The 60,948-nt window shown below is 45.7% G+C and overlaps 2 protein-coding genes across 4 annotated transcripts in view; both read left to right on the top strand.

Annotated features, from left to right (window-relative positions):
- Positions 1-12,238: 12,238 nt before the first annotated feature.
- On the top strand, positions 12,239-33,028 carry cdc37 (cell division cycle 37 homolog (S. cerevisiae)). Its single transcript, XM_060855165.1, has 8 exons — positions 12,239-12,512; positions 19,207-19,488; positions 21,845-21,953; positions 22,705-22,820; positions 26,696-26,818; positions 28,356-28,538; positions 29,733-29,804; positions 31,760-33,028. The coding sequence occupies exons 1-8, from the start codon at positions 12,411-12,413 to the stop codon at positions 31,904-31,906; spliced, it is 1,134 nt and encodes a 377-aa protein (XP_060711148.1). The 5' UTR covers positions 12,239-12,410; the 3' UTR covers positions 31,907-33,028.
- A 20,648-nt stretch (positions 33,029-53,676) lies between these two features.
- Positions 53,677-60,948, top strand: part of tyk2 (tyrosine kinase 2) — a 100,338-nt gene continuing 93,066 nt past the window's right edge. For 2 of the 3 annotated variants that reach the window (XM_060855193.1, XM_060855198.1), the window contains exon 1: positions 53,679-53,788. The gene's annotated coding sequence lies outside the window, so the exon portion shown is untranslated. Of the gene's footprint in view, positions 53,789-60,948 lie in introns of all 3 variants that reach the window. The other variant, XM_060855197.1, reaches the window with a different exon arrangement.

Genomic DNA, 60,948 nt, shown 5'->3' with positions numbered 1-60,948 from the left:
ATCCCTGATCACCATCTTGCACTCACACACAATCACTGATCACCATCTTTCACTCACACAATCACTGATCACCATCTCGCACTCACACACAATCCCTGCTCAACATCTAACACTCACACACAACCCTTGATCACAGTCTCACACTCACATACAATACCTGATCACCATCTCGCACTCACACACACTCCCTGATTACCATCTAACACTCACACACAATCCCTGATCACCATCTCTCACCGACACACAATCCCTGATCACCATCTCACACCGATACACAATCCCTGATCACCATCCTGCACTTACACACAATCCCTGATCACCATCTTGGACTCTCACACAATCCCTGATCACCATCCTGCACTTACACACAATCCCTGATCACCATCTTGGACTCTCACACAATTCCTGATCACCATCCCACACTCACACACAATCCCTGATCACCATCCCACACTCAGACACAATCCCTGATTAAAATGTGTTTTAAAACCTGGAAGATATTGCATTCCACCTCTCTCTCCCACGGAGATGGGTTTACTTGATGATGTAGCTCATGCTGGTCTTAATTCCATTCTGATTGCCATGGTGAGATAGTTCGGACCTTCCTGCAGTCCATTCCAAAATGTAGTGTAACAAGGACTTTGATCGTAGTAGGATTTAGAAATATACAACTTAGAACATCCTGCTGACACTGTGTTAAAGGAAGAGAACTCTTTACATTTATCTTAGATTTGAACATGGTACGGTGGCTCAGTGGTTAGCACAGCTGCCTTACAATACCAGGGACTCTGGTTCCGTTCCAATCTCGGGTTACTGTCTATGTAGAGAATGCACATTCTCCCCGTGTCTAAATTGTCCATTGTGTTCAGGGATGTGTGGGTTATGTGCATTGATCAGGGGTAAGTATAGGGTCGGGGAATGGGTCTGGGTGGGTGTCTCTTTGGAGAGATTCTATGAGTTGCTGAGGTATCTACAATGGAGTTCTAGCTGAGAGATTGACCATTAATGACAGAATGGTCATCATGATCCAAGTCAAGATTTCCTTTTTTTGCGAACTGCTTCCTTCTCTTTGATAATATTGACTGGGACGGTCATCTGGGCCAGATGGGATTTATCCTCGGATTCTCTAGGAAGTCAGGGAGGAGATTGCAGAGCCATTGCCTTTGATCTTTGTGTCATCATTGTCCACAGGAATAGTACCAGAGACTGGAGGATAGCAAATGTTGTTCCCTTGTTTCAGAAGGAGAGTCAGGACAACCCTGGGAATTATCGACCAGTGAGCCTTCCTTCAGTTGGGGGTAGGGTGTTGGAAAAGATTATAAGAGATAGGATTTATAATAATCTATTAAGGAATAGTTTGATTCGGGATAGTCAACACTGTTTTATGAAGGGTAGGTCGTGCCTCATCAACCTTATTGAGTTCTTTGAGATGGTGACCAAACAGGTGGATGAGGGTAAAGCGGTAGATGTGGTGTATGTGGATTTCAGTAAGGCGTTTGATAAGGTTCCCCACGGTAGGCTATTGTAGAAAATACAGAGGCATGGGATTGAGGGTGATTTCGCGGTTTGGGTCAGAAATTGGCTTGCTGAAAGAAGACAGAGGGTGGTGGTTGATGGGAAATATTCATTCTGGAGTTCAGTTACGAGTGGGGTATCACAAGAAAATGTTTTGGGTCCTCTGTTGTTTGTCAATTTTATAAATGTCCTGGATGAGGGCGTAGAAGGTGAGTTAGTAAATTTGCAAATGACACTGAGATTGGTAGAGTTGTGGACAGTGCGGAAGGATGTTGTAGGTTACAGAGGGACATAGATAAGCTGCAGAGCTGGGCTGAGAGGGGGCAAATGGAGTTTAATGTGGAAACGTGTGAGGTGATTCACTTTGGAAGGAGTAACAGGATTACAGAGTACTGGGCTAATGGTGAGATTCTTTGTAGTGTAGATGAGCAGAGAAATCTCAGTGTCCATGTTGATAGGGTTGTTAAGAAGGCACACAGTGTGTAAAGGGATTGAGTTTCGGAGCCATGAGGTTATGTTACAGCTGTACAAAACCCTGGTGTGGCTGCACTTGGAGTATTGTGTACAGTTCTGGTCACCGCATTATAAGAAGGATGTGGAAGCTTTGAAAAGGGTGCAGGGGAGATTTACCAGGATGTTGCCTGGTATGGAGGGAAGGTCTTACAAGGAAAGGCTGAGGGACTTGAGGCTGTTTTCGTTAGAGAGAAGAAGGTTGAGAGGTGTCTTAGTTGAGACATGAGAGATAATCCGAGGGTTAGATAGGGTGGACATTAAAACCCTTTGCCTCAGATGGTGATGGCTAGCACAAGATGACATAGCTTTAAATTGAGGGTGATAGATATAGGACAGATGTCAGAGGTCGTTTCTTTACTCAGAGTAGTCGAGGGCATGGACTGCACTGCCTGCAACAGGAGTAGATTCGCCAACTTTCAGGGCATTTAAATGCTCATTGGATAGACAGATGGGCGAGAATGAAATAGTGTCGATTAGATGGGCCTCAGATTATTTTCACAGGTCGGTGCAACATTGAGGGCTGAAGGGCCTGTACTGCGCTGTCATGTTCTCTGACAGTGAACGGAATGTCCCTGTGTCTCCAACAGTGTCATCGGAGCTTGAATATTCACCTGAGAGTGAGGACGGCTTTTCGATTGAAAGTTGAACTGGAAGTTGAAACCTCTGCCCGTGCAGCACTCCCTCAGTACTTTACTGAGCGTGTGTACTAGATGCTCCAGTATCCGGTTTGGGACTTGAATCCGAAACATCTGGCACTGAGGGGAGAAGGCTGGCAAGTGAGCTCCAGCTAGTGTCTGGAGAGCATGGGAGTCAGCAGGAACAGTGTTCCCATGACTCTGCTGATCTCTCCTTGTCAGTTTGAGAGATTGTGACCAGGCTGAGACAGCCAACTCAATCCACCTTCCCAGTCCTGATGGAATTCCATTTGGAGTTCACGGCTTTCCCAGAGTCACTGAGCTGCTGTATTCCCCAGTCAGCAGTGTCTCATTCCAAGATAGTGTGATGCCGATACTGCTGGCAAAAGTCAATGATCTACTGAAAAATCAACACAAGAAATGCTTTCTGTTGGTCCAACTTCATCGGCATAGCTTTTAGTGATCAAACATAAATACTGACTTGGAACAGCATTGAATCAAACAGCACAAGTTAAACCTATCTCCGTGTGAGATTCTTTCTGGAAAGGATCAAATAAAGACACTGTGACAGTCAAAAGCCATGGTGAGTTGGAGATGAATAAACAACGTCCTCATTACTTTGGCGCCCAGTTCCTGTTTGGGCCCCTCTGCTCAGGATTTGTCTGAATTGCTTCACGTCAAACTTAAGATCAAGCTCATTGCTTTCTTTGCAAATCTCATTGGTGCAAAGAGATGGAGGGGGCGGGGTGAGATATCTGAGCTAATCCTGACTGTGCAAAGCTGATAAATCATACTCTGCAGATGAAGGTCTTTTTATTTCCTACATGACATGGGTTAACCCTGAAGTGTTCCACCCAGTTGGTGACTGAGGCAGACTCGAGAGAGAGGTGTCTGAATTCCTGATGCATCAGCAGTTCATGCTCTGAACTGGGGAATGTTTGGGAGAGTAACAGTCTGTTTTCTTCCTCATATATTTTATAACGTATTGCTTTACATTAGCTTCAGTGTCACAGATGGTAAACAAGTCAGACAATCTCCTCACAGCTCCTCCCTCTGTCAAGGCTGAGTAAAAGGTGAATAGTTTCACTGAGGAATCATGGTTTCATAGAATGACAGAACATGCTGGAGGGGCTGATTGGTCTCCTGTATTGATGGGACTAGCACTGATTTCTGTATTCATTACTGAAGGTACTGATACCTGTGGGGACTGCACAGAGAAGGGAGCAGCCTCAGCACTGATAGCACCAACATCCTCAAACCTGTGAAGCTGTGCCTCACCACCCACTTCACATTCAATAACAAATCACCGGAACATCCAGGGATCCCCAGGATCAGGCCTCACAGCAGAAGCAGGAATGCAGAGACTTGAACAAGCTACCCTCCCATCTATCCAACCCAAACTTTGGGTCCGTTCCATGGGTAACCCTTTGTCATCACAAAACGGAACAAATTCGATGAAACCTACAACACCATCAACCATATCCTGATCGGCATAAAATTCACTCAGGAGAGGAGGAGAACGACAACAGACTCCCATTCCGAGACGTGACAGTTGAACATACAGTTAACGGAGAGCTTTAAACCAGTGTCTACAGAAAAACAACGCACACAGATCAAACACTTCACTTCAGAAACAACCATCCCAACACCCACAAACGGGGCTGCATCAAGACATTACTTCAACAAGCTACATCACACTGCAGCACCCAAAGAATTACAAAAAGCAGAAGAAAAATATCTACACAATGTTTTCAAGAAAAACAGGTCCCCAATAAATACAAGCCACTGATTCCTCAGAAACAAACCCAAACAAGCAGGCCCAACGCCACCAAAACCAATAGCCACGTGACCTTACATCAAAGACATACCCAAAATGAGTTCTAAGCTATCAGACCCCTTGGCACATGGGAGACCACAAAACCACCCACACACTTAAACAGCGGCTGATGAATCCAAAGGATTTCCACCAGCAAAACAAACGTCATTTATCAGATACCGTGTAAGATCTGTAAAAAACAATACACCGGACAAAAACGAAGGAATCGTGTCACCGGGATATATGAACACCAACTGACCACCAAAAGGCATGACCCACAATCACATACAGACGAAGAAGGACACCTCTTTGACTGGGACCACACACACATCCTCGGACAGGTGAAGCAAAGACATGCACGAAAATTCTTAGAGGCATAGCATTCCAACCAGAACGCCATCAATAAACACATCGATTTAGACTCTATCTCCCTACTCTTGAAAAAAGGAACTGGGAATGACATCACCCACCTTAAGAATCCAAGACCTATAAACAGAGAGGCAGGACATACCACCAGAGCCTCACCAAACACTCTCACTGATGGTGTTACCTCGTCATGGTGACGAAACATCTGAAAACAAACCTTCCAGCTCAGTGAGCTAATTAACAGACTGAGTAATGGTGGCTGGAGGGCAGGGGCCAATGGATGAATGGAGCAGTTCTCTCCCGGCCGTGTTCAGTGGATGTTTGTTGATAGATGGAGGAAAATATCCCATTCTGGGTACACATGGTGCTCCAGTACCTGCCACATGGTCTATCAGCTTGGACAAGCACCTTCAGGAGATTAAAACGAAAGCAAGGAACAAAAAGCAAACTCAGCATCGAGATCAAGGAATTTTAAGTTGAGGATCAAAGTCATTCATTTCGGCAGGAGACTCTCTCTCCTTGCGTACCAACCAGTTTTACAGCGAAGATGGCAGGAGAACGTTCCTCACTGATATGTGACAAGTAAGCTGAAAGAGGAGTATTGTCTGGGCACGCAGCATTCCCTGTGTACCACACTGTGCACAGACACATACAGCACTCCCTGTGTACCACACTGTGCACAGACACACAACACTCCCTGTGTACCACACTGTGCACACACTTAAAGCAATCCCTGTGTAACACACTGTGCACACACATACAGCACTAACTGTGTAGCACACTGTGCGCACACATACAGCACTCCCTGTGCACCACACTGTGCACACACACATACAGCACTCCGTGTACCACACTGTGCACACACACATACAGCACTCCCTGTGTATCACACTGTGCACAGACACGCAGCACTCCCTGTGTAACACATTGTGCACATACATATAGCTCTCCCTTTGTAACACACTGTGCACACACACACAAAACTCCCTGTGTACCACACTGTGCACACACATACAGCACTCACTGTGTAACACACTGTGCACACACATACAGCATTCGCTGTGTACCATAATGTGCACACACATACAGCTCCCAGTGTGTACGACACTGTGCACACACATACGGCACTCCCTGTGTAATACACTGTGCACACTAACACACAATACTCCCTGGGTAACACACTGTGCACACACACATACAGTACTCCCTGTGTAACACACTGTGCACACACACAGAGCACTCCATGTGTAATACTCTGTGCACACACACGTACAGCAATCCTTGTGTAACACACTGTGCACACACTTAAAGCAATCCCTGTGTAACACACTGTGCACACACATACAGCACTAACTGTGTAGCACACTGTGCACATACACAGCACTCCCTGTGTAACACACTGTGCACACACATACAGACCACCCTGTGTAACACACTGTACAAACATACAACACACCCTGTGTAACACACTGTGCACACACATAGCACTCCCTGTGTAACACACTATGCACACACAGACAGACCAGTCTGTGTTACACACTGTACACATACACAGCACTTCCTGTGTAACACATTCTGCACACACATACAACACTCCCTGTGTAACACACTGAGCACACACACACATACAGTACTCCCTGTGTAACACAGGGTACACACACACATACAGTACTCCCTGTGCAGCACAGGGTACACACACACATACAGTACTCCCTGTGTAACACACTGAGCAGACACACAGCACTCCCTGTGTAACACACTGTGCAGACACACAGCACTCCCTGTGTAATACATTGTGCACACACACATACAGCACTCCCGGGTGTAACACACTGTGCACACCCACAGTGCTCCCTGGATAATACACAGTGCACACATATACAGCACTCACTGTGTAATACACTGTGCATACATACACACACATACAGCACTCCCTGTGTAACACACTGTGCACACACACACATACAGTACTCCCTGTGCAATACACTGTGCACACTAACACACAATACTCCCTGTGTAACACACTGTGCACACACACATACAGCACTCCTTGCGTAACACACTGTGCACATGCATACAGCACTCCTTGTGTAACACAATGTGCCACACTAACACACAATACTCCCTGGGTAACTCACTGTGCACACACACATACAGTGCTCCCTGTGTAACACAATGTGCACACATGTACAGCAATCCTTGTGTAACACACTGTGCACACACACATACAGCACTCCCTGTGTAACACAGTCTGCACACACATACAACACACCCTGTGTAACACACTGTGCACACAAATACAGCAATCCCTGTGGAACACACTGTGCACACACTCATACAGCACTCCCTGTGTAACACATTCTGCACACACATACAACACACCCTATGCAACATACTGTGCACACACACAGCACTCCCTGTGTAACACACTGTGCACACACACACATACAACACACCCTGTGTAACACACTGTGCACACACAAACATACAGTACTCCCTGTGTAACACACTGAGTAAACACACATACAGCACTCCCTGTGTAACACAGGGTGCACACACACATACAGTACTCCCTGTGTAACACACAGTGCAGACACACAGCAGTCCCTGTGTAACACACTATGCACACACACACAGACCAGCCTGTGTAACACACTGTACACACACACAACACTTGCTATGTAACACATTTTGCACAGACATACAACACTCCCTGTGTAACACACCTTGCACACGCACATACAGCACTCCCTGTGTAACACATTCTGCACACACATACAACACTCCATGTGTAACACACTGTGCACACACACAGCACGCCCTGTGTAACACACTGTGCACACACACACAGACCACCCTGTGTAACACACTGTGCACACACACACACAGCACTTCCTGTGTAACACATTCTGCACACACAGACAGCACTCCCTGTGCAACACACTGTGCACACACACATATAGTACTCCCTGTGTAATACACTGAGTACACATGCATACAGCACTCCCTGTGCAACACACTGAGCAGACACACAGCAGTCCCTGAGTAATACACTGTGCACACACATCTACAGCACTCCCTGTGTGACACTCTGTGCACACACATACAGTACTCCCTGTGAAATACACTGTGCACACGCACATACAGCACACCCTGTGTAATACACTGTGCACACGCATATACAGCACTCCCCGTGTAATACACTGTGCACACAAATACAGTACTCACTGTGTAACATACTTAGCGCACACACACAGCACGCCCTGTACATCCCACTGTGCACACACACAGCACTCCGTGTAACACACTGTGCACACACATCCAGCACTCCCTGTGTAATACACTGAGTACACACACATACAGTACACCCTGTGTAATACACTGTGCACACACAAATACAGCACTCCCTGTGTAACACACTATGCAGACACACAGCACTCCCTGTGTAATACACTGTGCATACACACAGCACTTCCTGTGTAATACACTGTGCACACACACACACAGCAATCCCTGTAATACACTGTGCACACACACACACACACACACACAGCACTCCCTGTGTAACACACTATGCAGACACACAGCACTCCCTGTGTAATACACTGTGCACACACACATACAGTATTCCCTGTGTAACACACTGTGTAGACACACATACAACACACTCTGTATAATAAACTGTGCAGACACACAGCACTCCCTGTATACACACACATGCAACACTCCCTGTGTAACACACTGTGTACACACAAATGCAACACTCCCTGTGTAACACACTGTGTACACTCATACCACCCAGATGAACCCAGTGTTCAGTGCAGCACCTCCTGGACCATCTGACCTGGGGCAGGTGAAAACTGACTTGGTGATCATATTGCTGAGAGGTAAGTGTTCTAGCTTCGAGTTACAGAGATGTTGGTGATCTCAGGCTCATGTTCTCCTGCTGGATGTGAGTCCTTGTTCTTGTACTGATGGCCGATTCTGCTTATGTGAGATGGGTAATACTTATTGTGTTCACTGATCAATCCTCCTCCTGGTGTTGTGAGGATGTTTTAGACAAGGACAGCATTAGGTTGTTGGAGACACTTCAGTGATTTTTTTTCAATTTCGACAGTGGCCAATTGATTCATGACCTGATAGTCTCCCATTACCTGTGGGTGTAAACTCCGCAAACTGGCAAACCTGGGTAAAAAAAGAGACCTTTCTTTAGAAGGCTCTGCAGATTCAGGACCACGAGGCAGCAGGAGGTTCTCTGACCTCAGTGAATGACCAGAGACAGCAGTTAAGGGAAACTAAAAAATTCAAGATCTTCACTCTCAAATAATGAAGAAAAGATTCCAGTCTATCACCATGAAGTTTACTGAAAGGCAAGAGAAATTTCACAGAATCAAATCAAACCAAGACAGGAAATCATTTGGTCAGTTGTAGTGATGCCGAATCTTTGCAAGCAAAGAGTTCCTCAATTTGTCTCTCTTTCTTTCTTCTTTCCCCCTTGCCTTGCCTGTTTTCTGTTGTTTCAGTTATTTATTCACTTCCCTTTTTGAAAGTCTTGTCCCTTAAACATACCAGCCAATGTATTCATGGCTCAGTAATCTGTGTTTTGTCATTTCCATTGAGGAGCGCATATATTTTCACCTCACTGTTGGACTGTTTTGTTGTTTTCAGTCACGTTTGGCTGGTGTCACTCCCCACCTCCCCCTGTTCTCGTGTCCTGCCCTGAAAGAGTAGACTTGACACTGGTGTCATTATTATTCGATAAGCTCGCTTCCATTTTATGGGTCGGTTCTTCATTAATTCAGATGCTGTGAAGAGGTCCACATTTGTTGGGAGCAGCTTGCTAATCCATGGGGAAGTAAGTGTTTCATTATTGCTCATACAAAAGCAAAATACTGTCAAGGCTGGAAATCTGAAACAAAAACAGAAAGTGCTGCAGGTTCTCAGTAGCTCTGGCAGCATCAGTGGAGAGAGAAACAGAGGCCACATTTCAAGTCAGATATGACAGTTGTTTGCATTCTTTGGAAGTTCTGAAGAATAGTTATCGAGTCATACAGCACGGAAATAGACCCTTCAGTCCAACCAGTCCGTGCCAAACATAATCCCAAACTAAACTAGTCCTACCTGCCTGCTCCTGGCCCATATCCCTCCAAACCTTTTATATCCAGTACTTATCCATCGGTCTTAAACGTTGTAATTGTACCTACATCCACCACTCTCTCGGGAGGTTCACTCCACACATGAACCACCCTCTGTATAAAACTTTTATACCTTATGTCTTTTTTAAAATCTCTCCTCTCACCTTAAAAATATGTCCCCTAGTTTTGAAATCCCACATCCCAAGGAAAAGACACCTCCCATTGCTCCTATCTATCTTCCTCATTATTTTGCACACTTCTGGAAGATCACCTCTCAACCTCCTATTCTGCAGAGGAAAATAATTCCTGTCAATCTTTCTCACTCAAACTTTCCATACTTGGCAACATCCTGGTAAATTTCCTCTGAACCCTCTCCAGCTTAATAATAGCCTTCCTACAACAGGGAGCCCAGACCTGGACACAGTACTCCAACGTTCTGTACTATCTTAATATGACTTCCCAACTCCGATACTCAGAAGTCTGGGCAATGATGGCAAATGTGCAAAATGCCTTTTTAACCATCCTGTCTGTTTGTGATGGACACTTCAAAGAATTATGTACCTGAACTCCTGGGTCTCTCTGTTCTACAACACATTGGAGAGTGTTGCTAAGAAGGGGCCATGTGGTCGAGCCAGAGGCTGTCAGAACACAACAAGCCTGGCAGCAGCAGACGGTGGAGAGGTCGACATTTCGGGGGTAACCCTTCATCAGGACTCGGGGTGAGTTTGGGGGGAGCTGCAGATTAAGTGGGGGGTGGGGGCAGGGTGGGGATAGGTGAAGACAGGTAGGGGGTACGACCTGTTTGGTCGATGGGAGGAATGAATCTGGTTGGTGGCCATGCCCACTTGGGAGGTAGCATCTCAGATTCTGATTTGGCGGATCGTGTGTGATCCTGATGGATTTGGGGGAGAGGAGGTGTCTCTGATCCTGATGGATTGGGGGGGGGGGAAGGTACTGGTCTGGATGGGTTTTCTTGTGGGTGTCTCTGATCCTATGGATTGTTTGGGAGGAGGGTGTTTCAGATCCTATGGATTGTTTGGGAGGGGGATGTGTCTGATCCTATGGATTGTTTCCCAGGGGTGTGTGTGATCGTATGGAGTGTTTGGAAGGGGGTGTCTGTGATCCTATGGATTGTTAGGGAGTGGGGGGTCTGTGATCCTATGGATGGCTTGGGAGGGGTGTGTGTGATCCTACGGATTGTTTGGGAAGGGTGTGTGATCCTATGGATTGTTTGAGAGGAGGGTGTCTGTGATTCTATGGATTGTTTGGGAGGAGGGTGTGTGTGATCCTATGGAATGTTTGGGAGGGGCTGTCTGTGATCCTATGGATTGTTTGGGTGGGGGCTGTCTGTGATCCTATGAATTGTTTGGGACAGGGCTGTCTGTGATCCTATTGATTGTTTGGGAGGGGGGTATTTGATGCAATGGATTGTTTGGGAGGGAGTGTCTGTGATCGTAGGAATTGTTTGGGAGGGTGCAATCTCTGATCCTATGGATTGTTCGAGGGGGGGGTCTGTGATCCTATGGATTGTTTGGGAGGGTGTGTGATCCTATGGGTTGTTTGGGTCGGGGCTGTCTGTGATCCTATAGATTGTTTGGGAGGGGTGTGTGTGATCCTATGGATTATTTGGGAGGGTGTGTGTGATCCTATGGATTGTTTGAGATGGGTGTGTGTGATCCTATGGATTGTTTGAGATGGGTGTGTGTGATCCTATGGATTGTTTGGGAGGGGGTCTGTGATCCTATGGATTATTTGGGAGGGGGTCTGTGATCCTATGGATTGTTTGGGAGGGGTGTGTGTGATCCTATGGATTGTTTGGGAGGGGTGTGTGTGATCCTATGGATTGTTTGAGATGGGGGTGTGTGATCCTATGGATTGTTTGGGAGGGGTGTGTGTGATCCTATGGATTGTTTGGGTGGGGGGGGGTGTGATCCTATGGATTGTTTGAGATGGGGGTGTGTGATCCTATGGATTGTTTGGGAGGGTGTGTGTGATCCTATGGATTGTTTGGGAGGGGGTCTGTGATCCTATGGATTGTTTGGGAGGGGTGTGTGTGATCCTATGGATTGTTTGAGATGGGGGTGTGTGATCCTATGGATTGTTTGGGAGGGGGTCTGTGATCCTATGGATTATTTGGGAGGGGTGTGTGTGATCCTATGGATTGTTTGGGGGGAGGTGACGCCACGAGCTGGGATGGAGGCTGTCGGCGGAAGTGAGGACGGCCCGGAAGTGACGCGGTTATTGTGGGCGGGTGAGCGAGTGTTCTAGAAGCGGGGGTTGTGGCTGGGCCTGGCGCTGGGACCCGGACCCGGGACAGTGAGGGGGTGACCCGGGAGCGGGACAGTGAGGGGTGAGGGTGACCCGGGACAGTGAGGGTGTTAGCGGGGCTGTGAGGGGGTGAGGGTGAGGGTGTGAGCGGGGGTGAGGGTGATGGTGGATTACAGCGTGTGGGATCACATCGAGGTGTCGGACGATGAGGACGATACTCACCCGAACATCGACACCGCCAGCCTGTTCCGGTGGCGGCACCAGGTACACCCCCCACCCCACACACACACACACACACACCCTCCCCCCCCACCCCCTCTCCCCCCCCACCCCACACACACACACACACACACCCTCCCCCCCACCCCCTCTCCCCCCCCACCCCACACACACACACCCCCACCCCCCCACCCCCCCCCCCCCCCACCCCACACACACACACACACACACCCTCCCCCCCCCCCCCCCTCTCCCCCCCCACCCCACACACACACACACACACACCCTCCCCCCCACCCCCTCTCCCCCCCCACCCCACACACACACACCCTCTCCCCCCCACCCCCTCTCCCCCCCCCCCCCACACACACACACACACCCTCCCCCCCGACCCCCTCTCCCCCCCCACCCCACACACACACACACACACCCCCTCTCCCCCCCCACCCCCTCTCCCCCCCACCCCCCCCTCTCCCCCCCACCCCCCCCTCTCCCCCCCACCCCCCCTCTCCCCCCCCACCCCCCTCTCCCCCCCCCCACCCCCCTCTCCCCCACCACCCCCCTCTCCCCCCCACACCCACACACACACACACCCTCTCCCCCCCACCCCCTCTTCCCCCCCACCCCCTCTCCCCCCCCCCCCCCACACACACCCTCCCCCCCACCCCCTCTCCCCCCCCCCCCCACACACACACACACCCTCTCCCCCCCACCCCCTCTCCCCCCCACCCCCTCTCCCCCCCCCCCCCCCTCTCCCCCCCCACCCCCTCTCCCCCCCCACCCCCCACACACACACACACACCCCTCCCCCCCGACCCCCTCTCCCCCCCACCCCACACACACACACACACACCCTCCCCCCCCCACCCCCTCTCCCCCCCCCCACCCCACACACACACACACACACCCTCCCCCCCCCACCCCCCCCCCCCCCCCCCACCCCCTCTCCCCCCCCCCCACCCCCTCTCCCCCCCCCACCCCACACACACACACACCCTCTCCCCTCCCACCCCCCCTCCCCCCCCACCCCACACACACACACACACACACACACCCACCCCCCACACACACCCCTCTCCCACACGCCCCCCCCAATACCTATTAAACCTCGGGATCGCCATCTGCTTCCTTGGAAATGCCCCCTTCCCCAGTTGACCTGCTCCATGTGTGTTTCCTCATGGCCTTAGGGAGGCTGTGGTACAGGACACTGCTGAGGAAGCGCCTGTGGTGTGAGGGCCTGGGTGGAGGATTGGCTCACCATAGGGAGGTGGGGGGAGGGGCTGGGCGTCTTCTCAGGACAGCAGCCCCAGAGTAGGGGAGTTCCTCACCGGTCAGTGTTGGGACCAACCATTCATCTACATTTAATGCAGAAACTTTAGGGTATAGTTGGTGTTTTGTTTTGTTAATTTATTTGTTGGATGCGGTAAGACAGTATTTATTGCCCGTCCCTAATTGCCCACAGGGCAGTTAAGAGTGTGGGTCTGAGTCATACCTAGTCCACCCCAGGTAAGGCTGTCAGTTTTCTTCCCTGAAGGACAGGAGTGAACCAGGTGGATTTTTTTCTGACAGTTGACAATACCTTCATGATCTTCACTCTACTCTTAATTCCAGATTTTTATTGAACTCAAATTCCACCATCTGTTGTGACAGGATTCAAACCTGGGTCACCACAAGAAGGGCTTATGCCTGAAATGTTGATTCTCCTCCTCAATGCTGCCTGACCTGCTGTGTTTTTCCAGCACCACACTCTCAACTCAGATCTCCAGCATCTGCACTCCTCACTGTTTCTTGTCTGCATTAATAGTCCAGTGATTATACCACATGGCCATTGTTTCTCCATGTGCAGGTGATGTACAAATAGCTGGGGGAGATAGCATTGAGGGGTTGGGTTGGCTGCAGAACAACCTAGGTGAGTGGACAGGTGAAATGCAACATTGGAGGTTATGCACTTTGGTAAGAAGAATAGAGGGGATGACTATTTTCTAAAATCTGAAGCACAAAGGGATGTAGGCATCCTAGTTCAGGATTCTATTAAGGTCGACATGGAGGTTCGGTTTGCAGTTAGCAAGGCAAATGCAATGTTTGCACTCCTTGCAAGAGAGCTCGAGTATGAGAATGCACATGGACTTTTGAGGATGTACAAGACCATATTTGGTGTATTGTGAGCAATTATGAGCTCTAACAAGGAAGGATATGTTGGCATTGTAGGGGGTCCAAAGGTGATCCCAGGGCTGACAGGCTTACCATATATGAGCAGCAGTTGACGACTCTATGTATATGATGGAGTGTAGAAGGATGAGGAGGGAATCTCATTGAAACTTCTTGAACCCTTGAAGGAGTGGACATGGAGAAGATGTTACCATGTAACAAAGACTAGGATCCGAGGGCACAGCCTCGGTGAAGGATTGAGATGAGGAATGTCTTCAGTCAGAGGGTGGTGAATCTGTGGAAGTTGATGCTGCTTCGGCTGTAGAGGCCACATCATTGTGTATTTAAGTCAGAGCTCCTTGATTAGTAAGGGCATGAAAGTTACAGGGAGAAGACAAGAGAAGGATTTTGAGAAGCATGTTAGCAATGACTTGATGGGGCTGAATGGCCTTGGTCTGTTCCTGTATCTTGTGCTCCGAGGAGTTCTTCGTTTGTTGTTCTCTAATCCCTCAAAAGTGACTACTTCCTAGCCTGGTTTCTGGAAGATATAGCGCTGTGGTTTTTAACTCTTTGCCTTTTTAACATCAGTTAGCACCCTTCTGTTGTCACAATTTTCTAGAATGATTGAAATTGTGGTTTTGTGTTGCTAGTGCAATATTTTAACTACATTAGTAGAATACTTAGTTGTTTTATACATTTTTTAGTGTTCTTTTTTCCATGGTTCATGTCCTGAGCAGAAATCCCTGCTTCAGAGCTTCCTAGTGATGCTACAGATAAGTATGTGGGGACAGTTTATTTCCTTGATATCTTGTGTCCATGTATTTCAGTTGGACATGCTTGGTTTCATGAGGTTTGAGTTTGTGGATAGCTGATGGAACAACAGCTTCAGGGATGCTAAAGTTGCTGAATCTGTTCAGGTTATGCCAGACGCGAAGAACTGATCTGACGTGGTCAAGTTGAATAATCGTGACCTCAGTGAACTGCAAGGACCATTCTGAATAATTGAATCACAGACCCTAGAAAGGAAGCCTGCCTCTGATTGGCCCATTAATGGAAGGCCTTGGCAGGCAGAGGTTGGACACTCTCTTCAATCTTGAGGTTTTGATCATTGTACAGTAATGATTACTGGTCAGGTGCCATGTCACTGGTCTGATCATCCAGACCCCGAAACTAATATTCGAGAGGTTCAAATTCCTGTGGCAGATGGTGAAATGTTGAACTCTGGAATTAGAAAGATAACCTCATGGTAACCATGGCATTTTCAATTGTTGTCAAAACCCATCGAACAAATTCCTGCCCTTTGAGGGACAAAGCAGCACTAAGTGTGACTGCAGACCCATAGTGATGTAGCTGGCACCGAACTGAATCATACAAACCATCATTTTAAAAAAACTTTTTAAAAAACAAAGAAAGAACTGCAGATGCTAGAAACCAGAAACAAAAACCGAAGGTGCTGGAAAATCTCCGGGTGTGTTAGCATCTGTGAAGAGAAATCAACGTTCATGTTTTGGTCCAGTGACCTTTCCTTAGAATAAAAATGGATCCACTCCTGCAGGAGCTGCCTCTCTCTCCCCTTCATTTTGTTGTCAGTGATGTCTGAATGGCAGGCGGGTTGTATCCCATCAACACTTGCAGCAGTTCAGGGGAGAGGACTTCCATCAATTGGGGAATGAAAGGAAAGCTGCTTTGTTGCAGTCATGTCCAACCATGTGACTCCGGAAATAACCCAGTCTATCGTGTCTCAGGAAAAATGGGGAAAGGAATTGTTGTCATTGACTGGTTTTCTTGATTTGAGGATGGCATTTCTCACAAGTTGCTTCACATGAATGGACTGAATCTCAATATAGGTGTTTGGGCGCATGGGGCAGGATGTCCCACAGGGCAGTAGGCTCTGAATTGTAGGGTTTATTTTTCTCTTCCCTGCTTCTTAATTGTGGTGTTGTGACTTGAATCATGATCCAGCTTGAGGGACAGGTATTGGGTGCCATTTTATATGATTGGTAGTAAGCTGCTCCTAGTCAGCCATGTTCTTGCTGCTGTGCTTCAAGGACAGCTTCCAAGGGAGTTTACCAAACGTCATTGATCCTGATGTTAACTGGAATGGTCGTTTGGTTTGTATGTTAGCCATGTTGATAGGTTTGCAGGTATTTGCTCTGATCTGTGTTTCAGCACTTGAGCACAGGATGAGATAGTGGAGTGAGACACACAATCCAGTTCACTCAAAGCCCTAAGTATGACAGTTGTAAAGCAAGCAACATGAGTTTGTGATTCTTCTCTGAGGACTTGTTTCAGTGAGGTAGTGGGATAATTGTAATGTCACTAGGCTAATAGTTCAGATGCCCAGGCTAATGCTTTGGGGACATCAGTGCAAATCCCACTGTGGCAGTTGGTGGTGTTTAAAATCAATCCTGAAAATTGGCAATTTTAAATCTCAGTCAAGGTGACCATGTTGCCCATGGCTGAGTTGCCTAGTCCTGCTCAGAATTAATCTGTTCATTAGATGACAGTGGCAAAACAGCCAGTTTGACGAAAACTTTTAAGAAAGTGACAATGGAAATGCAATTTCATAAACTGGAGTCAAAGTGTCAGTGTGTTCATTTTTATCAACTTGTTTCTGTTCAATATTTGTTCAGGCATGGTGACTTCTTCAATTTGACAGTGCCATGACACAGGACCATTTGAGTCCAATGTATGAGTGGTGTTTTATATAGTTCCTTTCCTCAGTGGATTTGTCAATGTGCCGTGTCGTACTGAACCATTCCGATCAGTATTTGGGATTATTTGCTCTCCAGCTGTTACTATATCTATCACAAGCAGCAATGAAGGCTTTGCTGTTGTGGGTTGTATCCACTGGATATAGAATCTCAGAATAGTGTCGTGTCTACATCCCAGCAGTAGACTGAATTAGGCCATTTCAAAGCTTTGAGAGATGATTCCTTGAACTTAAAATTGAAAAACAATCTGTACAGAGATGGAACAGGGTATTTGGGCTAGTCAAGACGATGTCTGTGCAGTTGAGAGCTTATCAGTTATTGCACAGTTCCTCCAAACTGTCAGCTTCTCTGCTGTTATATTCATCCGGTATGTATTTGCATGTTGTGGTTACAGAATTGTTTATAAGGTAAGGAAGCCTCTTTCCCCATCGCTCTTTGGTAACATTATGTTCACTGTACGCTTGGCTACAGAACCTGGAGTCTTGATTTGAGACTTGAGGGGGTATTCTCAGCTGGGGTGGAAGCAGGGAAATTGTTTAAATTGATTTGGAGATGCCGGTGTTGGACTGGGGTGGACAAAGTTCAAAATCACACAACACCAGGTTAGAGTCCAACAGGTTTATTGGGAAGCACTAGCTTTCGGTGTGCTGCTCCTTCAGGTAGTTGTGAAGGAGAAGCGCTCTTTAAGCTAGTGCTTCCAAATAAACCTGTTAGACTCTAACCTGGTGTTCAGATTTTGAACTTTGTCCACCCCAGTCCACCACCAGCATCTCCAAATCATGATTACCATTGACACCACTAACTGCTAGCTCAAAGTGGAGAAGGTCGCACATATCAACACAGGCATCCAGTTTCTACAGAAATGCAACAAAGATCCCAAAAGGATTACAGATCACGAACCCACTCAAGTCGACCCACAACTACCAGATGCAGGAGCAGTGCTCTGAAAGCTAGTGCTTCCAAATAAACCTGTTGGACGATAACCTGGTGTTTTGATTTTTAACTGTTGAAATTGAGAACTATTTCTTATAGAATAATATTCAAATAATTTTGTGCTGAGCATACTGCAGATAAACTGAAGCTGCCACTCTGAGTCTAGTGAAATTGTTATTGAGATGTGAATTTCTCTGTCCACCCACCCTATGGAACAGTGTGTTTTTTCCAAACGTGTTGTGTGTGATGTTAATATTTGGAGCTCTGTGCAAACTGTGTAAAGAGTTTGGTTGCTTGACAATTATTTGCATAACACAAGAACAGAAATGTGCAAGTTAATTTGCAATAGCAGATGTCCCACAACAGCAATCGAGTGAATTACACGAGGTTGAACTTTTCTGGCATGTTGGTTGACCATTTTTGTCTTGTGTCCCAGTCCTGGTGTGAGAGCGTAAGTATTCACCTGAACGGGGCTTTCTTGCTCTATTTTAATATCCACATCTCGGGAAACAGATCATTGCTTCAGACTGTACTGTAGTGCGAATGTATTGATGCATTCTGAAATAATGACTGGTCTCATAACTTCTGATTTTTGGCAGAAGCATTTGCTGTTATTTACTCATTTATACAAAAAAAATTTTTGGACTGTCAGGTGTCTGTGAAGCCTGAGGCAAACAAATCCTACTTTAATGACCCAAGCATGTGACAGTGTATTGTCTCTGTCTCTGTCCTTGATTTGGGCCTGGATTTGGAGCAGTGATTCCATGTTGTATCATGTACAGGTGTACCGTGAGTTTGAGTAGTTGTATGCATCACAATAATACTGTTATTTGAATAAATATCCACATATTTTATACGTTGTCACAAAACTACATCATATCCTTATACTGTAAATAGTTTTGGTTTTTAAAATTACTGAAAGAAGCCGTCCTTGTTTGTTTCAGGCTCGGATTGAGCGGATGGAGGAAGCGCAGAAAGAGCGAGAGGAATACGAGAAGGCATGCGGGGATTGTAAGCGTAAACTCAGTGAATGCCAGAAGAAGTTGAAGGATTTGCAGCTGCTGGAAACAGACGATGCAAAGAAAGAGATTGAAAAGTTACAAGCTGAACTCAAACAACTGAAAAAGGATGAGAAGGAATGGGATAAGAAAGGGGCATCGCTGAAGAAGAAAGAAAAAGCAATGCCCTGGAATGTAGATACACTGAGTAAAGAGGGATTCAGCAAGGTTGGTTGGGTTGAAATCTGAAGCTGTAAGAAATAGGAGTAGGCTGTTTGCCCCATCTAGCCACCAATGCATGGCTGATTCCCCCCCCCCCCCCCTTCATATTCCTGCCCCCACAGAATGATCAAGAATCTTTGTAATATGCATGGGCACTCTGCCCCTACGGTGCTCTCTGGCAGCGAGTTCCAAAGTGTCTCCACCTTGAGAAAAATTCCCCCTCATTTCACTCTAATTGGTGCCCCTTCGTTCTTAGACAGTGCTGTTTGGTCCTAGACTTCCCCATGAGACAAAACATGCTCAGCATTTACCATAAGGATCTGATATGTCTCGGTGAAATTGGTGGGAGGGCAGAATGAGAAGATTGAGCTCAGTTGTTCAGCCATGATTGTATTGGATGACGAAGCAGGCCAGAGAGCTTCTGCTCCTGTCCTCTGTTTCCATAAGATCAGTCCTCTTCCTCCTCTTCCTCTCCAGTGAGTAGAATCCCAACCTGCTTAACCTTTCCTCCTCAGACAATCATTCAACAGCAGGAAGCATTGTAGTCAACCTTCTCCAATGAAATATACTTTTCCTCAAATGAGGTGATTAAATTTCTCTGTACTCCGGATGTGGTCTCACCTTTATAAAGTTGCGGTTGGATGTTGTTTTCTCATCGACATTACCATCTCTGGAGCAGGATGGTCTTGAAACTAGACCTTGTGGCTCAGAGGTATGGGTGTGATCACTGTGCAACAGGAATCCTTTGCATGTAAGGTCTCCCTACTCTTCAACTCCAATCCTCTTGAAATAAGAGCCAGTATTCCATTATCCTTCCGGATGACTTGCTGCGCCTGTGTGCTAGCTTTGTGTTTCATGTGCAAGTATGCCCCAGTCCCTTTGTGTTGCAATTTGACATCTGAAGCGATGTTCTGTTCTTTTGTCCCATCCATAATGAAGAACTTGTTATTTTCCCAGATTGTACTCGAGGATAATTTTTTGCCGCCTTAGGTAACCAACCATATCTGTCTCTAAACTGTTTGTGTCCTCCTTGTAACTTGTCTTTCTACATATTTTTGTCATCTGCAAATTTGGCTACAGTACATTTACTCCCAGCCTACAAGTGTATATTTTTAAATCAAATATTGTAAATAGCTGTGACCTCAGCACTGATCCCTCTGGAACCCCACTGGTTATAGGTAACCAACCTTAAAAAGGATGCCCCTTGCTGCATTTGCTGTTTCCTGATCATTAGGCATTTCTCCCTCCATGCCAGTACATTACCTCCAAGACTGTGGGCTCTTAACCTCTGACTTAACTTCGTTGAACAACTTCTGAAAGTCCAAATACAGCATGTCTAATGCTTCCTCTCTATCTACTCTGGTTGAGAATTCCTCAAAAAAGCTCTGATGAATCAGTCAGAAACACCTTCCCTTTCATGAAGCCACAGTGAGTTTACTTGATTAGATTATGATTGTCCAAATATTTGGTGCAGTATTTGATTCCAGTGTTTCTTTGACTGTCGACATGAGGCTAATCATCCAGTTACCTGCTTTTTGCCTCCCTGGCATTTTGAGTAGACTTGTCACTACAGCAGTTTTCCCAACTTGTAACACTTGTCCAGGATCCAAGCATTTCTGGAAGATTACACCCAAAACATCCCCAATCTCTGTCACTACTGCCTTTTGGATCCAGGAGTGCAAGCCATCAGGGCCAGGGGACTTACCTGCCTTGGGCCCCCTTGAGATTGTTTAATTCTGCTTGTCCACTGATGGTGATGGTACTTGATTCCTGCCCTGGATGTTCTGTGTTGTTACCCCGTGAAGCATTTCCAGTGTCGATAAGTACTCGTTGTGAGTTGGTTACTTGGAGAAGAAAACACTGTTGTGATGTTGGAAACACAGCAGCTAATTTAGAGCAAATTCCCAAAAACATTAATGTGCATTTGTGATAGTTGAGGAGTAAATATTGGTCAGGAAACAAGGGCGAACCTGTCTGGTGACCTATTCTAAAAGGACTGTGCGATCTAGGCCAGACCAAACTGCCTAGTGTCTTTTTGTTTTGTGTGAATCTGTCTGTCTACTGTCTGTCATTGTACATAGAACAAGAACACAGGTCAGCACAGCACAGCACAGCACAGGCCCTTCGGCCCTCGATGTTGTGCCAGCTTTTTATCCTACTCTAAGATCAGACTGACCTACATACCCGTCGTTGTACTATCTTCCATGTGCCTATCCAAGACTCCTTTACATGTCTCTCATGTATCTATTATTATTATAATACTTTAATAGGCCAAGCCTTCCTGATGTTGGTTTGCAAACTGCAACAGCCAAAAATTAGGCTTGATGTGAGCTCTGATTTTTGTCTTATTTCTGTCCTTCAGAGTGTTATCAATATCACTCCAGAATCGAGCAAGGTCGAAACAGAGGAAGACAAAGAAAAAAAACACAAGACATTTGTTGAAAAATATGAGAAACAGATCAAGCACTTTGGTAAGTGGGACTAGAGAGTATTAATAACTGGGCTTTCCAGAGCTGTCTGGGTAATACTTACTGACGAGTTGACTGTGGCCCATGTGATGTAACAGATACTCTGTTCACATGATGGGAAATCTCAGATTAATAAATTCAGTTCCTATCAATCAGTTCCAGCTTAGCCTGCTGTTCTCCCATGGAATCAACACCAAGGTTACTTGATTTGCCCAGCTATTAGTGGATTATTTATTCTGTTCTGAATGTGTTAGTTTTCTTTCCATTCTGGATTTGGTGCATGGCACCAGTTTGTAATTTCAAGGCAGGTAACTAAACATCTTCCCTTTATGAATGATCAATGTGATTGCTATTCTCTGCTGTTGATGTTGTTCCCAATATGAAAGCCACCTAATGCATTTTCCACTCGCTTTGTTACTGCTTGTCATTCCACAGACTCCAAATTCATTCTGGCCTTTGTGATTTTGGCATTGCATACTTAAGTGCCACAAACTTTGCAGATTAGTTTAATGCAAGCACAGACAGTAAGAACAAAACAATTCAGCCTGGATGGTGATAGTCCTTTGTGTGTTTCTGGAGGTTGAGATCAAGACCAGACCAGCTGAACAGTGATTCCTTTCGTGCGCAGTTTGCAAGAGCTGCTTGTGTGAACAGTGACAAATGAGCTACGGTGTTGCAGGGTCTGGTGGAACTGAATCTTGGTCAGGGTCAAAGCAGGTGAAAATTCACTAACTTCTTGCTTGTCTGTTCACAGGCATGTTAAGTCGTTGGGATGACAGCCAGAAGTACCTATCTGATAACCCCCACCTTGTGTGTGAGGAGACTGCCAACTACCTTGTCATCTGGTGCATTGATTTAGAAGTTGAAGAGGTGCAGTGAGTTACACTGTTGTCTTGACTTTTGTATTTGTTACATAAGTGCCATGAGAATGAAGGTGTGAGAGCGGAGTAATTCTGTACTTGCTTACAAATCCGGCAACATGAGTTCAAATCCCACAATGGCAATTGGGGAATTTAAATTTAATTAGTTAAATAAATCAAGAAATTAAAAACTAATCTTAGTAATGGCACACTTCTAACTACCACGTGATGATGGTGACACACTTGGTACATGATGTCCTTCAGGATAATAAATCTGTCATTTTTAGCAGGAATGGCCTACATGTGACTTGAGGGAATCTGATTTGCTGTTGGTGTGAAGTGTCCTCCGAAATGGTCGTTCTCAAGGAGGCAGCTGACGAACACCACCAGGACTGTTTAGGGAGGGACAATAATTGCTGACCTGAAGGAAAAAAGCCAGTGCTTTGCATTGCTTGGGAAGTTCAAGTGTTTGAGCTTGAGAAAGCTAAGCGAAGGAACAAATCTAGATTTTAGATTAACCAAGCTCCTACTGAAATTCAAAATGTAGAATCCGAAAACCAGAATGATCATAAAACAGAACAAGGTTATTAGGCAACAGAGTGTTCATGCTGACTCTCTGTAAAAACTCCTTGGTTTATCCATGTCCTTTGTTTGTTTCCATAACCATCAATTACCTTTCAAAAGCCACAGTTAACGTGCACTCTACTCGAGATACAGACTCTGTATTCCAGGTTATACTGGAGATCTGTCTTTAGTCTGTCAACTTAAATCAGCTTTTGTTCCCAATCCTTGTGAGATTGTTCTATGGGCGCAGTTTCTCCATTACCACGTTTTGTCTGCGCTGTGTCCGGTTTTAAGCATCTCTGTCAAATATCCTGTTAACTCTTTCTTTTCTAAAGGGAGTGGCTCGAGCTTCATCAGGAGCCAGCTGGCTCCCTGGAGCCATTCTTGTCAGTGTCTTCTGTACCCATCTATACCACCATCGCATCCTTCCGGAGTTGTGTGCCCTGAATTGTACACAATTTTACATTTGAGATCGGAAGTGTTAAGTCCAGGTTTATCAAAATATCCTTCACTATACTTATCAATTCAGTGATTCTGTGCTTAAATCACAGCTTGCCCTGCCACCTTCAGCGGTTTCTGTACTTATCTTCAGAACCTCTGTTCCTCCACCCTGTTTAAAATTGTACCTCTTCGAGTATCTCTCCTTGTTCACACTCCCACAGCTGCCTCAGCCATGTATTTACCATTCCATCAGCTTCTCTGGGCCGTGTTCAAGTCCATCACTGTCTTCCTTGGGAGTTCACAATCCTTCCAAGTCTTCTGTCCATTGCAATTGTTAACATTATTCCCTGGACACCTGTGTCTTGGTCATTAAAGGAGGAAGCAGAAAAGCAACTCTAGGGGAATCCTGTCAAAACTGTGGTTCCATTCTGAAACCAACTGGTTATCACGATGTTGCAGCTCCTGCCCCTCAACCACCTTGGTAATTTCATGTTGTGACTATCCTGGACAGATGCAGCCCTGCCAACATCGGAGATGCTTGACACCATCAAGGCCAAAGCCGCCAGTTTGACTGGCAGCCCACTTGCTACCGCAACATTGACTCCCACCACACCGGCAGCAGTGTACCGTCTACAAGACGCACTGCAGAAACACAAGACTCCCTTTAACCATATGGAAGGAGAAGGGCAGCACATAGATGGGAGCGTTATGACCTACAGGTTCCCCTGCAAGCCATTCACTATCTGCACTTGGGAAATGGATTGCCATTCCTTCATTGTTACTTGGCCAGAATCCGGGAACTCCATCCCTGACAGGATTGTGGGTGTACCTACCCCCCCCCCCCCACAGATGACAGCACTTAAACAAGGTGCTTCATTCAGACCTTAGTGAGCAATTAGGGATGGTCAGGAAATGTCACACAAGCCTGAAGTGCTCACATTTCATGTCCAAATCTTATTTTCAAATGGCTTTGGGAATTCCACATGGGCGACATCAACATTATCTTTGTAAATTTTCTTCACCTGATTGAAAAAGTTGGATTCATGAACTACAATTTGCCTGGAACAATTGTGTGCTGGCTTTCTTAATTAAGCCCCATTTGTCCAAGTCACAATTAAATCGTGGACTGTGGTTTTGGTTTTTCAAAGCTGTCATTATGGAGGTGAAAGTGTCTGTTTGGAGTTGCTGGGTCTATCCTTGACCTGTTTGCTCCAAAAGCAGTTTAACATTGGCAGGTCTCCCATCTGCTGGCATTGTGCCTCAGGAGACTTCCTACATTCTGACCAATGCCTTTGCAGTTTCCCGCAGCACTCTCGGATCTGTTTTTGATCCTGATTACTGCTCTTGCACGACTTACTCCGATTCAGTGAGGGGATTTTTTTTGGGGTCCTGGCTTGTTTGGGGAAAATGATTGCGAAATAACTGTCACTCCTGTAATTTGAGAAAATGTTTCCAGTATACAGGGTGTTGCTGATTCACAAATGTTCAGCTTTGGCATGGGATCACATCACATACAGGGATGTAAGTTTAAAGATGAAGCACGTTTCCTGGACTTGAGGCTGTCTGCTGTTGTATTCCAACTTGTCTATACATTGATTTGTGACTGAATTTGAACAAACCTGTTTGCAGCTGGGTACTGTTACTGGAATTGTTAGTGAGACCACTCAGTGTATTTTCTCTCATAGATCAGCTCTACATATCAATCCTCATCAACTTGATGTACGTGCATCCTTTTTAAGCCTTTTTATTAGTTTCTCCCATTCACTGTCTCCACTTTGGTCTCTTTCACAAGGAGTCAGTCACAAAGTACTCATTTGGTACCTTGGCTAGGCTTATGCTTTTGTGTGTAAAGCTGCAGCTTTGTTCTGAATCCGTCCTGTTTTACACGTGGAATGGGCTTGGGTTTATCGTCCAGGTAGGTGAATCAGTTCTGATACGTTACAGAATGTATTAACAATTCTGGCCAGTAAGATAATCTTGCTCTGTTAATGTGTGCTGCAGGTGCACTCACTTGGTCATCCCTTGGTCCTCGTGGTTTGCAGTCATATAGTTTTGAAACAGCTACTCCGAACAGACAATGAGATGTCAATGTCTCTTAGCCAGTGTGGATGTGAAGTTTGATAACTTCAGCTTCTGTTATTTCATGCTGCATGTGGTGTGACATGTCAGTGTCTGTTTCTGAGTGCTGTGGAACAGGCTGGACCCCCCCCCCCCCCCCCCCCACCTCAAAACATTGACAGCTGGTCAAACCACTCAGCTTTAAACAAAACAGAATTTATTTAACAAGACAGATGAAACATCAACAAAAGAAAACAGAATTTCGAATAACTTATTTGATAACCCGCGATATCAGACCATAATGAAATCGTTCCAAACCCTGCAACATGCCAAAAACGCACCCCTAAGCAAAAGGTACATTCAAAAACAGGTTCTGACAGGCAGGAGTTTGTAGAGAGAAAGTTCAGCCAAGACCCCGTTTCACTGTAGCTGCTTCACTAGGTCCCCAGCAGGTTTTGACTGGCTGCTAACAGTAAACCAAACAAGAAAGCAACCTGAGCTGGGAGAACTGGCCACTCCCCTGTCATTATTCAAAGTCCCCAGTTCCAGACAAATTGGAGCCTCTGCCTTTGTGACCCTCTTGAGAAAAACCCAAGGACAGAGGAACCTTGTTAAAGGGGTAGCATTGTCACTTGATGTTCAGTGAATGCACATTAGTTCAGACTGTCATTGTAATGAGCTCCCAACATGTGGAGAAATGGACCCTTCTGGTTGGAGAGTGGGGTTGGTTGCAGTATGCCCTAATAGGGATGTGGTTGTATTACGTATGGCAAGAGGATTTGCTTGCATTCTTCAAACGATGTTTATGGGTTCCATTTGCAGAAGCATGCCCTGATGGAGCAGGTAGCTCACCAGACCATCGTGATGCAGTTTATCCTGGAATTAGCCAAGAGCCTTAAGGTGGATCCCAGAGCTTGTTTCCGACAGTTCTTCGCCAAAATCAAGGTACGGAAATAGCCGGAAATCTCTTGCATTTCAAACAATTGATATTTACTCCACATGCAGACTAAGTTGATCCCTGTGTGCTATGAATTCCTATCCGATTTTGGGTTCTTGCAGTTAGTTACTTGAAGGTATTAGTCGGATGTGACTTTTGGTGCTCCATTGAATTGAATAACTGACGTGGCAGGTTTTTTTTTCTTTTTAACAGGTTAATTTCTTTTGTGTTTGTCAGGAATTTTGGATTGGTAAAGTGCTCCTTGCTTTAGCACAGTAATGGATTTGCATTTAGTTCTATCCATACTATTCTGATACATTTAATCATGATGTGGAGATGCCGGTGTTGGATTGGGGTGGACTAAATCAGAGGTCTTGTGGCACAAGGTTACTGTCCAACACGTTGATGTAAAATCACGAGCTTTTGGAGTGCTGTTCCTTTGTTGCATTGCCTGAGGCAGACAGGAAGGAAGACATTTACTATTGTTTCCCTGTTAGAAACTTGACGCTTCTTTGTATTCACAGCCTTCACCAAATTACTTCTGGCTAACTCTTTCCTCCTCCTAATCTGTCACATTCTGTTATGATTTGACTTGAACAAATGTGTCCACTTGTTCCAGTGACACTGTTCACTTCAATCTGAAACAGCTCCACGGATTTCATATCGTTCAGTGGTTCTCGTTGTGAGATGTGCTGTACTCAAGGGGAAACAAGTCAGCAGTCGTGCTTATTAAGATCAGAACAGGAAGTCATTTAATTCCCTCCAGTCTCTTCTACCTGTTTAAATAAGATCTTAGTGACCTATGTCAACTCTGTTCCCCTGTTAATGCATATCCTATAAAAGCCTTCAAGAAATCTGTTGATCTTGGTCATGAACACTTGAGATCCTTCTAAGGGGACATGGGGAGGTGGTGAGGGGGGAGGTCAGTTCCATTACGTCTGGCATGAACAAGCCGCTTATGGGGAACTGATTGGCCAAGCTCTCAAACTACGATTTATTGTCCATCCGTAACTGCCCAGCACAGTTAATAGCCAAACACATAGCTGTGGGATTAGAATCACATGTAGGTCAGATCAAGTAAGGATAGTAGATTTCCTTCTACTGAAGAGTATTAGAAAAGCAGAGAGTTTGAAGACAATCCGCAGTGGTTAGATGGTAGTTTTTAGGCCATCTGTTTGATGTGGAATTTAATGTATTCCAATTTCACCATTGTTCATGATGGGTTTGCCAGCGTATTGCCATAGGGTTTTGGATTGCTAGTTCAGTGACATTAACTGGACCATTATCTTCCCCATTTCCTCCTCCTGATATTCCAATCTATTAATGTCGTGGTTCACATGCCTTGGCCTTATTGATTGGTATAGGTCGTGCTGGCCTTTCTCTGATCAGCTGTGAGTGAAGAATGGTTACTTTGCTGGTAATCTGTGGAACTCTGACCCAGCAGGAATTGATGTACTGACTGGAGAAGAGGGGGCTCTCGGACTGGATTTGAAAATTGCTGTTTGAGTTGGCCATGTTGACTTGTTTTCCAATTCAATTTTCCAGACAGCAGATAAACAATACATTGAGGCATTTAACGATGAGCTGGGAGCGTTCAAGGAGAGGGTTAAAGGTCGAGCTCAGGCAAGGATCGAGAAGGCAATGAAGGAATATGAAGAGGAGGAACGACAGAAGCGGCTGGGACCTGGTGGGCTTGATCCTGTGGAGGTCTACGAAAGCCTTCCTGACGTGAGTAGATTTTCTCATGCCTCCATCTTGAAGGTTTGACAGTGGAGTCATGCCAAAGACCCATGAGATGGTTCCTCCTTTCTGCTTTTGTTGTTTGGCTCTTTGCTGTTCAGGGATGTTGACCTCCCTCCCACACCTGGTATCTGCATAGGGTGGAGTGCTTGACTCTGTTGCGTTAAGTAACTCTACCTTTCCAGTTCGATCCTGTTCAATTGCTAAACGTCAACAGTGTGAAACTGGTCACCAGATATAGGTGCTGGGTAAGGCAGGGTACCAGAAAATCTCAGCAGAAGCAGCATCTGGTTTCACCTTTTCTTGATGTTCTCGTAATGAACAGGTTTCCTGCACCCTTGTACAGAGTGGAATCTCGTTCCAAACACGTTTCTCCTTCTCCCCATCTGCCCCAGGTTTAGAAGGTTCAGGTTACTGATTGGGTAACAGTCCACTTTGTTCTCGAATGTCCTTTTCGGAGAGGAATGTGACCCTTACTTTGGCACTAGCCTGACTGCAGCATGGCTGACTTGTAACTGGGCAGTTAGGAATGGGCACTAAATGTTGGCCATGCCAGTGACTTGCTCATTCCACTCCTAACGTAAAGCAATTCACATCATCACTGTTTTAAGAGAAGAGCCTCGTGCCTGTAACATTAAGATTACTTACAGTGTGGAAACAGGCCCTTCGGCCCAACAAGTCCACACCGACCCGCCGAAGCGCAACCCACCCATACCCCTACATTTACCCCTTACCTAACACTACGGGCAATTTAGCATGGCCAATTCACCTGACCTGCACATCTTTGGACTGTGGGAGGAAACCGGAGCACCTGGAGGAAACCCACGCAGACACTGGGAGAACGTGCAAACTCCACACAGTCAGTCGTTTGAGATGGGAATTGAACCCGGGTCTCAGGCGCTGTGAGGCAGCAGTGCTAACCACTGTGCCACGATCTCCACAGATTTGCAGCATTTTCTGTTTACGTTGAGATGTTTCAAATCTGTTGTTGATAATTCAGGCTAACTGAATAGCTGTGTATCATGAGCTTCGAGATTAGCAATTATTGAATGGTTTACCAAGTTACTCCCCACTCCCGAAATGATTAGCATTTGGTTCTCGGTGAGATTCTGGTTTGTTTTTCTGCTTGTAAAACTTCTTGAAGATTGCTTCCGATGTCTTTGGCCCTCTCTCTCTTTGCAGGAGATGAAGAATTGCTTTGATTCAAAAGATATCCAACTTTTACAGGATGTCATTAGCAAAATGGACCCAACGGTGAGTATTTTCTGTAATCTGTTTTGGTTGGCTTCCTGGTTAACCTGGAGCCATTTGTTCTGTGCATATGCTGGCTTCTCCTTTAGAAAGTTGCTTCACTACCGTTTTCGCAACACCGGCTCTTGGATGTGAGAGAATTGATGTCATGTTGGCATCACTTTTTGGCATCTTCCAGAGATGGTCGATTATTAGAGCCAATCCTAACAGCTAGGAGGGTCCCTCTGAGAGAATGGCGACTTGGAAAGGGGAGGAAAAGCCAATGGAATGCCACACTGGGTGGTACGTGATGGGCATGGAACTGGCCTTTGCCCTGACTGAATCCCTGATCTGTGCCTGGTTATGTTGGCTCCTGTTTTATAGCAGCAATCCTGCCTTGGAACATGAGATGTGAGGGCAGACTGTAGAACCAGGGAGGGATAATCAGAGGTAAAAGGACAGTTAAATACAGCAGCTAAGAGATATGAGATTTCTATATTGGATTCATAGGAATTGAATTGGCAAGTGGGATTTGTAACAATCATTAACTATCCAGCACCCCTCATAGTAATGAAAACAGAAGGAACTGTAGATGATACTTTAGATAACCTGTTCAACTCCTGGTGTAGGGTTTAGACCCAGCCTTCTGACTCTCGGAGACCAACAGAATTAAGTTGGCAGTTAAGCAAAAAAGATAAGAGCAGAAATACATCATTTTGTCCCTTAACCCTGCTCCACCATTCACTAAAGTCATATTGATTTAATTGTGGCCTTGACTTCCCTTATGTAACCCAAAACCACTGATTTCCATGTTTTCTATACTATAAACTGCTGTCAAAGATTTGAAGTAATCCTGGCTATCTGTTGACCCCAGCTGGAGGTTGGGTTTATCTGGATACTGGATGATGATCAGACTTTGCTGTTCTTGATGGCACTCTGACCTCATGTTGCTCCAGACACACACATGACAGTACAGTTTAGAGATACTTGAGAGTTTCCTGATCATAGAGATTTGCAGCGTGGAACCCCTTGGTCCAATTCGTCCATGCTAACCAGATATCCGAACTTAATCTCGTCCCATTTGGCCCATATCCCTCCAAACCCTTTCTGTTCATATACCTATCCAGATGCCTTTTAAATGTTGTAATTGTACCAGCCTCCACCACTTCCTCTGACAGCTCATTCCATACACGTACTACCCTCTGCATGTACATGTTGCCCCTTGGTTCCGTTTTTATATCCTTCCCCACTCTAAACCTATGCCTTCTAGTTTTGGAGTCCCCCACCCCAGGGAAAAGACCTTGTCTGTTTATCCTATCCATGCACCTCATGATTTTATAAACCTCTATAAGGTCACCCCTCAGCCTCCGACGCTCCAGGGAAAACAGCCCCAGCCTGTTCAGCCTCTCCCTGTAGCTCAAACCCTCCAACCCTGGCAACATCCTTGTAAATCTTTTCTGAACCCTTTCAAGTTTCACAACATCTTTCCGATAGGAAGGAGACCAGAATTGCACGCAATATTCCAACAGTGGCCTAACCAATGTCCTGTACAGCCGTAACATGACCTCCCAACTCCTGTACTCAATACTCTGACCAATAAAGGAAAGCATACCAAACGCCGCCTTCACTATCCTATCTACCTGCGACTCCACTTTCAAGGAGCTATGAAACTGCACTCCAAGGTCTCTTTGTTCAGCAACACTCCCTAGGACCTTACCATTAAGTGTATAAGTCCTGCTAAGATTTGCTTTCCCAAAATGCAGCACCTCACATTTATCTGAATTAAACTCCATCTGCCACTTCTCAGCCCATTGGCCCATCTGATCCAGATCCTGTTGTAATCTCCTTCACTGTCCACTACACCTCCAATTTTGGTGTCATCTGCAAACTTACTAACTTACGTCCAAATCATTTCTGTCATGATCTTCAACGATGGGTTATTTCAAATATACTGGACACTAAGTGACCTCTGATTGCAGGAAGCCAAGTACCACATGCAACGCTGCATTGACTCTGGGCTGTGGATTCCAAATGCAAAGGCTGCAGAGGAGGAAGGAGAGAAGAGCAAGGAAGATGAGGATCCTGTGTATGAAGAAGTTAAAAAGGAAAGCAGTGAGGAAAAATAAACTTGTGTTTTGTTTTCAATATCTGCTAGTTTTATTGCTGTGTTGGGTTACAGACTGCATCCTGTTCACTGACCCATAGGGGGTCCATGTAAGTTCAATATACCGATCTATTGAATGGAAGATTAAAGTCCTATATGAATCAACTGCTTTTTGTATGAAAACATACACAAGATTTGAGAGCATGCAAGCTGCCTTCCTCTTGTGCAGTAACTGGGTCAGCTGGTATCTGTGCCAGTGAAACCACCTCCATTGTCAGACTGTGAGCCCACCTCCCCCATTGCTTCCTTGAGTCCATGTGCATCATTCCATGTGGTGCTGAGCCATACAGCTGGGAAGGTGCCAAGTTCCCCAAGTGGGACACTGCGGTGATGTCCTGATGATCTCAGCTGAGGCCTGTGTACTAAGATTGGTTTTATGGGAGAGGGACAATTGAGAGTGAGTGAGTTACCACTCCCTATGGAACTGGACCCTACACGAAACTTGGGGAAGAGAGTATTTGGAACATGGTTTGTTGGAAATTCTACAAAATGATGGGGTGAGAGGCGTCTGTAGGATTGACTTTGTTCATACCTTTGTAAAATTGAAACAGGAATACGAAAATAACAAGTAGAGTCCCTAACTAGAATTATTGCTGATACTTACTGTGTTTTTTTTAAACCTTGATGAGCAGTAACTTCATATTTGAGTGTTGTTTCTGTATGACTCCTGAGCCAAGTGTTTAGTTGCTGCAATCTGAACCCATTTCTTGAGGTGAGGGAGATGTATGCAGATTGCTGAGTTTTTCATAGGTTTTCAGTTTGAGTTTGGGCGAGGGATTTGCATCAATTTCAACATGGGCTTTTATATTCAGTTCTTGTGAAATACTGTGCTGAAACCACAATAGTGTTCTCTCCATTGAGTTTAACTCCTTCCCTTTGTGTCTCAGCTTTTCATGAATCCTGTGCACTGCACCAATTACAGCTCGGGGACTCTTGTTCTGTTGGGGGCCAGTGTTGCTGATACTACCTGATAGGATGACCTGTTTAATCTGGGCTGGTTGCTGCTAGTGAGTGTGGTAGTAAACGTAACCTTTGTTTCTTGTTATTGGTCACCATGAATGCAAATAAAATATGATGCAGTAAATTGCTGTCTTAGTGTCATGGATATCAAATTATTTAGGGAACATTTGAAATGTGAAGTCATAGTTTCTGTCTTTGTTAACAGTACACAGCACTGATATCAATGTTGCAGTTTTGAAGCCCTCCAAGATGGAAGCAACAGTTTGATTGCAAGGTGCTGAGAACCATCCAGTTCATTCAGCCCCTCAAGCCTGCTTGGCCACACAATAACATCATGGCTGCTTTGGTTGTAACTTCACATCTGCCACTCCCTTGTTTAATGAGAACCTATTCACCTGTGTCTTAAAAATATTCACTTGGACAGTTGGATTTTAGGAACAGGGTTTGAAAGACTCCTTGATGCGAGGCAGGGTGGGGGATACCGACCTATTCTGACTCCAATGGGCAAACCTTGATTTTTTAAAAAAGTGATCTCTGGTTCCAGATTCTCCCACAAGAGGAAATATCCTCTGCACATTGACTCTGTCAAGACCTGTCAGGATCTTGTCTGCTTCAGTTATTCTACCCTGTGCCCCCTGCCCCCCTTAAACTTTAAACTCCAGTGGATACACGGTCAGTCTGTTTAAGTTTTACCCCGAGAGAACCTGCCCCTTGCAGGTTGTAGTCTGCAGATGGCTGGGCTGTCTCCACTGGAGCTGGGACCGACCTTTACAAAGTGTTCGCAAACACTGGACAGTCTCTTCAGTCCCGTGTCCAACTGAAGCATAACCTCCTTATTTATGTATTCCATTCCCCTTAATGAAAATCAAAGTGTTACATTATCTTTCCTAATTACTTTTTGTTCCTGCAGACAGACCATTTACAATCCATGCCCTTGAATGTAGCTCTGAGCTATGTAAATCCCTCACCGTGTCGGTAGTATGTAGCTCTGAGCTATGTAAATCCCTCACCGTGTCGGTAGAATGTAGCTCGGAGCTATGTAAATCCCTCACCGTGTCGGTAGTATGTAGCTCTGAGCTATGTAAATCTCTCACCGTGTCGGTAGAATGTAGCTCTGAGCTATGTAAATCCCTCACCGTGTCGGTAGTATGTGTTTTTGACCTTGTTACATTTTCTGACATTACAATCCATTTGCCACCTCCTTTCCTCCTTATGCTGCCTTTGCAACTTTGTTTCCTACCTTTCTTTGTTTCAGCCAAATTTGGCATCTACACCATACCTACATTCATCTACACCATACCTACGTTCATCTACACCATACCTACATTCATCTACACCATACCTACATTCATCTACACCATATCTCCCTTCACCTATACCATACCTCCCTTCATCCCTTTGGCAACTATACCATGCCTTCCTTCATCTATACCATACTTCCCTTCATCCCATTGGCATCTATACCATACCTCCCTTCATCCCTTTGGCAACTATACCATACCTCCCTTCAACTATACCATACCTCCCTTCGTCTATACCATACCTCCCTTCGTCTATACCATACCTCCCTTAATCCCTTTGGCAAATATGCAGTGACTCCCTTCAACTATACCATACCTCCATTCATCTCTTTGGCAACTATGCCCTACCTCCCGTCAGCCGTGCCCTACCTCCCGTCAGCCGTGCCCTACCTCCCGTCAGCCGTGCCCTACCTCCCGTCAGCCGTGCCCTACCTCCCTTCTTCCAAGCCATATCCCCTGTTGTTGAGGTCCCTGCACCAACGCCTGTGACACCCAACTTGTACATTGCTGCCTACTCGCTGGTTCCTGTTGTCCATGCCGAGATGATGCCCCTGAACACCCCCAGCTTTTATTTTCTGCTTTTACCTTTGATGGGCACCATTGATGTAATTGAAAAGTTGTCCAATCCTTGCTTGTCTTCAATAATACAATCTTTCATCCTTCTAATGCTTGCTGTGAAATATACTTATAAATAGCAGGGAACCCCCAGGATTTCGGTTTGTCTCTGAGTGAGCAGGATGAAGAGCCTGCAGTGACTCAGGGAGGATTGCAATGTTGTCAAGGCCCAAGAGAAGAGTAGGAAAGAGTCCGATAATTTCTGTAGTGAAACCTCTTCAGGCTGTGCTGGTTTCACTGAACCCTATTGCTCTGATCATTTCCATGTTCATGCCCTCCTCTGTATTGGCTCTTGTTTGAATTCTGCTCATTGCTTGGGGTTTACTTGATTGTTTCAACAAGCTGCGCAGTGCCTTGTATTAGCACAAGGCCTGTGCCAGTGAGTATCCTGGACATCTTTTCACTATCTGAACGTGGATCGTATCTCTTCCCTCCTCCCCTCCCTTTCCAAGCCTTGCTGAGGAAGCTCTGGAGCCCCGGTGTGCTCTCTCAGTTCTGCAATCAGTTAATAAACAGCGTTGGTCTGACTGTTAAGACTTCACTCTTTATTTTTCCATATGGCCGGGCATAGAGCGTCCAGAAACAGGGGTTATGCACTTCCATGTTCCTCAGAGGAGTGGCTTAAAACAAAGACATTTTAATACATTTCTTAAAGATGGGCGCAGCCCATGATCACAGAGTATGTTTAACAATTACCAATCAATACACAACATTGCTTTCACAGTTACTTAGTCCAGTGATATTTCTGGGAACCAGCTTTATTTTCCAGCACTTAGGCCACCCTTCCTCCACTGCACCAGAACCTGAAGGTCCGTTAGAATGGCCAGTCCGATCTTATCTAGTCACATTATTTCTATGCTTTAAAGGGTGCGTTGTCTGCTAATGTCTACTGAAGCAGAGTTGTGGTTTGTTACTTCTGCAGCCAAAGCAGAATTAGCAATTAGTAATTTAAAAGCCACTTTACGCAGCTTTAGCAGAGTTGTCAGTTTGCAGCCCAGAAGCCATTTTGTCATGTGATTTACATTGAGAAGCCATCTTGTTGCCACCAAGGTTATTAAGAGCATCTGTTTAGTAGTTACCCTGACAACGACTAGTCACTTCATCCTGTATTCAGGTTTCGGATCATCCCTCTGTAACAATTGCTCCCACCCCACCATAATGCATTATCATCACTTCATCTGTCACCCACTCTTTTACTTACACCACTGTCTCTAACCCTCCTCGATCTCATAGTACTGTTTTTGTCCTGTTAATAAGGGTCTAATCATCGCTCCTCCAGGTTTGAATAACACTGTAGGCTTGGAGATTTAAGTAAGAACTGATATGCAGCAGACGATAAAACAATAAACTGTGTGTGGTTGCACATCCATTGTTGACTGACTGCCAGGCAGCGTCTCTACACTGCATCCATTCCGAGTCCTTACAGGTGAGTCCCCCAGAAGGACAGGCAGAGACATATAACTGTTTTCACTGCAATTTCCTCCTTTCTGTTCAATTGTTCCTGTAATTTCAAGCTGTAGGGGGAACTCCCCTCACCACCTGTTCTCATTTCCTTGCACCTACTCCATCAATGAATTGCTCTTTCTTTCAAATATCAAGAAGGCTAACTGACCTTTTTTTTAATCAATAAAATTCCTACAGTGTAGAAACAGGCCCTTCAGTCAAGCAAGTCCACTTTGACCCTCAGCAGAGTATCCTGCCCAGACCCATTCCGTTACTACTCTGTTTGTCCCTGAGCCTCGCACCTAACCTATACATCCCTGAACACTGCGGGCAATTTCGCACAGCCAACCCGCCTAACCTACACACCTTTGGAATGTGGAGGAAACCAGAGCACCCGGAGGAAACCCACACAAACACAGGGAGAATGTGTAAACTCCGCACAGCCAGTCACCCCAGGCTGGGATCAAACCCGGGTCTTTGGTACTGTGAGGCAGCTGTGCTAACCACTGAGCCACCATACCGCCCCATTTAATACCCGTATTATCCTTTTTGTGCTCAAACTGATGATCCTTATCATTTTTAAGACATACACCAAGCTTCAGGAATCTTTTCTCTGCTCTGTCCCTAAACTTCAGTTATTACAAATCTGTTGAAATCCTTTCTTGTCCCAAACTAGTGATGACCATCTCCCACTCTTAGTGAGTGACCCTGGAAAGTTAATATTTTCTTCGAGAAAATTGGCCTATTCCTGACAAATGATTTACTCTTTGCTTTAATTTCAGGCTTGACCATGTGGAACAGACTGTGTCTTCTTGTCTCGAATCAAACTTTCCTGCAGGATGTGCTCCAGGAGCACTTCTGAATAATCATTCACTTTCTGAAGCCTAGTTTTGGTCGACTTGTTTAAAGAAAAACAAACTCATTCTTTATTGTGGGTTCCCTTTCTCAGTTAGTTGGTTTGTTACATAGATGCCTGGGGCTATTTTGGCGAAAGTCCCAAAATAAATCCTGTCACCTTTCTCTGCACTTGGCCATGGTCCTTGTCTGTTCTGTTACACAGTGTCTATATGACTGCAGCAGCATGGCTGCTGTTTGAGGTGCAGACCATTGAACTATTGAGATGAAGGCTCTTGTGTCTCTACCTCTGATCCAGGAGGGCCGGGTCCAAGCTCATCTGCTCCAGACTGTGTAATAACATTTCTGAGCCGGTTGATTCAGCAGTACCTGAAACCACAGGATGTAGGAACCGAAGGAGACCTTTTGACCCACTGAGTGTCTTTTGCCATTAATAAGATTATGGTGAATCTGGAATTCCTCCTATCTTTATTTTATACAGGTGACCTTTCACTCTAAGATTATGCCACTCTGATTCAAGAGTTTCCCACAAGGGGAAAACAATCTATATCTACACAGTCAAGACACTGAAGAACCTTAAATGTTTTAATAAGGTCACCTCTGTTTTTTTTTCTAAACTCCAATGAGTCCAAGCTGGAGTCTCCACACAAGACAATCGTATGGACCTCCCTTGGACTGCCTCCAATGTTGCCATCTTTCCTGAGATCAGGAGGCCACAACTGTTTACAGCATTCTAGCTCTGGTCTGACTCGTGCTTTGTGTGGTTTTAACAAGACTTTCCTATTTGAAATCAAAGCTGACAGTCCATCTCCCCTCCCTATTACCTGTTGAATATTGCCCACTTGCCACGATAGGGCCAGCTCCAACAACACTCAGGAAGCTTGACATCATCCAGGACAAAGCAGTCTGCCTAGTTAGCACCATATCCACAAACACCCAGTCCCTTCATCACCATCAGCTGCAGTGTGCACTATCTACAAGATGCACTGCAAAAATTCATCAAAGATCCTCAGACAGTGCCTTCCAAACCCAGAACTGCTTCCATCGAGAAGGACAAGGGCAGTAGATACATGGGAACACCACCCCCTGCAAGTTAACCTCCAAGCTACTCACCGTCCTGACTTGGAAATATATCGCCGTTCCTTCAGTGTCACTGGGTCAAAATCCTGGAATTCCCTCCCTCAGGGCATTGTGGATCAACCTCCAGCAGGTGGGCTGCAGCGGTTCAAGAGGCAGCTCACCCCCAGCTTCTGCAGGGCAACTAGGGACAGGCAATAAATGCTGTCCCAGCCAGCGACACCCACATCCCACATCCCACAAATATACACAAATAAATTGGACACTATTATTTTCTGATTAATGCACAAGGAGCCCTAAATCCCTCTGCTTTGTAGCTTCCTGCTGTCTTTTTCCATTGAAACAATATTCAGGTCTTCTCTTCTTCCTGCCAATTCGGAGGAGCCTTGTATTTTCCATCTGCCAAGTTTTGTTTTGCTGACTCATTTGTCAATATCTCTCTGCGTCAATATCTTCTCTGGCCATTCTCACAACTTTCGCTCCTGTCTTTGTTTGTGTCATCCACGAACTTGCCAATGCCAGTCGAGTTGGGCCTGCTGAATTAAGGGTGGACATTCATGGGGCAGTTTCTGTTAAAAAGCTGCCTTTCTGATTTGATAATATGGTCACACTTGGCTGTTTTGAAGTTGGAAAGCTGTTGGTTCAGCCACTAGATGGAGCAGTGTGATAGTGATCAAATCCCTCAAATCCCAACATTTGACGTGTTACTGTAAAATTAAAGGCCACGAGAAGTTAATTTCCTGATAGTAACATTAATTGTAGTAGAACTCCTTTTGGTACATGCCCTGTTGTAATGTTTGTACATTCACACTGGTCTAACGTTTGGATTTCGGGTAGACTGAAATTAATTATAGATTCAGATTTTATCGCCACATTTACTCAAGTAGAGGAATACAATGAAAAGTGCACAAAGTCGCCATTCTCCAGTGTGATGTTAGTGTACAAGAGACAGGCTTAAAAACAGAAGCAGAAATAAAAGAAACAACTAAAGGAAAAGCAAATGTTCAGATCATTCCCCCTGCCTCTGCCATGAGTTCTTGTCACCAGAAAAACAAAGTCCGTCCCTCAGTCTGCGAATGAGCAGGAGCCCAAGTCTCCACACACACACCAACACCTCCCAGTCAGGTCCCATGGTCCTGCTGTGGCCCGGAGCGGTGTCATGGCCCAATATTCCGGGTAGGATTCTGGATTAGTGGTGCTGGAAGAGCACAGCAGTTCAGACAGCATCCAAGGAGCAGCGAAATCGATGTTTCGGGCAAAAGCCCTTCATTGGGAATAAAGGCAGTGAGCCTGAAGCGTGGAGAGATAAGCTAGAGGAGGGTTCCAGACTGCACACACATGGAGTGAGGCTGAGGCACAGCGAGTGACTGGGAATTTGTGTCAATCTCAGAATTTATGGCATTGAGGAAAAGGAATTTTTGTATCAATATTTTTATTGAAAATTTAACATTTTTACAAATTTACAAAAAAACCCAAGTGTAAACATTGATATACAATTAAATCTTAAATAAATAATAACCAAAATTTATCAAACAAAAAAACCGAGAAAAAAAACAAAACTCAGCTAACTACTAATCTAACCTATAACTAACCAGAGTGTATAATTAGTCTCTTACATTATTCAAAGAAGAGAAAAAAAAACCAAACGGATAACACAGAAATTGGGTAGTGAGATACATGTTCGGAATGTGTTAACATCATATCGTAACAAAACCCGTATTCGTGCGGGATTCCTCTCCCAAGGGGCCCCGGACCAGCCAGGTTCACCATCTCAATTAAATGAAAGCCCTTATTAGGATAGCCGAAATATCTATATTTATGTAATTCAAGAAGGGCTGCCATATTTTATGGAATAATGCGGTCTTTCGGTGCACCATATTTGTAAGGAAGTCAAGGGGAATACATTTCATGATTAATCTGTGTCAATTCGAAAGTCCAGGGGGGCCCTCAGCCACCCAGTTTACCAAAATGTTTTCCCTTGTACAGAAAGAGAGAATAGAAAATAATCTCTTCCCGTTCATATCCAGGGAGGGTAAGTTGGAAAAGCCCAAAAGGAGAGATATAGAGTCCACTCTAATTTCCATTCCTAAGATTTCTGTCAGAGCACTTGCTACCCTAGTCCAATATCTGCAGATCTTATGACAGGTCCATAAGCAATGTACAAGAGTGCCCACCTCTATTTTACATTTGGGACACATTGGAGATGTTCCTGCCTTAAATTTTGCCAATCGATCCGGTGCTATATGGGCCCTATGAAGTATCTTCAGCTGGATAGCCTGAGTTCTGTTGCAGATGGCGATTCTTCTGGCGTTTTCCCAAATGTCATTCCATGTTTCTATAGAGATTTCCAGTTCCAAATCCTGATCCCATGTTTTAAGCAGATTGTCCATATCTCCTGATACTTCATCATGTAGTAAATGATAAATAGTGCTGACGGAAGATACCCCCATTGGCCGGAGCACTCTACATTCTCTACCTGATTTATAAAGACTATCTAATAACATAGTCTTCTTCTGTATATAATCTCGAATTTGGAAGTATCAAAAGAGGTCTCCATTAGGTAATCCGAATTTCTGACGCAGCTGTTCAAAAGACATCAGGACCCCATCTTTAAATAGATCCCCTAAACATGAGATACCCCTGGATCTCCAGAGTTTAAAAGTGGCATCTGTAAACCCCAGTTGAAATCCCCATGCTCCCACTATCGGTGCATAGGGGGATGTTTTATGTGAGTTGCCCTCATTTTGCCGAATTATATTCCAAGCTTTAATTGTGTTTAGTATTATAGGGTTTTTACAGTGATCTGTAATGATTTTCCTCTTGTCTGAAAATAAAAGGTTAATAAGTGGGCATTTTACTGGAGAAGCCTCGATGTCCAGCCAGATTGATTGCGGGTCAGACAAGACCCAATCAGCTATGTAGCTTAATAGGGAACTTAACTGATATTTCCTAAAATCTGGGAAATCCAATCCTCCCCTTGCTTGTGGAAGCTGTAGCTTCTTCAGCTTAATGAGGGGCTGTCTATGATTCCAGATAAAGGAACCCAACCAGCCATACAATCTTGGCAGCATCACCGGAAGCATTCTCATAGGATATAGGAGACGGGGCAGGACTTTCATTTTAATTAGTGCTATTCTACCCAGCCAGGAAATTGGAAGGTCTCCCCATCGCTGGAGGTCCTGCCTTATCCTTTCCAATAAATGCACAAAGTTAGCCTTGTATAACTGACCAAACACCGGGGTAATAAAAATGCCTCAAAATAAGAAACCCTCCAGGGACCACCGAAAGGGAAGGTGGGATCCGCCCAATAGATGGGATATACTAGCAAGGCCACCCATTGGTATAGCCTCCGATTTTGAGAAATTAATTTTATAGCCTGAAAATACACTAAATGTATTAATAATTTGGATTAAGCGAGGCATAGACATCTGGGGATTACTGAGGAATAGGAGAACATCACTGCATTAAGGGTAATTTTATGTTTACCTGTACCAATCCTCGGGGCTGTTATATTAGGGTCAGCCCGTATAGCTTCTGCTAGTGGCTTGATTATTAGCGTAAATAACAATGGCGAGAGAGGACATCCTTGACGGCAGCCCCTACCCACACTGAAGCTATCCGAACCTAATCCATTGGTAATAACAACTGCTTTGGGATCACTATACAGTGTTGAGACCCACTTGGTAAACACCTTTCCAACACCAAACCTTTCCAATGTGTAAAACAGATATGACCATTCAACCCTGTCGAATGCCATTTCCGCGTCTAATGAGACGACTACTCCTGGTATCTTTCCTTGATGACAGGCTTGAATCACATTCAAAACCTTTCTAACATTATTGGATGATCTACGGCCCTTAATAAACCCTGTCTGATCCTCCTTTATGATATGTGGCAATACCCTTTCTAGCCTCAATGCTAACATTTTAGAGAGGATTTTAAAATCTACATTTAGCAAGGATATTGGTCTGTATGACACGCAATCTTCGGGATCCTTTCCTTTTTTAAGGATAAGAGAGATATTCGGCTCTTTCAGCGAAGGCGGGAGACAGCCCTGACTGTATGTGTAGTTAGACAAGTCCATAAGTGGACCTTTTATCTTAGCCTGCTGGACACACTTTCCTCATTCCTGATGAAGGGCTTATGCCCGAAACGTCGAATTTCCTGTTCCTTGAATGCTGCCTAGCCTGCTGTGCTTTTCCAGCAACACATTTTCAGCTCTGATCTCCAGCATCTGCAGACCTCACTTTCTCCCATAAGTGGACCAGCCAATATTCCTGTAAATCCTTTATAGAATTCAGCTTGAGAGCCATCTGGGCCAGGTGCCTTACCGCTCTGAAGTTACCTGATTGCGTCGAGTATTTCTTGGATTGTTAGGGGAATATTCAGAACCGATACCTGTTCCGGAGTTCCGGAAAGGTCAGGGTTTTAAAAAATGACTGCATCCTCCTAGTCCTGTCTTTGCAATCCTGCGATTTATATAACTCAGAATAAAATTTTCTAAAGATTGCGTTAATCCTTTTATGATCATGAATCAGAGTCCCGTACTTTCCTTGATAGATGTGATCGTTTGAGGGGCCTTCTTTTTCCTTGCAAGAAATGCTAAGTATCTACCAGGTTTGTCGCCAAATTCATATAACCTTTGTTTTGCAAATTATATTTCCCTCTTAGCCGTTTGGGGAAGCGTCGTGTTTAGAGCTGTCCTAAGGGCCATAGTCCTTTGTAATTTGATAGTAGAAGGTCTGTCAGCCGCTCTGAAGCGAGCTTTGAGCAGACGCTGTTGTTCTCCCTTTAATTTTTTCTGGGTCGCTGAGTAGGAGATGATCAAACCTCACGCGTAAGCTTTGATGGTCTCCCACATCATTGATGGGTTGCCAGCCGTACCTGAATTAATTTCTAAAAAAGTTTTAAATTCTTGAGAGAAGTACTTTACAAATTTACTATCTTTCATCAGGAAGGGGACCATACGGCAACGCCGAGGGGATGTCCCATTGTTCCTCGTCTTGATTTCCATATATACAGCAGCGTGATCGGAAATTGTATCCTGCCTATTTTACAGGATGTGACGGAATTTTTAAAAATCGAGGGGGCAAAAAACATATCAATTCTGGTGTGACATTTATGTGAATTGGAGTAGAAAGAAAAATCTCTGCCCTGTGGGTGAAGGCATCTCCACACATCTACTCGTCCGAATTCTTTGTTCAAATCCACCAATTGTCTAGATCTGGGAGATACTCCTGCAGTACTCTTGGGAATCCGATCTATTTCCGGGTCCATAATACAATTAAAGTCTCCCCCTATAATTATATGACAGGCACCGAGAGCCATCAATTTGGAGAAGGTTTCCGTTATAAATTTAAAAGGATGTGCCAGGGGGCAATACAAATTTAAAATCCCATATTCCTCTCCATTTATAAGGACTTTAATCAGAATATATCGTCCAGATTCGTCTTTTATCTGATTTAGGATTTTGAAAGGGAAATTCTTCTGAATAAGAATAACATCTCCCCTGCTTTTTGAGCTGAAAGAAGGAAAAAAAGGCCTGATCAAATCCACCCTGTTGTAATTTCAAGTGTTCTTTATCCAATAAGTGTGTCTCCTGTAGGAGAGCTATATTAACCCTTTCTTGAGGTTTGATAATGTTTTCTTCCTTTTGATTGGTGAATTACTCCCCCTGACATTCCAGGTGCACCACTTAACCGACTGATCAACCATAATCGACTGGGCAAGTCCGAGACCCCTCGGGAGGGGAAACCCTACCCAGAACATTCTGAGCACAGAGCATATAAAATTTACAAACATTTAATACACTCACATTGATATAATAAAAAACTATTTCTAAATAAAAAATATAAAACGTATTTAAATGGAGGTTTTCCCCCTTATTCCCAGGGGGCATCACTTCCTTTCCAAAAGCCCATCATATCCTCTCCCAACCAGTGCCCCACCCTTGACCCAGGTACCCCACGATAGGATGAAGAAAATTCAAATATACTGCAGTGCTAGAGTTAACAGTGAGCACCCTACCCCCACCACCCCCACCACCTATACCAACACCTGGATATATTTGGTAATGTTAACACCATGTATAAACATATATAACTATAAAATTACAGCCTCAACAAGTAATAATTAAATATAATATTAAAAAATAACAGGGGAAAACAACCCCACTCCTAAAGACAGAAATAAAACAGAATAAGGTAACCACCTCCCCCCCACCAACTTTAACTAGAACCCCTGGCCAATATATATATTAAAAAAGGGGGGCAGAAAATCGCTAAGTAGAGAACAAATAAGTAAATCCCTCTCTCCAACCCCGATAATATTAAACAGTAAGGTTAAAAAAAGGGATTCATATTAAAAAAAGGGGATGTAAACCTGAGTGAGTGAGGGGAGAGCAAAACAACATCAATTAACTCTTACAATTTATCTAAGAGAGTCCAAAAATTCCTTGGCCTTTTCCGGCGATCCGAAGTTAGACACGGACTCTTCACGGTTAAAACACTGTGTCGCTGGGTAGCGCAAGGAGTACTGAATATTTAAGTCCCTTAAACACTTCTTTGCTTCATCAAACACCTTCCTCTTTCAGACCAGAGCTGGGGGAAAATCCTGAAATAATATAATCTTGGATCCTTTATAAATCATGGTTTGGAGATCTTTCCCAAGATTTCTGGAAGCTTCTAAGAGCATCTGCCTCTCCTTGTAGCTCTGCAGCCGGGACAGGACCGGGCGGGGGCACTGGTTCGGGCCAGGACAGGACCGGGCGGGGGCGCTGGTTCGGGCCGGGACAGGACCGGGTGGGGGCGCTGGTTCGGGCCGGGACAGGACCGGGTGGGGGCGCTGGTTCGGGCCGGGACAGGACCGGGTGGGGGCGCTGGTACGGGCCGGGACAGGACCGGGTGGGGGCGCTGGTTCGGGCCGGGACAGGACGGGGTGGGGGCGCTGGTACGGGCCGGGACAGGACCGGGTGGGGGCGCTGGTTCGTGCCGGGACAGGACCGGGTGGGGGCGCTGGTTCGTGCCGGGACAGGACCGGGTGGGTGCGCTGGTTCGGGCCTGGCCCGTGCACTGCCACCCGATAGGCCCATTCCACCCTGACCCGGCCTGATCCAGCCTCCACATTTAACAGCTGTGGAAGCCACTGCTCGAGGAACGCTGTAAGCTGGCATTCCTCATCCCGTTCGGGGAGTTCCAGCAAACGAATATTTTTTCGAAGTCCTCGATTCTTGAGGTCGTCAGTGTGACTCTCTAAGGTCCAGGCTTGCTGTTCAAGAGTCCGGACCCGATCGATGGCCGATTCTGCAGTGGTCTCGGAGGTCGCGGCATTTAGCCCTGCCCCTCCGACTTGGCGCTCAATTTCCTCGATGTCTCGGTCGTGCATTTGTCGAGAGTGAGTCCCATTGGCTCCGGAACTCTTCGACGAAGGCGTCGATCTTCGCATCCAGTTTGGAGATGATTTCCACGAGGCTCGCCACCGTAGGTAAGGCCCCCAGGGCGTCTGCGGACGCCTCTGCAGCAGCTGGGGAGAGTGGGGGAGGGGTTCCTGCCTGCTGAGGACTGCAGGCTCCCTTCCCTTTAGTCATTTTTACTTAAGATTAAATTGTTTAAATTCAGTGCTAAGCAACTAATTACATTAAGTAAAAACTATTTGGAATGATTTGGTGAGTGTGGTGGGGGCGGGTGACCCACTTTCCCCAAGTCTTGGGAGGAGCACCATAGACTCAGACTTGCTGGGTGGCCGCCATCTTGGATCCCCCGAAAGGAATGTTTTATGTCAGATCTACTCCAAAAAATAAAGACTCGACTCCAGAGGGAGAGGTGAGTGAGAGAGAAAACAAGGTGTGGACTGAGAGGTTGTACTGGCACTGAGACTAACAGCAGCATGATGTCAGGAGTGCAGGGAAAGCAGCTGATTGGTGAGTAGGTTCGGTCAGTCTTTCCAACCTTTAACGTGAAAAGTTATGCTTAAGTATGTAGACCATCTCTCTAATGCTGCGAGTGAGCTTGGTCAGTTTTCACAGTAAGTCTAGGTTTATTCTCAGGTCACAAGTCGTTTTAACTAGTATAGGATGGCAGGGCAGGAGGGCCCAGTGGAGGGACCAATCCTGTGGGTCTGTATGAAGGTACAGGCGCACCGTGTGGCCCAGACTGCACAGCCTTCGTATCCGGTATTCCAAACGGGAACAGTGGCTGCAGCCTCTGCCGTAGAAGGCAGAGGGCACATATTGGGATGTGGGGCGCACTTCAGATAGCAGAGAGGGGATCGGAGACCACTGGGCAGTTCAACAAAACCAGGCAGGTCGTGCAGGGAATCCCTGAGTCTGTCGTGGTTACTAGTTGGTGAACTATCTCAGAGACCGGTGAGGATAACAGCTCCTTCCAGGAGTTCAGCCAAAGCCAAGCCTATGGTCCTGTGGCTGACTGAGGTGTATGGGGGGGAAGGAGGAAGACTGGAAGAGCAATAGTGCCAGGGGGGTTCAGGGGCCGTGGATCAGGCAGGAAACGTGACCCCAGGCTGATGTGTTCCCTTTCTGGTGGCAAGGTCAAGGATGTCTCCGAGCGGTGAGGGGAGGGGTTCAACCAGAATGCCTGATCCACATTGGTGCCCATGACATTGTCAGGAAAAAGCAATGGGGTCCTGAAGACAGATTTCATGGAGTTAAGATGGAAATTAGAAAGCAGGATCTCCAAAGCAGCAATCTCAGGATTACTCCCAGTGCCACCTGAACACAAGGCTCGATCGTTCGAACGGCTGGCTGAGGATCAGGTGTAGGAGGTTTCTGAAGAATTGGGAGCAGTTCGGTGGTAAGTGGGACCTGTACAAGTTGGAGAGGTTACACTTTAAGGGAACTGGGACAATATCCTCACAGGGAAAATTGCTTGGGGCGGGGGGGGAGCAATCAATTGAAACTGAAAATTTGTCAGGGCAATAGGAACCAACCTGTAAGGAAAGGAGACCAGATTCTGAGTGTAACCAATCAAAAAGCAACAAAGTCCTGAGAAAATCTTTGATAGATATGTAACGAGGAAGCATTTGGTGAAATGAATGGGGCTGGATTAAAGGCAGGGTCAGGGAAATAGAGAAATGGCAGAGCAGCTAAATGATTCCTGTCTGTCTGCTTTCACTCAGGATGATACCAGAAATCACTCAAACCCAAGTGGCTCCGGAGAATGAGGAGTGGATGGAAATTAGTATCAGGAAGAAGATTGTATGAGAGAAATTAATGGTGCTGAGTCAATCCCCAGGTCATGGCCAACTCCATCCAGAGGGTTGTAGGAGGGAGCTGTGGAGATAGTCCATCAGTTACTTCAGTGATTCTGTAGACTCTGAAATCATTCCTGTGATTTGGAAGTTGGCAAATGGCATCCCATTATTTAAGAAGGGAGAGATAAAGGAAACAGGGAACTTACACAGCTGTTAGTCTTACATCAGTCATCAGGAAATTGCCACAATCTGTTATAAGCAATGGGATAAATAGACACCTGGATGATAGTAATTTGATTGGATATGATCAACATGGATTTGCGAATAGGAAACTTTAAAGATATTATGAACACAATTGATAATGGAGAGCCCAAGGACATAATACATTTAGATTTTCAGAAGACTTATAATGAGGTTCCCTACAAGAGTCTGGTTAGAAAGATGAAGATGCATGGGATAGGAGGGAAGGATTACCGATTGGGAAACAGCCAGGAAACAGAGAGTCGGTATAAATGGGTCATTCTCATGTTGGCAGCTGGGATGGATGGGTAACCACAAGGACCAGAACTTGTCCCCAGCTGCTCACAATCTCGACCAATGATACCGAGGGGGAGAGGAAATGTAACATTGATCCAAAACAAAGCGGGAATGTGGGTTGGGGTGAAGGTGTAAAACAGCTTCAGGATGATTTGGACAGATGTCCTGATTGGTCAAGAACATGGCAGATGGGATGTAATGTGGAAAATATAAGGTAATCCACTTTGGTGGGAGAAACAGACGTGCAAAGTATTTTGAGAAAGATAAGAGATTGGAAAGTTTAGATAGATAAAGGCACCTAGATGTCCTTATCAATACGGCACTGAAGGCCAACCTACAGGAGTAGCAAGCCGAGAGAAAGGCTGATGGAATGGTAGTCTTTATTACAAGGAGATTTGTGTACATGAGGAGTGAAGGCTTGCTTTAATTGTATCGGAGCTTGGTTAGACTGTAGTTTTGGTTTCCTTCCCTATATCATTACTATAGACAGGGTGCAACTACAGTCCACCAGACATGTTCCCGGGATAGTGGGACTGTCCTCTGAAGAGAGTTTGGACAAACTGGGTGTGTGATCTCTAGAGTTGCAAAGAATGAGAGGGGATCCCATTGAGAGTTGAAACTGAGAAAATACTGAAGGGAAGATGTTGGGAGGTCACGAGCTGGGGGAAACAATGCAAACCTACAGAGGGTGCCACTTCCACCGAATCCTACAGTGTGGAAACTGGGCATTCAGCCCAACAAGTCCACACTGCCTCTCTGAAGAATGTTCTCCCCAAATTCACCCCCCAACCTAACCCCATAACCCTGCATTTCCCCTGGCTAAACTGCCGAGCCTGTACATCTCTGGACACTACGGGCAATTTCCCATGGCCAATCCACCCTAACTGCACATCTTTGGACTGTGGGAGGAAACCAGAGCACCCGGAGAAAACCCACACAGACACGGGGAGAATGTGCAAACTCCACACAGTCAGTCACCTGAGAGTGGAATTGAACCCGGGTCCCTGCTGCTGTGAGGCAGCAGTGCTAACCACTGGAGTGAGATGAGCAGAGATGTTTTTACTCAGAGCGTTGTGATTGATAGGAATGCTATCCCAAGAAGACCTGGGGAAGCTCAGTCTCTGAATCTGTTTAAGGTAGAGATGATTTCTGATCCCCCCTGCTGTACAGTTGCGGGGAGGGTGTAGGGGGAAGGAGGTCCCAATTTTGAAGTGTTGGTCTTACGATGCTTGAAGTTATGAAATGTGAGACTAATCAGGGGTGTAATTTTTACCGATCTAGCAGACAGACATTTCCTGGTATTTACAAGCTGTTCGATATTATCCTGCATCATGTTCTGACCTGCGGCCAAGCAATTTGAGAACGCAGTCTGGAACAGAATCCCGTTCACAACCTGGGGACTGCCTGTACTCGATGAGGAGGATAAAAGGCAAAGTATTTGTTTAGCCAGGCTGGATGGGCTGAATAGCCTCCTGCTTTCCTGTGTGAACAGTTGTATTTGTTTCTGGACCGTGTTGTTGCCATTGCTTTGGATATAATTTCCCATCAGCCCATGGGGTAGACACATAACTCTCCACTCCTCCTCCACTTCATCAGGATCCTCACACAGTCACCTTCTTCATGGGTTCATACTCCAGCTCAGGAGATGCTGTCAGGGTTAGGGTTAGGGTTAGGGTTAGGGTCATTTGAGAAAGACTGTTTTCACAATCTCACTTTCCAGCTTCTGCTTTTGTCGATTTTGTTTCAGACTATGTTGCGAATGACTAGTTTTAATGGTTTCAAGCATTAACTTGAGTATCAACTTTCAGTTTCCACTCATTAAGTTCTGTGAATCCATTCTCCCTCTGAACAAATTGCTTTCTTTCCCACACAGAGTTGGTCAAGGTCACTGCTGTCTGTTGCAGTGTGCAGTGGCTGACCTTCACCCCAGCCACATTACAATCATGCCAATTTCTTTTAGATCTTGTTTTCTACCATCCAGCTGGTTCTGTTTCTGAATGCTGCAGCCACTTAACCTTAGTTTAATTGTTGAAAGTTCTTGAAAGGATGTGAAGAATAATAGGTAGAAAAATATTCTTCAGTGGTCTGTGATTTAGTTCTTGTTGCAACATTTTTCATCTTGCTCAGATTTGGCTCTCAGATACCTCCAAATCCATGGAATTTGTCATTCCGAGCTGAGTGTTTTAGCAGGGCATTCCAACCAAATCCAATCAGTGGGTTTCAATGACAGTCCTTCCCACCATGTCACTGTTCCCCATTGCTGGAACCTCCTGGTGCACATAATCCTCTCCAGCCTTCTGTTCCCCCAGCTCTGACCCCTTGTGGATCTCTCCATCCTTTCTCCAATGTCTGGGTAGAAATCTGGAATTTGATCCATGAAACCTTCCATCCATTCTCTCAGACCCTGCTGAACCTCTGCTGTCTAGATTAGATTAGATTACTTACAGTGTGGAAACAGGCCCTTCGGCCCAACAAGTCCACACCGACCTGCCGAAGCGCAACCCACCCATACCCCTACATTTACCCCTTACCTAACACTACGGGCAATTTAGCATGGCCAATTCACCTGACCTGCACATCTTTGGACTGTGGGAGGAAACCGGAGCACCTGGAGGCAATACACACAGACACAGGGAGAACGTGCAAACTCCACACAGTCAGTCGCCTGAGTCAGGAATTGAACCCGGGTCTCAGGCGCTGTGAGGCAGCAGTGCTAACCACTGTGCCACCGTGCCACCCACATTTCATCACCTTTCCTCATACGTCATCATTGCCCCAGAGGGCCCCACTGCCACTTCTTTGATTTCATAATTAGACATGATGTGGAGGTGCCGGTGTTAGACTGGGCTGGCCAAAGTCAGAAGTCACACATCCCCAGGTTATAGTCCAACAGGTTTATTTGAAATCACAAACTTTCAGAGCGCTGCTCTTTTATCAGACTATAAACTGGTGTTGTGTGACTTCTGATTTAGTCAGACCTGGGAAGTGCTTTGGGACATTCCTCACATCAAAGGTGCTCTATAAATACACATTGTTGTTGGGATAATCAAAAGTGGTAACATTGACTTTTTTAAAAAAGCTTTCCACATAAAAGTTTCCTAAATTTAAAGGTTGGTGAGTGAAAAGTCAAAGTGTTCTATAAGATATTTGTGGATGCTGACCAGAATAAACACAAACTTGTGGTTTGGTGATCCAAGGTTTGAATATTTCTGAAAAGGGAGATGTTGCCTGAACTTTCTGTCCTCCACTCATCAGCATCAAACAATTATTCCCGATTTCAAATCATTACAACGCTTCATACTGCAGAAGGAAAGGCTGCTGATCAGTTGGAAAATCGACTCTGGTACTACTGTGAAGAGAGAAATGGTGAACCTTTGAGATGACATATAAAAGGTTTGAGAAGGATGAGGAGACAATTTAGGGAAGCAGTTTTAAGGAGGTTGCCAGAACAGACAGAATTGGAGGAGTATGTGTCCAAACCCGAAGGTGCAAGGCAGATAAATGAAACACATGGAACCTTGCATCAAATACAAACGCCTCGTGGGTATACAGTGAATCTGCGAAACCTGAGTAAAATATCAGTCCAACCCCAACTAGTGTGCCCAGATCCTGGCAGCACCCTCTGGGGAAGGTGTGAATGTGTTGAATATAGTACAGAGGTTCTTTGTTTGAATGGTTTGACAGATAAAGGATTTCAGATTTTTTTAAAAGATTAGATTAGATTCCCAAGAGCATGGAAACAGGCCCTCCAAAGAGCCAGACCCATTCCCCTGATTGGGCAATTTAGCATGGCCAATCCACCTAACCTGCACATCTTCGATTGTGGGAGGAAACCGGAGCACCAGGAGGAAACCCGCAGGATGGTTAAGAAAGCATATGGTGTTTTGGCTTTCATTAACAGGGGGATTGAGTTTAAGAGTCGTGAGATCTTGTTGCAGCTCTATAAAACTTTGGTTAGACTGCACTTGGAATACTGCGTCCAGTTCTGGTCGCCCTATTATAGGAAAGATGTGGATGCTTTGGAGAGGGTTCAGAGGAGGTTTACCAGGATGCTGCCTGGACTGGAGGGCTTATCTTAAGAAGAGAGGTTGACTGAGCTCGGACTTTTTTCATTGGAGAAAAGGAGGAGAAGAGGGGACCTAATTGAGGTATACAAGATAATGAGAGGCATAGATAGAGTCAATAGCCAGAGACTATTTCCCAGGGCAGAAATGACTAACACGAGGAGTCATAGTTTTAAGCTGGTTGGAGGAAAGTATAGAGGGGATGTCAGAGGTGGGTTCTTTACACAGAGAGTTGTGAGAGAATGGAATGTGTTGCCAGCAGCAGTTGTGGAAGCGAGGTCATTGGGGACATTTAAGAGACTCCTGGACATACATATGGTCACAGAAATTTGAGGGTGCATACATGAGGATCAATGGTCAGCACAACATCGTGGGCTGAAGGGCCTGTTCTGTGCTGTACTGTTCTATGTTGTGTGAAACCTATGCAGATACAGGGAGAATGTGCGAACTCTATCCAGACAGTCACCTGAGGCGGGAATTGAACCCAGGTCCTTGGTGCTGTGAGGTAGCAGTGCTAACCACTGAGCCACCGTGCCGCCCCAGAGCAGTTGATGTACCTCTTTGAGCAGAGGTTGGCTGAATTAGCATATCGTTGTGGCTGTACAGGACATTGGTCTCCCTGCTATAGGAAAGATGTTGTTAAACTTGAGATAGTGCAGAAAAGATTTACAAGGATGTTGCCAGGGTAGGAAAGTTAGAGCTAACAGGAGATGCTGAACAGGCTGGGGCTGTTTGCTCTGGAGTGGCAAGAAGCTGAGGGGTGACCTTATAGAGGTCTATACAATCATGAGGGGCACAGATAGGGTGAATTGACAAGGTCTTTTCTATGGGGTGGGGAGTCCAAAACTCGAGGGCATAGGTTTAAGGTGAGAGGGGAAAGATTTATAACAAACCTAAAAGGGAGCTTTTTCACATGGAGAGTGATGCGTGTATGGAATGAGCTGCCAGAGGATGTGGTGGAGGCTGGGACAATTACAACATTTAAAAGGCACCTGGATGGGTATATGAATAGGAAGGGTTTGGAGGGATATGGGCCAAGTGCTGGCAAATGGGACTAGGTCAGATTGGGATGGCTGATTAGCATGCAAGAGTGGGACTGAAGGGTGCTGACTGACTCTAAAATTGTCAAATCAATGTAAACATCAAAGTGTAAAGTTTGCATTCTGTGAAGAAAATGAGCAAACATATTAAACAGTAATGAAACGAAATAAAAAATCCACAAATCATGAAAAATGGTGATAAATTAGTAAAACCACTAGTGTCTCTTTCTTCTGCTGACACAGAGAAAGGCCCAGTTTCTGTCAGTTCTTACAGCTGGGTGTTTGTTGGCAGAGACATTAACTTGAGGGGCACCATTCCACAGAGCAACACAGTGACCCAGCAGATCCTGCTGGTCTCCCACAGAGCTGCACAGTGACCCAGCAGATCCTGCTGGTCTCCCACAGAGCTGCAGGGTAGAAAGTGTCCTTAGTTAGGTCCCTATGAGCCTTGAAACTGGGGTTCCTCAGTGAGGGCAGTGGGCACTGACAGGGCATGTGCTTCTGGGCTGGGACTGAACTCTGACCCCACAGCTTCAAGCCAGGCTCCCCGGTGGACTACAACCCCCAGAATGCAGCGGGCTCGCCGAGCATGCGCGGAGCTTGGTGGGTGGGTCTGTGTCGTCAGTTCCGGCGAGGAGCGGCGGCAGACGGTGAGAGAAGGAGCGAGCGGCCGATCGCGAGCCCCCCCCCCCCGGTACCGGCATGGAGCGGCGGGGAGAGTGAGGGAGAGCGGCCCGGGGATCAGGTAGGAGGGACAGGCCTTCCGGGCGGGGGGGGGGTGAGAGGCGGAGGGGGGGGGGGGTGGGGGCGGGGGGGTGAGAGGCGGCGGGGGGGTGAGAGGCGGAGGGGTGAGAGGCGGAGGGGGGGGGGGGCGGAGGGGGGTGGGGGCGGGGGGGTGAGGCGGAGGGGGGGGGGGCGGGGGGGTGAGGCGGAGGGGGGGGCGGGGGGGGGTGAGGCGGAGGGGGGGGGCGAGGGTGGGGGGGGGTGCGTGTGGGTGAGGCGCGTGTGGGTGAGGCGGGGGGGGCGAGGGTGGCGGGGGTGCGTGTGGGTGAGGCGGAGGGGGGGGGCGAGGGTGGGGGGGGTGTGTGTGGGTGAGGCGGAGGGGGGGTGCGTGTGGGTGAGGCTGAGGGGGGGGGGTGTGCGTGTGGGTGAGGCGGAGGAGGTGAGGGTGGGGGGTGCGTGTGTGAGGCGGAGGGGGGTGAGGGTTGCAGTGGGATGTGGGATCAGGGTGAGGGGTGAGGCTAGGGGAGGGGTACCGGATTTATTGTGCGCGAATTGGGTGAGGGTGAAGTCTGATATTCAGTGATATGGCCCACAGGTAAAACATGAGGCCCATGACCTGAGTTGATGGGTTATTGAATTGATGATGGTGAGTTCTAGGTTCAGAACACGGTGGCACAGTGGTTAGCACTGCTGCCTCACAGCGCCTGTAGACCCGGGTTCAATTCCCGACTCAGGCGACTGACTGTGTGGAGTTTGCACGTTCTCCCTGTGTCTGCGTGGGTTTCCTCCGGGTGCTCCGGTTTCCTCCCACAGTCACAAAGATGTGCGGGTCAGGTGAATTGGCCAAGCTAAATTGCCCGTAGTGTTAGGTAAGGGGTAAATGTAGGGGTATGGGTGGGTTGCGCTTCGGCGGGTCGGTGTGGACTTGTTGGGCCGAAGGGCCTGTTTCCACACTGTAAGTCTAATCTAATCTAATAAACAGAGTCCGAACTCAACAATGGAAGATTCATATCTGAATATTCATCTGATTAAAGATTGAGTTAAAAACCCCCATGTCCTCGCTGGGCATTTTACAGGAAGCAGGAAGTTTGGTATCTCAACCTTTCTCCCATCTGAAATGATAGAGCAGTGACCAGTGCTAACATCGCTAGATTATTAACCCAGGCAGGCAGCCAGCTCATCGTCTGGTGACCTGCGTTTGAATTTTGCTGCAACATATTGGGATTTGAAATTTTGACAAAAAAAAATCTGAAATTAAAATTTTCTCTAAGTACATCAGGAATAAAAGAATTACTAGGGCCAATCAAGGATAGTAGTGGGAAGTTGTACGTGGAGTCAGAGGTGAATTTTTTTGTCAATATTCACACTGGAAAAAGACACTGTTGTCAAGGAGAATACTGAGGTACAGACTACTGGACGAGATGAGATTGAGGTTCACAAGGAGGAGGTGTTAGCTGTTTTCACACTTTCCAGTATTGCTCAGTCCCTGGGCAGGTGAGATTTATCCTAAAATTCTCTGGAGAACCAGGGAAGAGATTGCAGAGCCTTTGGCTTTGATCTTTATGTCATCATTGTCTACAGGAACAGTGCCAGAAGACTGGAGGTTAGCAAATGTCCCCTCCTTCAAGAAGGGGAGAAGAGACAACCCTGGTAATTATAGACCACTGAGTCTTAGATTGATTGTGGGTAAAGTGTTGAAAAGGTTATAAGAGATAGGACTTAGATTCATCGAGAAAGGAATAAGTTGATTAGGGATAGTCAACATGGTTTTGTGAGGGGCAAGTCGTGTGTCACAAACCTAATTGAGTTCTTTGAGAAGGTGACTGAGGAGGTGGATGAGGGTAAAGCGGTAGATGTGGTGTATATAGATTTCAGTAAGGCTTTTGATAAGGTTCCCCATGGTAGGCTATTGCAGAAAATACGGAGGCATGGAATTGAGGGTGATTTCGTGGTTTGGTTCAGAAATTAGATTACTTACAGTGTGGAAACAGGCCCTTCGGCCCAACAAGTCCACACCGACCCACCGAAGCGCAACCCACTCATACCCCTACATTTACCCCTACCTAACACTACAGGCAATTTAGCATGGCCAATTTACCTGACCCGCACATCTTTGGACTGTGGGAGGAAACTGGAGCACCCGGAGGAAACCCACGCAGACATGGGGAGAACGTGCAAACTCCACACAGTCTGTCGCCTGAGTCGGGAATTGAACCCGGGTCTCTGGCACTGTGAGGCAGCAGTGCTAACCACTGTGCCACCCACAAATTAGCTAGCTGATTTTTTTTCCCCTCTATAAAACCCAGGGGACTCAGACACCAATACATCGCCGAGGACTTGGTCATAACTTACTTGCTTTCTCAAAGAGGTGACTTAATTGAGACGTGATGGTCAGAGGATTAGTTAGGGTGGACTGAGAACCTTTTTCCTCGGATGGTGATGGCGAGCACGAGGGGACATAACTTTAAGTTGAGGGTGATAGATACAGGACAGATGTCAGAAGTAGTACTCAGTAGTAGGGGGCATGGAATGCACTGCCTGCAACAATAGTAGTCTCGCCAACTTTAAGGGCATTTAAATGGTCATTGGATAAACATATGGATGAAAATGGAATAGTGTAGGATAGATAGGCTTCAGATTGGTTCCGCAGTTTGATGCAACATTGAGAGCCGAAGGCCTGTACTGAGCTGTAATGTTCCATGTTCTAAGAGTCTCATGATGTCTATGAAACTGATTGTCAGGAAACTTAATCTGGTTCACTCATGTCCTATAGGGAAGAAACCTGCTGTCCTTAACTGGTCTGACTCAGGAGACTCCAGACCCACAGCAATGTGGCTGTCCCTTAACTGCCCTCTGGGTAATGAAAGATTGGTAATAAATGTGAGCCAGTAAAGCCCCCCAGCCTGTAAATTTAAAAAAAAGAGTTGCCTTTTCACTTCCACTGCTCCTTAGAGATTAAAGAAGAAGCAGCAGACTCAAGGCAATACCAGAAACTGAACTGAACTGAACAGCAGCGATGAGTTTCATGTAGAAGTCAAGAGAATGCATGGAGCAGGAACCTAGTGGCTGTTACTCTGTCAGGAGCAAAGGAAGGTGGAGTTGTGTCCATTCCTCTTTAGTAACTGCAAGAAAGGGTTCATTCTTGACCGAGTGTAAAAAGAAGGTGGAATTCCTCGTTAATTGATGCTTCAAAAAGTTGTAATTGCATATTTGGAAGCGAGGAGATAAAATATGCATGAGCTGCATACAGAAAATTGTGAAGTTACAAGCAAGCAGATGTGAGTTGTGTGAATGCTAATTTGATAGGTTGGTGCATGTGTATTTGTCAGGACATAATATAAGGATATCCATTGCCTAATAGCAGAATTGAGATTCTGACCAATTTGTTCTAAGTTTGTCTGCATTTCCACGGTTCCATGAGAATGTGGAAAACTTTGAATTTTAATATTTGATTTCCATTGTTTTTCTCTTGAAAGAGCTGTAATGTATAATAGTGAATCACCAGTGTTGTCCAGTTTGTCCTGAAGACCTCTCCAGTGAAATAATCTGTCATTAAAAAAAGATAATTCTCGCGTAATCTCCTATTTTCATCATTCAAGCACTAACATTTGTTGTCTTCAGGATTCTGTACTGAAGCCCTGGAACTTCCTTGCTAAACACCTCCATCTCTGTCCTGAAAAAACATCTTCTGAAAATGTTCCTCTTGACCAAACTTTAGGTTCACTGACCCTGTATCTCATGATTCGTTGTCAGATTTTCCTTATGTTTTGCTCCATTGAAGGTACCTTAAACCTGTTAATATCTCAGTGTGAGCTTTGTGCTGTCTTATTCATTGTAAAGTTGCCATAGTCTTAACAGGCCATTGGCTGCTCTCCCACCAGAGCAAAATGACTGATGGTGGTTTAGCTTGATGGTCAGTCTGCCTGAGGTGAGGGGAGAAGGAGAGTCCTTCATGGTAACTTCAACCCTGTTGGCATCACCCTGCATCATAAACTAGTCTTTCAGCCAATTGAGCTAGACTAACTCCGAGTTGAGAAAATAAGAGCCAAGCTGAAGTTAGACAGTCTGTGTACCGTTTGCATTTTTCTCTTTGTACTGTTGCTTTTTGGAGTTTGCCACTCTATTTTCAGTCTTAATTTCAATAAACAACTAGTTGCCTGTTTCTCATTTTTGTCACTGCATGTACAAGGGTTGTCGGAGATGAATTTTCAATACCAAGGTTGTCTTTACTTCAGCTTCACCAAGTCTTGAACTCCAACCAAGGACGTTAGGCTTTTGATACTGTTGTGATTTGTACTGTGCATCAAATGTAGATCATCCAGTCTGTCAGGTTTATGATTAATCCCTGTGTAGTTCCTAATGATTAACCTCCATTATTGTAATAAGTGGAAGGGTTTTTAATATGATGCTTTCCTCGAACAGAAGATGGTGGTGAGCTGCTGCCTTAAACCACTGCAGTTTATTTGGGACACCCACCGTGCCATTAGGGTGGGGTTCCAAGATTTTAATTCAGTGACACTGAAGGAACTGTGATTATACTTCCAAGTCAGGATGGTACGTGGCTTGAATTTGCAAGTGGTGTTCCTTGACCTTGTAGATGGACGTGGTCATCAGTTTGGCAGGTGTTGCCTGAGGAGCCTTGGTGAATTTCTGCAGTGCATCCCATAGCTAGTATGCATTGGTATCACTGAGCGTCGATGATTAAGTGACTGGATGTTGAAGGTGGGGAATGGGAATCTGATTCAGCAGGCTGCTTTGTCTTGGATGGTGTCGAGCTTCTTGAGTGTTGTTGGAACAAGAGAGGAGGAACCAGAGCAAGAGGGGAGAATTCCGTCACACTCCTGACTTGTACCTTGTAGATGTTGGAGTGGTTTTCGGGAGTCAGGAGGTGAGTTACTTGCTGCAGGATTCCTTGCCTCTGACCTGTTTTTGTAGCTTTTTTATGGCTAGTCCAGTTCAGTTTCTGATCAGTTGTAATTCCTAGGATGGAATTCAGTGATGGAGATGCCATTGAATGCCAAGGGCAGATATTTAGATTCTATCTTGTTGGAGATGGTAATTTCTTGGCACTTGTATGTTACTTAATGTTACTTGCCACTTAACAGTGCAAGCCTGGTTATTGTTCAGGTCTTGCTGTGTGTGGACGCAGATTGCTTCGGTATCTGAGCAGTTGCCAATGGTGCTGAGCATTGTGCTGTCAAGTGTTGTTTTAAACTTGTTCGCAGTATTTCTTAAAATGTCAATATGAAGCCATTCTAAAAATATAAAACCAGGTCACAGATGTTCATGTAGATTCGAGCTGTTACTTACAAAACTAGTGCAAGCAATCATTGTGCTGCCAGGTGCAAAAACTACGTATCTTTTTCTCGAGTGTTCCATGACTTGACATGCAGGATGCAGATCAAAACATTCGCAGCTCATTCATCAAGTGACTCATGCATTTCAACCACTCCAGTTTTGCTGCCATAGTTTGACTTCCCACTGGGTTTAATCCTGACTCCTCATTCTACCCCTCCTGTCCAGTTTCTTCAATTCTCCGAGTTAATTTGGGATGCTTTGCTTTGTTCAGAATATTGAGTACAAGAGTTGGGAAGTCATGTTGCAGCTGTACAGGGCATTAGTTAGGCTACTTTTGGAATATTGTGTGCAATTTTGGTCTCCCTCTTATTGTTGTGAAACTTGAAAGGGTTCAGAAAAGATTTATCAGGATGTTGCCAGGGTTGGAAGATATGAGCTATAGAGAGAGGCTGAATAGGCAAGGGCTGTTTTTCCTGAACACGTTAAAGACATGGATAGGATAAGTAGACAAGACCTTTTCTTTGGGTTGAGGGAGCCCAGAATGAGAGGGTAAAGGATTAGGAAGAGCGGGCAAGGATTTAAAAGGGACCTCAGGGGCAGCATTTTTTACACAGAGGGTGGTGCATGCATGGAATGAGCTGCCGGAGGAAGTGGCGGAGGCTGGTACAATTAGTATTTAAAAGTATCTGGATGGGTATATGAATAGGAAGGGTTTAGAAGGATATGGGCCACATGCTGGCAAGCAGAACTTGATTAATTGAGGCTATCTTGTTGGCATGGGCGATTTGGGCCGTAGGGTCTGTTTCTGTGCAGTGCATCTCTATGACTATACCTGTGCAGTGCCTATCCTTCCTTATCTCCTGCAGTATCCCTGAAATGTAGAGTTTCCAAAAAAGAGCAGCTGTGAATGGGTTAAAGAGTGTGAATGTTCTTGGTCAGGGGGAGTATGTTTACAGCTGTCTTCCATTTTGCTGCTTTGGAATTGAATCCCTGTTCTGTATTAAACTCTGATCCTGGCAACTCACCTGGTTTGTTCTCAGTCACCTATTTTAAAGATGTGGTTTTATTATTTAAAGCCTGTCTTCATTGATCTTAATCATATTTACTCAATCATTCAAATCACTCAAGCACTGTTTGCTCTTTCTGCTCTACCTGTGTGAAGTTTCTGGATAGATTTTTGACAGATTGGTGAGATGCAACAAGGAGAAAGCAAACCTTGCTTTCATTCTGGAGTTGTTCATAAGATGCAGAGCAGCAGTAGGCTGTTCAGCCCATCAAGTGGATGTACGGTGGCTCAGTGACCAGGGATCCGGGTTCGATTCCTGCCTCAGGTGACTGTGCAAACTCCACACATTCTCCCCGTATCTGTGTGGGTTTCCTCTGGGTGCTCCGATTTCCCCTCATAATCCAAAGATGTGCAGGTCAGGTGAATTGGCCATGCTACATTGTCCATAGTGTTAGGTGCATTAGTCAGGGGTAAATAGAAGGTTGGGGAATGGGCCTGGCTGGGTTGCTGTTCAGAGGGTCAGTGTGGACTTGGGCAGAAGAGCCTGTTTTCACACTGTAGGGAATCTTAATTTGTGTGCTCCAGCATTTAACGAGATTATGGCAGATCTTATATTCTCTGGTGCCTGCTCACTCTGTTTTTCTTGTGCTCTCTTGCAATTTTAGTCAAGATTTGTAGCTCAGATTGTGGTTTAGGTTGTATGTTTGCTCACTGAAGTCGGAGATTCTGACATTTCATCACCATGCTTGGTAAAATCATCAGTGAGCTGTCGGTGAAGAGGTGGTGTTCTGTCCCGCTTTCTATTTGCATGTCTTGGTCTGTTGTGATTTGGCGATGCTGATGTTGGCCTGGGGAGGACATAGTTAAGATCACACAAC

Source organism: Hemiscyllium ocellatum, chromosome 45, assembly GCF_020745735.1.
Source record: "Hemiscyllium ocellatum isolate sHemOce1 chromosome 45, sHemOce1.pat.X.cur, whole genome shotgun sequence".
Lineage (NCBI taxonomy): Eukaryota > Metazoa > Chordata > Chondrichthyes > Orectolobiformes > Hemiscylliidae > Hemiscyllium > Hemiscyllium ocellatum.
The sequence above is the reverse complement of the archived record's forward strand: the minus strand, read 5'-3'. Positions and strand labels throughout refer to the sequence as shown.

Coding starts and splice junctions, on each gene's coding strand:
- cdc37 (XM_060855165.1), top strand. CDS start 12,411: ATGGTGGATTACAGCGTGTGGGATCACATCGAGGTGTCGGACGATGAG. Junction 19,489..21,844: donor GTAAAGAGGGATTCAGCAAG/GTTGGTTGGGTT, acceptor TCTGTCCTTCAG/AGTGTTATCAATATCACTCC. Junction 29,805..31,759: donor TTAGCAAAATGGACCCAACG/GTGAGTATTTTC, acceptor CTCTGATTGCAG/GAAGCCAAGTACCACATGCA.